Source organism: Leucoraja erinacea, chromosome 9, assembly GCF_028641065.1.
Source record: "Leucoraja erinacea ecotype New England chromosome 9, Leri_hhj_1, whole genome shotgun sequence".
Taxonomy (NCBI): domain Eukaryota; kingdom Metazoa; phylum Chordata; class Chondrichthyes; order Rajiformes; family Rajidae; genus Leucoraja; species Leucoraja erinaceus.
In genome coordinates, this window is record NC_073385.1 from 36,289,383 (window position 1) to 36,361,471 (window position 72,089).

The 72,089-nt window shown below is 42.9% G+C and overlaps 1 protein-coding gene across 1 annotated transcript; it reads right to left on the bottom strand.

The window, feature by feature from the left end:
* Positions 1–23,694: 23,694 nt before the first annotated feature.
* On the bottom strand, positions 23,695–58,708 carry mbip (MAP3K12 binding inhibitory protein 1). The gene is made up of 9 exons (XM_055640532.1): positions 58,502–58,708; positions 54,356–54,472; positions 43,666–43,920; positions 43,456–43,552; positions 43,110–43,175; positions 40,654–40,806; positions 28,877–28,974; positions 24,973–25,014; positions 23,695–24,327 (listed from the first exon to the last, which is right to left on the bottom strand). The coding sequence occupies exons 1-9, from the start codon at positions 58,691–58,693 to the stop codon at positions 24,217–24,219; spliced, it is 1,131 nt and encodes a 376-aa protein (XP_055496507.1). The 5' UTR covers positions 58,694–58,708; the 3' UTR covers positions 23,695–24,216.
* Between the last annotated feature and the right edge of the window lie 13,381 nt (positions 58,709–72,089).

Here is a 72,089-nt window from a genome sequence, read left to right on the forward strand (position 1 = left end):
TTTTGGATAGGCACATGGATAAGTAGGGAATGGATGGATATGGATCACGTACAGGCAGAAGAGATCGGTTTAACGTGGCATCATGTTCAGTGCAGACTTTCTCAAAGCACATGCAGACGTGCTCAATTTTCTGGTTGATATTCCCAATGGACAATGGACAAACAGGCCTGTTTTGTAAGTGTTTTGTAAGCTGCAAGTAAGAATTTTATTGTTCTGTTTTCGGTACATACGACAATTAAACACTCCTGACAATATTCACTGTATTGCAAGCCAGTTAATGGAACACGATACTGCCCCCCCCCCTCCCCCCCCCCCCACCCCCACCCCCAAACAACTTCCATTTGGCTTCTCCGCTTCAACGGAGAAGGCTGAGGACATGAAGGCCAGTATGGGAGTGGGAAGAGGGCCAAAATGATGTAAACAGAATCCCGAGATGCCCATCGCAGGCAGAGGACGGGTACCCCTCAAAACAGTCGGCAAGTTTACGCCCGTCTCCACCTCTGCAGGAAATGTCACACTGCCAGTACAGAAAGCAGCAGACCAGGCTAGAAGAGATGTTAGTGAACCCCTGCCTCATCCGGAAGGGCCACCCAGGTCCCTGAATGGTGATCAATGGGGAGAATTAGCCCATTAATCAATCATTATATATTGCAACATGTATTACAGAATGGAGACAAAGTTAGGGCACTTCTATTTTCTTTTGTGCACATTTCAGCTTTTGGTTTCTCTGCTCGTTTCTAAGGAACCATTCACACTCTCTCGCTCATTCTCATCTGTCTTTGTAATCAGACTTCAGCTGCCTCTATTTGGGGCTGAGCCTCTCGTCCAAAGCCGTGCTGAAGAGCTTCTTTAATTAACCATTATGCCACAGATGTTATTGATTTCAGTTTTCAAATGTAGTTGAAACATCGTTCTGTTGGATAATAGTCAATGCCAAGGCATGAATTTTATTGTGCTCAGCTTTTCTTCCTAAGTACCAACACAGAAATGCTGTATTGAACAGTAGGGATTGGAAAGTCTAACTGTTACAGAATCTATGGGATTGATTTTTTTGAGCTGCCATGATGATGGGTCTCTTAATTTGGAATTTCAGAATTGTTTGCTGGGGCACGTGCAGTAGTATAATCAGTGCCAGAAACCTTGCTTGAACAGATTGTCATGACTGACAAACAAAATTCATGAGCATTGATTTCAGTTAGTCCAAAAAAACTGCCAGTGTTTCTTTTTGATAATTTTTCACATTGCTTTTCTCTCACCTTTTCTTTTAAATAATTCTCAACTACCGGCCGATCTAAAAATGCATGTTTGCACATTGCTATGACTCTCTACTGTTCCTCCAAAGTACTTTATTTCCTTTGCATTTTTCATTTTTATTCTTTTGGTATGTTTAGGTTTATATTTAGGTTTGTTATTGTCATGTGTACTGAGGTACATTGAAAAGCTTTCACTTTGCATGCAAGTTTTAGTGTTGCTATCACTACATTTTAGCATATTACAAGAGTTAACTTCTTGCTGTTAAGAATAAATTAAGCATCAATGTCAATGACTTTGGTTCTGGTTTTTTTAAGAGAGATAGAAGTTCATTTATATAGAGCTGTTTTGTAATTGTAAAATATGATATAATTTTACTAATAGTCATAGAATCACACAGCACAGAAACAGATCCTTCGGCCCAACTTGCCCCATGTAAATTTGTCCCATTTGCCCATATTTGGTCCAAATCCATCTAAATCGTACCTGTCCATGTACCCATCGAAATGTCTTTTAAATGTTGTTATTGTACTGCCTCAACTGCTTTCTCTGGCAGCTCATTCCACATACCCACCACCCTCCGTGTGACAAATGTGCCCCTCAGGTTCCTATTAAATCTGTCCCCTCACCTTAAACCTATGCCCTCTACTTCGTGATTCCCCTACCTTAAGAAAAAACTGTGCATTCACACAATCTGTTCCCCTCATTAGTTTATACACTTGTATAAGATCACTCCTTAGCCTCCTGTGCTCCAAATAATAAAGTCTCAGCCTGCACAACCATTCCCTTTAGCTCAGGCCCTTGAGTCCCAGCAACATCCTCGTAATTTTTTTTTTTAACACTTTCAACTTAATGGCATCTTTCCTACAGCAGGGTGACCAAAATTGAACACACATTCCAAATGCAGCTTAACCAACGTGTTGTACGACTGTAACAAAAGACTGGTAGACACAAAATGCTGGAGTAACGCAGCGGGACAGGCTGCATCTCTGGGGAGATGTTTCGGGTCAAGACCCTTCTTCAGACTGAAAGTCACGGGAAAGGGAAACGAGAGATATAGACGATGATGCAGAAACATAAACCAATGAATGAAAATATAACAATGATAAAGGAAACAGGCCATTGTTAGATAGCCAACATGGCTTTGTGCATGACAAAAAATCTTGTTTTACGAATTTAATATAAGTTTCTTGAAGAGGTGATGAAGTGGATTGACGAGGGCAGAGTGTTGTCTGCATTGACTTTAGAAGGCTGGCAAGGTCCCACTTGGGGGGGTTGGCTGACATGGGGCCCAAGGTGAGCTAGCCAATTGGATACAAAATTGGGTAAGTGGAAGGAATTCGAGGATGGTGGTGGAGAGTTGTTATTCAGATTGGAGGTCTGTGATCAGTGGCGTGCCACAAGGATTGATACTGGGTCCACTGTTTGTCATAGAAATAAACAATTTGGATGACAATGTTGTTAACATTGTTCATATGTTTCTGGATGACAGCAAAATAAGTGGTGTAGTGGACAGTAAAGAAGGTTATCTAAGATTACAACAGGATCTAGACGAATTGCAGACAAAATATAAAGCAAATTGCTCAACAAAAATATTTATACATTTGTGAGGATCACTTTGATATTACAATGAGGATGAACTGTTACATTTACATTAAAAAATCCAGTGTTCCTCACCACCTTTGTGTGAATGCCATGACTAAGAATGCTGTTTTAAGTTTGTCTCTCCCATTATGAAATACAGAATGGCATAATTCACCATTTTTAATCTAGGTTCAGCACGTAGTTGTAATCATGAAGAAGGCAGCTAACACATTGACTTTTTTTTAAATTTAGAGATTTGGCATGTTACCGGATGCTCTAACAAGCGTCTACAGGTGCATTGTTATAAGTATCCTGTAGAAAAGGTTGCATCATAGCATGTTACGGCAATTCCAATGAACAGGAATGCAAGGGGCTGATGAGAATAATGGACTCAGCCTTTTTGCACTAATGTCTTATTTTTTGTCGTCTTTTCCTTTTTTTCATGTCTCATAGTTTGTGTGTAATTTGTGGTTAACTTGCATACAATTTATGTTTTTTGTGTCTGAATCCACGTGTCGACAAACAATTTTTTAATTGTATCTGTACCTATACATACTTGTGCAAATGACAATTAAATTGATTGATTTAAGTCATTTCATAAACATATTAAATCTCATGAGCGTGAACCAAGAATTCTTCTCCACATCTCACTGATGTAATTTTTAAGTCCTCAACATCCTTCTCCTATGAGTACATTTTCATGTCTTATAGCCCAAACCATACATAGCTGAGTTCCACCAAATCCCTCCATCTTCTTTCTTCCACTTGTTTCTCCTTTTATCTCCCATCAATTTCATCACCCACTTCTCAGTCTCCACCTAGCCCCAATTTGTCTTTTCTGACTCTGCTTGCCTGAAACTCTGCTCTTTGTGTTCCCTTATGTGAATGTAAAATAACCCTTTAACATTGTTTCAAGGAAGAGCACCAGCGATCTCATCAGTCTCATTTGTCATGGGCCTCCTCCATGGCCAGAGTGAGGCCCACCGTAAATTGGAGAAGCAGCACCTCGTATTTTGCTTGGGCAGTTTACACCCCAGCGGTATGAACATTGACCTCCAATTTCAGATAGTCCTTACTTTCTCCTCCCCTTCCCAGCTCTCCCTCAGCCCACTCTGCCTCTTCCTTTCTTCTTCCCGCCTCCCACCCCCCCAACCTCAAATCAGTCTGGAGAAGGGTCTCGACCCGAAACGTCGCCTATTTCCTTCACTTCGTAGATGCTGCCTCACCCGCTGAGTTTCTCCAGCATTTTTGTCTACCTTCATCAGTGTAAGGAGTACCTCTCAACCCACGTACTGAAATTTTCACAAAAGGTTCATTGGTTGCAAAGTGCTTTGAGGATAATGTTAATAAAATTATTTAAATGCAAGTCCAACTTTTCCATCAAATAGAATTGACATTAGTGATAAGAAAATGCCTTAGTGTGGATGAAGATATTTGGTTTGAGATATTCAACTCAAAATTCATAAATGTCACATTTTAATCCAAAACAAGGAATCTAACAATTAAGTAAACTTCAAATATTAGGACATTTTTCAATGCATAAAATAAACATTGAAATCAAAACTTTAAAACATACAGACAAAATTTAGAGAAAATAAATTAACAAAAATATTTACAAAGCTGAGTGGATCAGTACAATAATAAAAGTGATGAACTATTGCATTTATATTCAAGTCTAATGTCCCTTACCACCCTACTGTGAATGTAATATGTAATATACCTCTATCTTAAGCCTATATGGTGGATGGATTAAACCTTTGTGGATTTGGAATTTACTTAAAATTCTCCAAACAGAATGTATCTTAAAATCAGAAAGGCAAACCTCACAGAATCAAATGACTTAAGTAATAGACCTTATCCTAGACTAGGGCTAGTACAATTCTGCCCCTTTGCATTCACAGAGACCCAGTCTGATCAATGATTCCAACTGAAAAGTTCACCTCTCCATTCCCTCCCTGGATGCTTCCTGACCCACTGAATTCCTCCAGCACAACTGTTTTGCTAAAATTTCCAGTATTTGCAGTTTCTTGCATTTATAGAGAGCTAGATTTTTGTTCATGCTGGAAATATGACAGTGGCAATAGTGCACACTCTTCAATTGGTCACCAGCCATCAGTAAATTCTTCTCACCACTTCCCTTGCATGACATATATATATGAGAATGCATGTTCCCTCAAAACATACTATACCAGCACCTTAAACAAGCCCCACAATGATGTACAGCCATCATATGCCTAAGTGATAAATAACAATGAAGATACTTGACAACTGATGACATCAAGTGTGAATTTCCGCAGTTCAGCACTCTTGGAGGGGGTTATGTAATTTGGTAAGCAATTAATTAACATTTGTTAATGGTTATCCCGTAGATTCTTCTGGAAGAGGTTGAAAGGGAAATATGTAAACCATTTGCCGGTGGCACTTTCATTCTTAGTGCAATCAAATGGCAAAAAGAATCCTTAGTTGCACTTCAAATCTCTTAAGGCAAATATTGATGTGAATAGAATGGTAGATAGGGGTTAAAGCTTCAGGTGTTAGGCCAGCAAGGGGTAAAATTTCATGGATTCCTTCAGTCTCCCACTCACAAGTCACTTCTTATGCTTTATTGCTGTGACAGTGACAAGTATTCTCTAGACTGGACACTTGAGTACAAACATGATCTGCAACTTAAAGCTAGCGGAGGTACTCAGAGCTGGCTGCTGTTTGAACTGAGCCATGCCAGCAAATCAAAAACGGGCTGGTGAAAGTGGTGAACACAAAAGAATGAACGTTCTTGGTGGCTAATGCATCATTTTTTGACACATTTTGGCCGATGTGTGGGATTGATGTGGGTTTGATGAGGGCCTCATCAGTATCCTCATCATGATCACACCAGTGTGCGGTGGTATGTGTCCTGACTTGATTGTAATTGCTCAAATCTGTTCCTGCTGCTCAGAAGCACAGACCAATATGCAATAAACAGTAGTTCAAGGTTAACTCTCTGAGAACTGAGGGAACATATAACTCCAAAAAATGATTTTATGAAGTTTCCATACATTCCTGATTTGACAATGTGATAAATGTTGGATATCCATATTTTAACTATATTTTAACGATGATTGCATCAAAAACAAACCTGTCAATTATTATTTTTAGTGGCCTGTGAAATTGACATTTTGTCACTTTATATTTAAACATAAATCCATAAATGAGTAATTTGTCCAATCTATAGAATTCCCAGAAACTGTGCCTGAAACAGAACTGTCACAGTTCCTTTTAAAAGATCTGCAAAACAAATTCAGAGCAATCTAACCGATGTAGATCTCTCATTACTATCGTAAACGCTGGTAATGCCAAATCATAAACCTGCGAGGCTTGAGTTGTGCAGTGAAGGGGATCCAGTGAGACTTTTCATGATCTTTATTCATTGTCCATAATGTTGAAGGAATGGATGCCATGCTGCAAGCTGCAAAAGACATTAAGCTTAACAATTTAAATAAAGAAAATAAATCATTTTTTATGTGGTGAAGGACTTCTTTTCATGAGATTGTAGCAGTTAAAATAATGAAAATCTTCTGCTCAATAGGTGGTCTTTTTATGTTCCTAAGCTTTAACAATCAGGAAAACCAGGCCACCATGAATATGTCAGAATCTAATGTTCTAAAGCTGGCAAAGACCACTTTCTTTTGTTAATTGTTAGATTCTGCAATGTCAGGTATTGTTCAAATCACAAATGTGGGAACATTCTTATTTGACATTTTTTCCATAAATAGATGCTGACTGAGAATGACCAGTCAGTGAGACATCTTGTCAGAACCAGGGGGTTCTTACTAGTGAAAAATGAGGCCGTGAACCCATGTTGAATGAATGACAGTTAATAGTCATAAAACTCCAAATAAATTAGGAAATTGTGAATTGTCAAATGCCAAATTATTTAATATGTATGACAACTGCCTGGTTAATAAAATGGTTATTTAAGGTAAAGTTCAAGAATTCTTTTTACTCTGTCTAATAATGAGCTTTCTAATAGAATGCAAGTAGCTTTGCACAATTTAAACTTTTGCCAATTTCTTATATATAATGAGATCCACTGCTGTGTTACTCTTTTATATGTGAATATATAGCTTTTGGTGCTCAATCTTTTTCAAACATTCTGATGTAATAAGTAAAGTTTCCATTAACTGTAACTAATAAAGCTAAGAGCAGCAACAGACACTGATGTGATGTTATGATGGTGATTGAGTACCTGCTTTGGAGGGGAAATGGTACGTTATATTTTTTTAAATTCAATGGAAATAATATTAAAGGAATATTAAAATTGGATCTCCAAGGAAGTCAGAAGGTACTGCTGCATGTGCGGAATAATCGACAGGGGAAAGTGATATAAACAATTTCACTGCATAGTTGGTACTAGCCATGAATAGCAAAATGTTCATATTTATTAGGTTAAAAACAATATATGACACAAGATTTCAGAAACAGCACAGGTTAATGGGCTGGAATGTCTCCTATAATTGTGGACGATGCACGACATGCAATAAACAAAAGATGAAAAAGAAAACCAATTGGATCTACAGGTTACCTATTCCTTAAATTTGATCATTTGTTGAGACATGCAGCCTTCATTTTTAGGGTAAATTCTCACCCCAAAACATCTGGCCATTTGAAAAAAGATACATAATAGCCAGAGACCACAAGGGTTCTGACACAATCTATCATCCAGTTATAGGACACATTCCACCCATCTTCTTTTCGTGTCCATCTTGTTACAAATGTTGAACTCGCTGTCATCGTCCGTCCTGAAAAGGACACAAGTTTCCGGCGACAATCAGTGGAAGCCATCACTTGTCGCAATAATGATGGTGGTAGCAGAATTAGCTCAGGAGACTTCCAGTTTCCAGCCCGCACAGTGGATGAGACGGACATGTCGCAGGACCAACAGGATGCACTGGCACTACTTTGCAACATACGGCCATAGACAGCACCCTTACGCTCCCACCAGTAGAACAAGACCGACTGGTGAAAGCTCGAAGGTCCAGTACACCAAACATGAGTCTTTCTTAGGCCATGGCCCAGACCAGCCTTCTTGGAAGATACGCAAACCTCCAACATCAACTAAACCACAAACCCAGACACCGACGCCTCAACATCAATGAAGGATTTACAAAAATAAGTAAACCTGCCACTGGTAACTATGGAGGTAGGTGGGTCTGGTTCCCTACAAATTGCAGGGAGCATGGAGGTTGGGGCGAGATTACTCTCCTTTCTGGATGCATGGAGTATGTTAACTCCCGATACTTATATTTAAGCAGTATCCAGGGATATACAATAGAATTATACACAAGTACAGCCCTCCAGTTCAACATATACCGAACCGAATGTTCGTACTTTCCGGTAAAGAAAAATCAGAAGCTCAGGCTGAACTGGAGCGGCCTTACGCAAAAAGGGTAATTGAAAAATCCCAACACGAACCGCTATAATTCGTGTCCAATATCTTTACCAAAATCAAAAAAGATGGTGGTTGTCGCATCATCATAGATCTGACCAAATTGAATACATTTGTACAATATATTCATTTTAAAATGGAAATCTTTGTTACTGCTAAACAATTGATTTCCAAAGGTTACTTCATGGCTAGCATCGATTAAAAAATGCTTACTATTTAGTGCCTATACGAGGTGACCACAGATGTTACTTAAAATTCAACTGGATGGGACTGCATTGGCAATATAGAGCGCTGCCAAATGGGTTAACATCAGCCCCCAGGGTGTTCACTAAATTTTTGAAACCAGCCCTAGCGTTTCTACGGAAACGAAAACACATGGTCATGGCATATCTAGATGACATACTTATTGTGGGCAAAACTTTGGAATTGGCCAAACAAACTGTAACAGCCACAAAACAGTTATTTGAAAAACTGGGGTTTATTATCCATCCAGTTAAATCTAAATTAACGCCTTCCACTACTATGGACTATTTGGGGTTCACCATTGACTCAGTTCACATGTCGGTGACTTTGCCAAAGGGAAAGGCTATAGACTTAATAGAGGCTTGCAATAACCTCATTGACATCAGTAACCGTCCATCAGATTGGTAGCAAAAGTAATTGGCAAAATGGTGGCTGCTTTTCCAGCCACACAATTTGGACCTTTACATTACCAAAATTTACAGAGAGCAAAAATACAAGCACTCAAAATCAATGCTGGTCATTTTGACAGACCAATGAAGCTACCAATCAAAGCTATAATGGAACTAAAATGGTGGATAGATAACATTTGGCTTTGTTTCAATCCAATCATTATCAGCAACCCTTCTATGGTGCTACAAACTGATGCCAGTGCACTTGGTTGGGGTGCCACCGATTCCATCACCAGCTGTGGAGGTAGATAGACAGCTCAGGAGGCATCATTATTACTAACACTGGGCATAAACTACCTGGAAATGTTGGGTGCATTCTATGGCCTAAAGTCATATTGTACTGGGTCATATCACCAGCATGTTAGACTACAGATAGACAATACCACCGTGGTAGCATATATCAACCACATAGGTGGAAACAAATCAACATCATGTGACAATCTGGCTAATACAATTTAGCAGTGGTGTATCCAGAGAGATATTTGGATATCAGCTACTTACCTACCAGGTAAACTAAATTTAGTGGCAGACACTAGGTCACGCAAATTTAATGAAAACACCAAATGGATGTTGAATAGAAAGTATTTGCTGATATTACAACACCATATGGAACACCAGATATCGATCTATTCGCATCAGGCTTAATCACCAGTTATCAAATTATGTTTCATGGGAACCAGACCCTGGGGCAGCGGCGACAGATGCATTTTCGCTGCATTGGGGGGAAATTGTTTATTTATGCATTCCCTCCTTTCTGCCTCATCAGTTGGGTATTAAGGAAAATACAGCAGGACTCTGCGTCTGGTATTTTAGTATTACCCGATTGGCCTACTCAACCATGGTTCCCAGTGATAATGAACATGGTATTAGAACCATGTATCACCATCCCGAATAGACCAGACTTGTTGGTTCATGCCGTAACAAGGAATAGCCACCCATGCCATAACTATTTCAATTTATTAATTTGTAGAGATTAAAAACACCTCTACTACAGCTGGGACTGACGGACCGAACAGTGAACATGATTTCGGCGGCCAAAAGACAGTCCACCAAAAAACAGTATCTGGTCTATATCAGGAAGTGGGAGATGTATTGTAACAAAAACAGAATCACCTACAGAGATATGAACATCCCGTCTGTTCTGGAATACCTGGCAGGCCTCCATTATGATGAGGGGCTCAGTTATAGTGCCATCAACTGCGCCAGAAGTGCCTTATCAACTTATCTATGACAAGGAACAGAGCGTCACTCTGTTGGAACTGACCCACTGGTAACAAAACTTATGAGGGGAATTTTTAATACCAATCCCCCAAGAACCAGGTACTCCCAAATATGGAAGATGCTCAGGAATTGGTCTCCAGCAACAGCTCTGTCCCTACATAGACTGACATTAAAAACAGTCATGCTAATGGCATTGGTCACGGCACAAAGGGTACAGTCATTACATAAATTAAGACTGGACAACATGACTTCTTCATCTGAAAACATTGCGTTTCATATTTATGAATTAGTGAAACAGAACAGACAGGGATCAGTGGGCCTCAATATCGAATTTAGGTCTTACCTAACAGATGATCGTCTCTGTATAGTAAAACATTTGTCGTTATATATGGAGAAAACGAAAATCATCAGAGAAGGCACTTTTAGTCAGCCATAAGCAACCACACAAAAAATGTCGGTCCAGACCATCTCAAGATGGCTGAAACAGGTTCTAACACAGGCTGGGGTGGATACTAATATTTTAAATCTCATTCCACCAGGGCTGCAGCTACATCGGCAGTTATGCAGTTGGATGTACCAATGGACCAAATCCTCAAGGCAGCAGGATGGTCAGGGGAAAAAACATTCCAACTATTTTATCATAAACCAGTCATTAAACCTGGAACATTTGCATAAACAATTTAAGTTCTGTAATTTAATAACCCCATAAATAGGGGCTATAATTTGTGTTAATCAATTCATGGATTTCAATGTCGGATTCATGTCTAAAATATGTTGACACAATTCCTCCTATAGTCACTAAGGCAGATGTGATGCATGGACTAATATATTATGTGGGACCTTGTCGAAATCCTTTTGAAAGTCCAGATATATCACAACCACTGGTTCTCCCTTATCCACTCTACTAGTTACATCCTCGAAAAATTCTATAAGATTCGTCAAACATGATTTACCTTTCATAAATCCATGCTGACTTTGTCCAATGATTTCACCACTTTCCAAATGTGCTGCTATCCCATCTTTAATAACTGACTCTAGCAGTTTCCCCACTACCGATGTTAGACTAACTGGTCTATAATTCCCCGTTTTCTCTCTCCCTCCCTTTTTAAAAAGTGCGGTTCCATTAGCTACCCTCCAATCCTCAGGAACTACTCCAGAATCTAGAGTTTTGAAAAATTATCACTAATGCATCTACTATTTCTGGGGATACTTCCTTAAGTACTCTGGGATGCAGCCTATCTGGTCCTGGGGATTTATCGGCCTTTAATCCATTCAATTTACCTAACACCACTTCCCTGCTAACCTGGATTTCACCCAGTTCCTCCATCTCATTTGACCCGCGGTCCCCTGCTATTTCCGGCAGATTATTTATGTCTTCCTTAGTGAAGACGGAAGCAAAGTAGTTATTCAATTGGCCTGCCATGTCCTTGTTCCCCATGATCAATTCACCTGTTTCTGACCTACATTTGTTTTAACTAATCTCTTTCTCTTCACATACCTATAAAAACCTTTGCAGTCAGTTTTTTTGTAACCTGCCAGTTTTCTTTCATAATCTATTTTCCCTTTCATAATTAAGCCCTTTGTCCTCCTCTGTTGGACTCTGAATTTCTCCCAGTCCTCTGGTAGGCTACTTTTTCTGACTAATTTCTATGCATATCCACCGTCACCCCTTTAAGAATCAATTGCCAGTCAATCTTGGCCAATTCACGTCTCATACCCTCAAAGTTACCTTTCTTTAAGTTCAGGACCCTTGTTTCTGAATTAACAATGTCACTCTCCATCTTAATGAAGAACTCAATCATATTATGGTCACTCTTGCCCAAGGGGCCACGCACAACAAGGCTGCTAACTAACCCTTCCTCATTACTCAATTACCAGTCTAGAATAGCCTGCTCTCTCGTTGGTTCCTCTACATGTTGGTTTAGAAAACTATCCCGCATACATTCCAAGAAATCCTCTTCCTCAGCACCCCTGCCAATTTGATTCACCCAATCTATATGTAGATTGAAGTCACCCATTATAACTGTTTTACCTTTGTTGCACGGAGTTCTAATTTCCTGTTTGATGCCATCCCCAACTCCACTACTACTGTTAGGTGGCCTGTACACAACACCCACTAGCGTTTTCTGCCCCTTAATGTTTCGCAGCTCTACCCATATCAATTCCATATCCTCCAAGCTAATGTCCTTCCTTTCCATTGTGTTAATCTCCTCTCTAACCAGCAATGCTACCCCACCTCCTTTTCCTTTCTGTCTATCCCTCCTGAATATTGAATGTTCAGCTCCCAGCCTTGGTCACCTTGGAGCTATGTCTCCGTGATCCCAACTATATCATAATCTGAAGAAGGGTTTTGGCCCGAAACGTCACCTATTTCCTTCGCTCCATAGATGCTGCTGCACCCGCTGAGTTTCTCCAACATTTTTGTGTACCTTATATCATAATCATTAATAGCTATCTGCACATTCAACTCATCCACCTTATTACAAATGCTCCTTACATTGAGACACAAAGCCTTCAGGCTTGTTTTTACAATGCTCTTACCCCTTATACAATTATGTTGAAAAGTGGCCCTTTTTGATTTTTGCTCTGGATTTGTCTGCATGCCCCTTTTACTTTCCACCTTGCTACCTATTGCTTCTACCCTCATTTTACACCCCTCTGTCTCTGTACTCACACATTTAAGAACCCCACCACCTCTTATTCTCTGTTTACTATTTTTTTTCTTCTTTCCCCCCTACATTAGTGCCAATATCCTGTACCTCAGTGATACATTTTATGTTTTTTTTCTTGGAATATGTAGATTGTTACTTTACTTACTAACCAATGTAATGTTTTATTATTATGTTTTCACCTGTTTTGTCCCTCTTCTCATGTTGCCATGGCTAGCTCGTTCCGTAAACCTGATCCTCTGATTTTTGACTCGGACCTCGCTGAATGTTGGTGAATTTTCGAGCGTGATTTCAACTATATACATCTCAACGTCGCTGGCTATCAAACAAGCTAAGCGTTTCGACTGTGCTCCTGCAGTTTTGGATCACAACAATCAGATCATGGTACCTGCTGAAACTATTGATGATCCCAAGGTTGTGCTCACTAAATTCAGAAAGCTATGTGACCTTCGCGCCAACTCCATATTGAAACGTACTAAATTTTTTTGCTCGAAACCAGCAACAAGGTGAGCCTGTGGAAAATTACATCAGTGATCTGAAACATATTGCTGCACGCTGCCGTTTTGGTAATCTGAGTGATGAATTCATCCGTAATAAACTGGTGAGTAGAATCATCAGCGATAAAGTATATGATGAATTACTCCGCGATGCTGAACTAACCCTGGCCCGAGCTGAGAACGCTAGTCGTATTGCTGAGATCACGACCTTTCACACTAAATGGGGCCCGGACCCCATTCCTCATACTGTGTTGATGCTACCGAAACCACCTACCATAACCAGCACTCCAAGCCCCACACATTATCACGACAATCTCAAAGATTTATTGAAAAGTGTTCTAACTGTGGTGGGTTCCACCCCACGGATCGCGAACTGTGCCTTGCCTTTGAAAAATTATGCCATTATTGCAAAAGGAGAAACCATTTCTTTAAATGCTGCCGTGCCCATGGGAATCACTCACTCCCAAGGCAGTCTGTACACCTGTTAAAACATGAAGATTCAAATATCGAGTACCAGGAGCTACCAGCACCTCCTCCAGTAGCTCTTCCCGAGCTTGAAGATAACTGTCATAACGTGCACACCCTGGTTCCTTCTAATAACAAGCAAGTCGACCCTGAAGTCTCACTTCGTGTCAACAATAGCATTACTGTTGTAAAGATCGACATCGGTGCCAAATGCAACGTCATGTCATTATCCGAATTTGAACGGATCAAAAATGCTGAACGTATTGTAAACACTTCGGCCACTTTGTTAGCCTACGGAGGAGGGAGGTGCACCCAATTGGAGAAGCTGAGCTGAAGTTCCTCCTAGCATCATAAGCTCACAAGCTGAACTTTTTCATTATCTATGGGAAAGTTGCAACTCTGCTTGACATTAACGCGTGCCAGGTCCTAGGACTGGTAACCTTTGGGCCTGCTGTTTCTTCAAACATCTCCTGCCAAGGGCTCCACCCAGCAGGTACTTTCCCAGTACAAGGAACTATTTGACGATAAGCTTGGGAAGCTACCCATCAAATACAACATAGTCACCGACGCAAATGTCTTATCTGTGGTACGAGCACCACACCACATTCCACATGCTATGCGCGACAGAGTACACAATGAGCTCCAGCGGATGGTGTCCCTGGGTGTCATTGCCACGGTTACCATGGTGGTTGCAACAAAGAAAAACAAAGAAGAAATCCAAATTTGTATCAACCCCAGAGACCTGAACACAGCGATCAAACGCCTGCACTACCCGATGCACATGGTGGAGGAAGTTGCTGCCAGCCAGGCAGTGCCTCTGTTTCCCGTTCTAGATGCCAAAAGTTCATTCTGGCAGATCCCGCTGGACCCTGACTCGTCAAATATCACCATGTTCTGCACCCCCTTTGGGCGTTACAAATTTCTGCGAATGCCCTTTGGCATCAACTCTGCCAGCGAAGTATTCCAGCGCACAATGGAACAATTATTTACGGGGTATCCTTGTGCCATCATTGTCGCCGATATTCTTGTTGCTGGAAGTGACATGGCTGAACATGATGTCAACTTGAAAAAAATACTGGACCGTGCAAAAGACATCCATCTCAAGCTCAACTCTCTGAAGTGCAGATTTCGGGTCAAGGAGGTCCATTATGTCGGACACGTATTCACCAGTGATGGCCTCAGACCAGACCCCTCCAAGACCATTGCCATCAACGAGATGCCAGTTCCCACTGACGTGACAAGTTTGCAGATTCCTGGGAACGGTTAACTACTTGGGGAAATTCCCATTCCCAACCTCAGCAAAATATCTGCCCACTTACGATAACTGACTCACAAGGACACTGCATGGTCTTGGTACTCACAACACCAGAGGGCTTTCGAAATCCTTAAATTACAATTTTCCAGTGCCCCTACCCTAGCTTATTTTGATTTAAACCTACCAGTACCACTCGCGTTTGATGCCTCCCAATATGGACTCAGAGCCGCTTACCTACAGACTTCCGCCGAAGGAGACTGCAGACCTATTTTCCCCCGTGGTATTAGGCCTCCCGTACCCTGTCTGAGACTGAACAGCGGCATATCCCCGCAGATAGAAAAGGAAATTACTAGCCATAGAAGCTTTTTTCCCCCCGGGTACACGAGGGATCCCGGGTGTAGACGCCGCGCCACTGGATTTTTGCAGAAGTCCGCGTCTGCTGCGGGCCAATGGAAAGGAGCGCTCCCTTCCACGAGCCCCACTCCGTGCTGACAGTCCATTCTGAAGCCCCGAGCCCCGGGCCGTCTCATGCTGCGCCTGCTCGCTGTTAGGCCACAGGGGATGACCTGGAAAAATGCTCTCCTTAGAGTTTCCCCCTCAAAAACACTCCAATCTAAAAAACTTCAAAACATCGTTTTGACCATAGTTTTTGCCTGGCAAAATTCAAGCACTTTATTGTGGGAAGTCCGTGATTATGAAACAGACCACCAGCCACTGGTCACCATTCTGAACAAACCCATTCATGCTGCTCCTGCTCGCCTACAATGGATGATGATGCAGCTAGAGTTTCAATTTTACCCCAATCTACAAAAGGGGCAAGGACATGCATCTGGCTAACAAGCTATCAAGAGCCCCATGAACAATCTGTGAACAACAGCCATCTGAAAATGACCAGTTCACAATAATGATGGTGTTGTACGTACCTATAGAATGCCTAAGCAACCTGGCAGAGCACACAGCTGCGGATACAACTCTATGGCTATTGTCCTCAGTCATCTGGCGTGGCTGGCCGGATAAACAATATCAAGCCCCACTTCCTATTCACCCATACTACCTGGTTCGTGACAAACTGGTACTGCAGGACGGCGTCATAATCAAGGGTCACAAAGCAGTCATCCCAGCTGCTCTACGGGACAAATACTTTGATGCCGTCCACAGGGGTCACCCCAGCGTGGAAGCAACATTACTATGAGCAAAGAGCATGTTTTTTTGGCCAGGAATAACCGAATTTGTGCGCAAGAAAGTTCAAGCCTGCGCCGTCTGCAAAAGCCTGATGCCACACCAACAGAAGCAACCCCTGCTCTCACACCCTGTTCCTCCTCTGCCTTGGTCCACGCTTGCTACTGACATATTCGAGTGGCGTGGCAAATAGTATCTGGTTCTCGTTGACTCATATTTGGGCTGGTTCGAAATCGACCTGCTCCAAAGCATAACATCCGATGCAGTCAAACAAAAGCTGCCACACCATTTCACCGTGCATGGTGCCTCTGCACGCCTCTTGTCAGATAATGGCAGTCAGTTCACTAGCCAGTGTTTCAAACACTTTGCTCAACTATGGGATTTTCGCCATGTCACCAGCAGTCCAGAATTGCTACGAACGGACTTGCAAAACGGGCTGTCCGGAGCGCCAAGCAATTAATGGAGCGCTCACACCTTGCCAAATTCGATGTCTACCTGGACCTGCTCAACTTAAGAAACATCGACCGTGACGCAATACTGGGGTCTCCTGCCCAACGTCTGATGTCCCGACAGACCCGTGCTGCACTACCCGTGCCCCAACAACTGCCACAGGTTCGTTCACCACTTGCTGTACAGAAACAACTCCAGCTGAAACACGATACCCAAAAGCGATTTTTCGATAAGTCCAGCAAACCACTTAAACCTCTCTCCAGTGGGCATTTTGTTCGCCTTCACAACAACAAGGGCTATGGCCGTTTGGGTTTCATCCACAGTCCCACAAAAGAGCCACGCTCATACCTGGTGAGTGCCGACAGAGGGATCTACAGATGCAACCGTCAACATCTCCTTCCTGTGAAGGAACCACGTCCTGCTGTCTCGTATCCTGATGCAACACCATCTACTGACGGACTTTCTCTTCCCTCCAGCCCTGCAGCTGCAGACCAACCATTGGTTGTGTCTCCAGCTCCCTCACCACCACATTAGGTCCCCTGGGTCACCAGTCCTCCCGCCGCATGGGATTCCGGCAATCTCGCCAGTGAAGGGAGGAGATACGGATCTGTACTGTACGCGCGCGGGACGGGTTTGTTGACTGCCCTTTAGATACGGGGATTTTGTTTGAACCATCTGTACTTCCCTGTATGCGCTATTACCGTTTTGGTTACTGTATTAATCAGTCAGCATCTAGTAATGTGCTTATTCATATATCACATTATTTTAGATATGTTTCACTTTTTATTCTTACATGGAAAGATGTAGATTGGTTACTTTACTTACTAACCAATGTAATGCTTTATTATTATAAGCTCCGCCTACTACCACACTATTCATATTATCACAACCCGACATGTGCTGCTAGTCAGTGCTACACAGTAGAAGTAACATGGTGTTTGCATTGCTCAATCCTGTTGTACCAGATCAGTGAGTATGTTTGATTCACACAACAGAATGGAATTTGGTATTAATTTTATATACTTGGCTTATAAAAAAACATTCTGAAAACTATTAGGTGGAACTTAAAAGAAAACCATTGTAATTGTGCAAATTTTGCAATTCACATTAGTTTTTAGCACACGGGAAATTTGTGAGCACCTCCACAGCTGTTTACTTCCTGATTCAAGTATGCTTATTTCACTTACTTGGGAGTGGGCTTAGAGGCTTGGCTAATCAGATAATACAAGGTTCCATTAAAGACAGTAATCCTCGAAACACACATTCAGCTGTTTTCCCCTCGCTTAATCTATCTATGTTCCTCTGTAATTTCCTGCTCATATGCATGATGCAGAGTCCAAGTCCCCATATGAATCCCTGGGGAATTCTTTCAATCAATTTATCCCAATTCACTACCTTCTATCTCCTGAACAAGTCCGTTGCCATATCACGAGGATTTGTCCAATTTCACGTTCTCTCATTTTGATAACAATCACCCAGGACATGAACTATTTTACAAAGACACTGATTCTCTATGGCAGTTCAATCTAACCAATGTGCTCTTTCATGTTATCGCCGATTATAGAATTCTGCAAATTCCATCAGACGTAAAATGACAGTTAAGAAGGTGCATACCCAATATCCAAGTACTGGGGAATATTCAAATACACTAGTATTTTCACTGCAGTGGCTTCAGTAAGCTGAACCAAATGATAGTGCAATATTAAAATTCATACCAGACATTCCCATGTGGATATCCAGGGAATGGAGGAATCTAGATCATGTGAAGGCAAATGGGATTAGTTTAACATCACATTCAGCACAGACATTGTAGGCTGAAGGGCCTGTTGCTGTGCTATATTGTTCTATATTGTATGTGAAAGCCATGTATACTTTATGATTAGTCATTTGGATCTTATACATAGAAAATAGGCCATTTGTCCCTTCGAGCCAGCATCGCCATGCAATATGATCATGGCTGATCATCCAAAATCAGTACCCCGTTCCTGCTTTTCCCCCCATTGCCCTAAGAGCTAAATCTAACTCTCTTGAAAACATCCTGTGAATTGGCCTCCACTGCATTCTGTGGTAGGGAATTCCATAGATTTGCAACTCTCTGGGTGAAAAGGTTTTACTTCATCTCAGTCCTAAATGGCCTACCTCTTATTCTTAAATTCAAAGCCACAGGAGCGTCGATCGCCCCAATGAGGGAGCTTCAATCGCCCCGACGCAGGGGCTTCAGCTGCCGGCTGCGGGAGCTTCGACTACCCCGACCACGGGAGAATAGAGGAAGAAGATTGGACTTTATTGCCTTCCATCAGTGAGGAATGTGGGGAATCCGCTGTGGTGGATGTTTATGTTAACTTTTATGTAGTTGTGTATCTTGTTGCTTTTTTTTTTAGTATGGCTGTATGGTAATTCATATATCACTGTACCTTAATTGGTACACGTGACAAGAAAAGACCGTTGAAACCTTTGACCCCTGTGTCTGGACTTCCCCAACATTTTTCTTGCATCTAGCCTGTCCAATCTCATCCTTCTAAATTCCAGTGAATACGAGCCCAGTCGACCCATTCTTTCATTATATGTCAGTCCTGCCATCTCGGGAGTTAACCTGGTGAATCTACAATGTACCCCCTCAATAGCAAGAATATCCTTCCTTAAATTAGGAGACCAAAATTGCACACAATACTCCAACTGTGGTCTCACCAGGGCCCTGTACAACTGCAGTAGGACTTCCTTGCTCCTAAACTCAAATCCTCTAGCAATGAAGGCTAACATGCCATTAGCTTTCTTCATTGCCTGCTTACTTTCAGTGACTGGTGTACAAGGACACCCAGGTCTCCTTGAACCTCCACCTTTCCTAATCTGACACCATTCAGATAATAATCTGCCTGCCCTGTTCTTGCCACCAAAGTGGCTAGCCTCACATTTATCCACATTATACTGCATCTGCCCACTCACCCTACTTATCCAAGTCATCCAGCATCCTCATCGCAGCTCACTCTGCCACCCAGCTTTGTGTCATCTGCAAATTTGGAGATGTTACATTTAATTCCCTCATCTAAATTGTTAATAAACCGTTAATATATATTGTAATATATATTGTACGAACACACTGGCCAATTGGGCTGTCCCGAACTTCCTTCTGATAGTCAGATTGGCTATTTTCTCCTTCTTTCCCCAATTTTCTTCAAATCTATACTCCTTTGACTGACAATGTGTAAGACAGAGCAGGTTACAATGTTATTGAAGACTTTGGCTTGCTTCTCCAGAGCAAACAATAATTACTACATATCACATTTCCAATAGCAGGCAATGTTCAACTCTTTGTTAGTAATCTTCATGCTTAACCTGCCTCATTCGACCACCTCAATAATGTTGTTCACTATTTATTTTGCTTGGCCATATTAAGTAATGCATTGTGGGGTAAATTAATCAGTTCATGGAGCACCCACGTGCAAGACATTATATATACAATAGAATATAATGAATTGGGATACATTGATTATTTAAGAGATGCGGTAGCAAATTAACCAAAGTTGTTGCACTGTAAGCACAGATTATCAATTGAAATATTTTAAATGTGAAAATAAAGTTGGCAAGTAAAAGCACATGAAATGTATAATACTTTAAATCAGTTATTTTATTTAATGCAACTTAGTACTTCAGATTTTTTGCTCAGCTTAACCTTGTTTTTACTCAGATCTTTGGCATATACAGATCTTGCTTGATTTCTAATTTTATTTGACATTCTGAAGATGATGTTCACCTCCACCTATTGATTACCTGCAGAGACTGCTGAAGTTGAAAACCTACAGTTCAGTCTTATCACACAAACACATCTCAGAGACCATGGGTCCATGTTTTTTTCCCGCCTCTTCCTTTCTTTTTCACTCCCCCCCCCCCCCCCCCGACATCAGTCTGAAGAAGGGTCTCAACCCGAAACGTTGCCTATTCCTTCGCTCCATAGATGCTGCCTCACCCGTTGAGTTTCTCCAGCTAGGGGCGCTGCATTGAAGGCACCTCTGCCTACAGCCTGTCCGTTTTTTCCCCTCTTGTTTTTTAATTTTAGTTTGTCTAAATTGTTTGTTTTGGGGATTCTTTAGTTTTTCTATGTGGGGGAGGGGGGGAGGGGTAAGGGGGAAACTGTTTCCTAGTCGCTTCCTGGCGAGGATGTGACTATTTCTCCGAGTAGCGTCCTCGCCCCCCCCTATTCGCAGCCTACCACTGGATCGGAGCGGCCTTTCCTACCTGAGACCAAGGACCGGACCAGAGCTTCAGCAGCGGCGCTGGATTCGCCACGGAATGGGCGATGCCTTCCTGGATCGCCGTTTGGAGCTCCGGAGCGTTGGGCCCGCTGCTCCAACATCGGGGAGCTGTGGTTCGCGGAGCTCCCAACGAGGGCGGCGCTGACTACAACATCGCAGAGTCCCTGGGGCCCTTTGCCGAGGGCCGCCAGCATGAATCTCCGCCCGGCACGGCCTGGGGATGCCGGGAGCCGCGGACCCTGGTAGGAAGCGGCCGATTCGGAGGTCCAAGCCGCTGAGGTTGCCCTCCAGTCCCGACTTCGGAGTTCCAACATCCCGGCGAGCGGGCCTGAGCGGCGGGCTGCCCGTAGCAGCGACTGCGGAGGGTTCCGGATGCCCCGACCACGGGTGAACATCGAGGAAGAGGACTGACTTTGGTGCCTTCCCTCACAGTGGGAAACTTTTGATTCTGCTGTGTGGGGATGTTTTATGTTGAACTCTATCGTGTGTGTGTTCTTTATTTTATTGTGTGGCTGTATGGTGATCACATTTCACTGTGCCAACTGGCACATGTGACAAATAAATGTATCTTGTATCTTGTCTACCTTTGATTTTTTCCAGCATCTGCAGTTCTTAAAGATAATATATTTTTCTAATTTTTGGTGCAGAACTATTTTCCAAGAAACCTCGAAAAATATGACCAAACGTTGGTTTAATATTTAATTCAGAAGATAGGGCTAAACAGAAGTCTCCAATCACAGAACACCGCACTTCCGCCTACAGTAAATAGTCAAGCCTTCAGAATTTACGTGGGTGCCACACCTTTTAACGAAACAAGAATATAGCCATCTGATCCATTGCTCTCCTCGCATTGAGAGATGACTATGCCTGCTAATTGTTATCCTTATCTACTCACTAAATTGTTGCACAAACTTTTAAAATTAGTTTTTTTCCTGCCAGGTAGACTGAGCAAATGTGGACCGAGCGTAAAACTACTCTTGGTCTCGGTGATGTAAACGAGGCCACATGGAGTATACCGTGTAGTGGATCAAGGGCCAGTCCCATTTTCACGACCTCTGCCGAGTTTGACTCATACTCGCAGCACGGTCGTCACGAGGTCGGAGGTAGGTCATGATGATAGTCGTAGGTACTCGTGACATCAAGTAGGTCCCGGCGTTTTTTCTAGCCTGATGAAAAATGTCCACGAGTAAAAAAGGTCGTGAATTAGGTCGTGAAAGTGGGACAGGCCCTTAAGGTGCAAACATTCCATGTTTTGCCTAGATTGCAGAATTTTGTGTGAAACTATATTCCAATTCAATTATTTTATTTCCTTGGTCAACACGCAAGCTATTTTATTTATTCTTCCTAAAGAAATTACTTTTTCTTAAACTAAATGTAATTAATAATCAGAACATCTGGCCTCTGGCCAATGTACTATTCCTGAAGTGGAAGACCAGAAGTATTTACTATCCATTATGTTCATCTAGTGGAGGCATGAGCAAGATATTAATGATTTTGTTGCTTATTATTTCTATCAACAAAACAGTAATGCCAAGATTATAAAGGAGCTTTGAGCCAACTCGGACACAAAGCCAAGTTCAGATTCAAGGGAATGCAGATGCTCAAATCTTAGGGGGGGGGGAGTTCTGGAGGAATTCAGCAAGCCAGGCAGTATCAAGGGGGGAAATGGACACGTGATGTTTTGAGTCAGGGCTCAGACTCTGTATTTATTTAAATGTTATTAAAAGAGTGTAGCACTTCATGAAAGTGAATGGATTTTGTGCAATCGATTCAAATACCAAATATTGATTTTTCAGCAAAAATAGTGAATAATTGTAGCATTTTAAGCTATTAGTTGTCGGGGAAGAACTATTTGGAATCATCATCAGCACACTATTTGCATGCACTGTTTACCTTCTCCATTGGATGCCCGAAAATATATCCCATTAGGCAAAAGGAAATGGCTTTAAGCGGTGAAACAAACCCCACACAACCATATTAAATGATACTGAAAACGTACCAGTCCTGTTTGATTTCCTTTAATTTCTAAATAATGTTTAAGTGGATAGACATCACTTGATGGGTGAATACTACACAAGGATTCATTCAATAAAACTGGTGCAAATTAATTATTTAATACATTTGAATAGTAATGAAGCAATTAAGATATTGGACTAATGGCCAGATAAGTTTTAGTAATGTATTTAAAACAAATACGATTCCTTTTGATGATTTTTAAAACTTCCTCCAGGTTTCAGTAATTTGCCACCAATCACAATGGGTGAAAAGGTGGGACATGCAATTCTTTCTTGCACTTTCTGGTAATGTGATTGTATTCAACTGAAGCAATATCTAAGCAGGCTAAATGTAGGCTTATGTTTTTTTCCCCCAAAGAACAATTCAATACAGTGATGCTAGTGCAGATTTGCAACAATGTTAGTGATATCTGTACTTGGTCAACACATCCTTTTCTCCACCCTACTCAACCTCTATAACATAGCTGTACAACTCAATTTGAAGGCTAACACCTTTACCCAGGGAATCTGAGGTGATGATTGTTGTCTCATCAACTGATTTTCAGCCTGGTTCATTCATTGGCAGGCTACTTGCCATTCAAAGTGGATTCAGAAATCCAGGTTGCCTTACCTACTCTGAAATAAACCAATTAACATCTAAGATAATTTTCTAAGTTATCAGTAATAGTTTATATTCAGAAATGTAAATACAGTTTACATTCAGAAATGGTGGGGCACAGAAAATGTTCAATGAGAAACCAGTACAGAATAATATCAAACTTTTATTGTACCAAAGTTCCACACAAAACTAACACGTATTTACACGAACACTGTACACGTAAAATGTGTATTCAAATCATTGTTTTAGCTAATAATTTGATTTTTTTTCAACATTAAAGCGATTTGGAACCAACCGAAATGGTATTTTGTTCAAAATAATTAAATCAGTTGCCATTACCAAAACAGATTTTGTTTATTCTTTGGAACTAACAATTGCAAAGATTTCATGGGATTCTGACAATTTTCTGAATGACAAATTCGCAAAATGGTCTGCTCATATTGCCGATTTGTACTGATTTGGTTTCATATATTTGACTGCTAAACCTAGTATGCATTCTCATTTAATCCAGACATTTTGCAGTCTGGATTATGCACATCAGAAGAGTATCAGACACTGAAATACACTACAGTTTGTTGCTGACAAGTGAAATTATTTCTGAAAAAAACAATAAAGGCATCACTTATTGATTATATTTGGTTAGTTCTAAAGCTCAAAAATGGACCTTAAATGGACATCTTGTTTGCGTCTATTGACTGAGCTTGGTCACCTGCTTTCTGCAGTAGCACTGCCTTCAATGCATTAATCTTCTCATCGATTTCTATTAGGCTGTAGCCCTGTAACAAAAATCAATTCACGTATTTAAATGTGTAACACACTGAAATATGATGTGCCAGATGGTTGATTGCAAAAGTTCTGCAGCTGACTAAAAGTTCATAAGCTCAACTGTAATTAGTCTTCTCATTTGGAAGCAGCATGACACAACACAAACATTTCAATGGAAAATAACACAATTGCAATGCCTGGCAGTTTTTTTTTTAAACATATGAACTCCAAGTATTTCCTCCACTGTACACAATCTGTGCAGCAAATTAAACTTTAAAGTGACAATATGAATATACAGCTTTGCTTTTTCATATCACCCGTCCTATTATATTTGAATAATGAAGATCCTATCCTTTATCCATGTCTACAAGACAGATTTTACTAAGACACTTCCTGTTCTCCTGCTCATTATAGCTTTCTAGGTACGCTCACTTATCAATGCAAGTAAAGTCACCATTAACCACAAAGATGTATTTGGGTCAAGGATGAAAAACATTTAAAAAACATTTGACTGGTGAAAGTTTGCGAAGAACAGGGAGAAGAAATAACTAATGGACAGAAAAATAGAAGATCCCTAAAAATGTGAAGCACTATAACAGTATCAAATATGTGCTGTACGTTCATGAATATGCAGAAAACAAAAAAAACAAAAATACCTGAGCTGTTTCTTGAACTTTACGCCTTTTGCTTGGAAAATTCTAGAGAAGAAAGTTTGTTTAAATTTTGTACAATTCAGAAAACGTAAAAGCTTAGTTATGATGAGACACTAATCACGAAGCTGAAATATGAAACAAACATTAAGCGATTCCAGTTATAAAACTATTAAAGAATGTTCAACTGTCATAATTTAAACAAATTTTAAAGGAAAACTAAACACCTCTGTTAGTCAGTTCAAAGATTTCAAATCACTAGTGTTTCACAAGGATCTTGTGAAATGCTAGTAAAAAGGATTTGGTATATGGTGCTTACAGTAACATAAAACGTTAAATGTATGCACATTATGTTAAGTGTAACTGGCTCAAACAACTAATCTTTGTAAAGCTCTGGACCTGTTGGCATAGCCGGTCGCATTCTCAAAAGCTGCACGGACCAACGGGCTGGAGTTTTTGCGGACATCTTAAACCTCTCATTACTGAAGTCTGAAGGTCCCACCTGCTTTTCAAAGGCATCAATAATACTGATGCTCAAGAAGAGTACGGTGACAAAGCTCAATGGCTATCGTCTGTGGTGTTGAAGTACTTTAACAGGTTGGTTATGGTGCATATCAACTCGTATCTTGGCAAAACCATGGACAAACTACAATTTGCCTACTGCCACGATACATCAGCGGGATATGCGAACTTATTGGCTTGCCACTCTGCATTAAACCACTTGGACAATAAAAACACAGGTCATGTCAGGTTGGTGTTCATCAACTAAATGGCCGGGAAGACTGTGCAAACTGGGGGTGACGTGGGCAGGTCTGTCTGCTATATCCAAAATCTGTTATAATGGGGAAAAAAATGAGGGTTTACTGTACTGACTTTGCAAAACAGTTAGGAGAGAAAATTAAGCGCATAACTGAAAAAAGATTTTAGGAAGCAGCCTTTTAAAGGTGTCCAGTAAATCAGAGAAGGCATGACAGGAAGTTCAGTGTTTCAGAGGGCAAGAGGAAAATTGAACAGAATGGTGGGAAGACGGGTTGTGGGGTAGTGCGTGGGGACCAGGCAGGGTTGAAACATGAAAAACTTAGACATTAAGCCAGCAGAGATAGAATTAGACCAGCCCAAAGAGGGATTTCAATGTTCAGATGTAAACAAATGACTCTTTCATGATGGAGGGACACCACAGGAAAGAGCGCTCGCCACTCGCAATGCCATCTGTAGCCATCAGGAAATTTCAACTGAGCTGTTGCAATTTTGTCTGGATCGTAAGGGTGGCAGGAACATCAGTTGCCGGCAAGTCGGTGATCAACCTGTACCAATCTCAGGGAACAAGGTCTCTGTACATCCCTTTGTAACTGCATCCTCGACTTCCTCATCAACAGACTACAATCGGTACGAATTGGCAATAAGACTTTCTCTCGATAACCATCAGCATAGGGCCATCAGCACATGGCTGTATGGCCAGTTCCCTGTTCTATTCACTCTATACCATGGCTGTGTAGCCGGATACAGTTCCAACTTCATGTTTAAATTCACCGCCAACAGCTCTGTTGTTAGATGAATTACGGTTAATTATGATTGATCATCTGATCGAATGGTGCCAGAATAACAACCTTGCTCTCAACATCAGTAAGAGCAATGAGCCAATTGATAAAGAAGGCCGAGGATTCACGAACCTGTCTCCATAAGTGGTAGAGATGTAGAAAATTAAATAAATATTAAGGATTATTTTAACGTGAGCTCGGGGATAGAATTAAACATGGCGTGACATTGAGAAGCCTGGGTCCTAATGCTTCATTTCTACCATGTTCCTACAACTTGGATCCCACACTGCACCAGGAATTCTAACTCCTATTGCAGTAGATATTCCAGCAAGTGTGCAAAGTGACATTAAACTAATAAGATTTCACCTCTTTCCGACAAACTAACTAAATTACAATAACCATTGCCAGATGATCGGGAACATTTATAAACAATGGTTTTCTATAAACAATGAAAGAAAACATCATTAAAAACGGTTTCCATTTTTTCCTCTAACATTAAGAGCCCTCCATAATGTTTGGGACAAAGAACCATCATTTATTTATTTGCCTCTGTACTCCAAAATTTGAGATTTTTAAAGAAAAATTCACATGTGGTTAAAGTGCACATTGTCAGATTTTCTTAAAGGCCATTTTTATACATTTTGGATTCACCATGTAGAAATTACAGCTGTGTTTATACATAGTCCCCACATTTCAGGGCACCACAATGTTTGGGACACATGGCTTCACAGGTGTTTGTAATTGCTCAGGTGTGTTTAACTACCTCCTTATTGCAGGTATAAGAAAGCTCTCAGAACAAGTCTTTCTTCCTGTTTTTCCATCACCTTTGGAAACTTTTATTGCTATTCATCAACACGAGGATCAAAGCTGTGCCAATGAAAGTCAAAGAAGCCATTATGAGACTGAGAACCAAGAATAAAACTGTTAGAGACATCAGCCAAACCTTAGGCTTACCAAAATCAACTGTTTGCAACATCATTAAGAAGATAGAGAGCACTGGTGAGCTTACAAATCACAAACGGACTGGCAGGCCAAGGAAGACCACCATAGCAGATGACAGAAGAATTTTCTCTATAATAAAGAAAATTCCTCAAACACCTGTCCGACAGATTAGAAACACTCTTCAGGTGTGGATTCGTCAATGACCACTGTCTGCCGAAAACCTCATGATCAGAAATACAGAAATACAAATACACTGCAAGATGCAAACCACTGGTTAGCAGCAAAAATAGGATGGCCAGGTTACAGTTTGCCAAGAAGTACTTAAAAGACCAACTACAGTTCTGGAAAAAGGTCTTGTGGACAGTTGAGATGAAGATTAACATATCAGACTGAGGGCAAGAGCAAAGTATGGAGGAGAGAAGGAACTGCCCAAGTTCCAAAGCATACCACATTATCTGTGAAACACAGTGGTAGGGGTGTTATGGCCTGGGCATGTATGGCTGCTGAAGGTACTGTTTCACTTACTTCATTGATAATACAACTGCTGATGGTAGTAGCATAATGAATTCTGAAGTGTATAGACACATTATTTCTGCTCAGGTTAAAACAAATGCCTCAATTCATTGGCCAGCGGTTCTTTCTACAGCAAGACAATGATCCCAAACATACTGTTAAAGCAACAAATTAGTTTTTCAAAGCTATAAAATGGTTAATTCTTGAGTGGCCAAGTCAATCACCCGATCGAGCATGCCTTTTATATGCTAAAGTGAAAACTGAAGGGGACTAGCCCCCAAAACAAGCATAAGCTAAAGATGGCTGCAATACACGCCTGGCAGAGCATCACCAAAGAAGACACGGATAAACTGGTGATGTCCATGAACAACAGACTTCAAGCAGTCATTGCATGCAAAGGATATGCAGCAAAATACTAAACATGACTACTTTAATTTACATGACATTGCTGTGTCCCAAACATTATGGTGCCCTGAAATGCAGGGACTATGTATAAACACTGCTGGAATTTCTACATGGTAAACCAAAATGTATAAATACGGCCTTTATTAAAATCTGACAGTGCAATTTAACCACATGTGATTTTTTTCCTATTACAAATCTCAAATTGTGTAGAGGCAAATAAATAAATGATGGGTTTTTGTCCCAAACATTACGGAGGGCACTGTAACATAATTTGGCATGAGCTTTAAATTATGATTTGACACTTCTACATATGTTTATTGAGTCATTGAATGTAGAATTCATTAAAGCTTTTTTATTGGGAAGTAAATAATTTATATCATTGAAAAAATGTTGAAGAAAGTGGATAACCCATTCCACAAACCACACTGTACTAATAGACCATATGACAAAGCCATAGTCATATTTTATAAAAAGTTAGATTTAAGAACACATTGGTTGAGTAAAAATCCTACCACATGTTGAAAATATTCTGGAGAAAGACCTTCCAAATGCAGAATTCTGTCTTCAAGTTTTTTGATCCTTTGGTAAATGTCAATTGGAACAGGACCACCTATAAATTAAAAATGAATCTTTCATTGGTTGGTAAGTATTTTACACAATACAAAAGGTTAACTCTCCAACAATGTAAAAGCTCTCAAACTCGCTGACCAGGTAATGAGAGTAGAGAGTAACTTGCCGGACTGCATGGTCATTGTTTTGGGGGGACTTTAACAAAGCTAACCTCAGCCGTGTCCTTCCAAAATACAGACCTCATGTTACCTGCCCCACCAGAGGGGAGAGAACACTCGATCGTTGTTATACGACAATCAAGAACGCATATTGCTCTATTCCCCGGGTGGGTCTGGGTCTCTCTGATCATTGTCTAGTTCACCTTATTCCAACCTACAGGCAGAAACTAAAAGCTGCTAAGCCTGTGGTCAAAACAACGAAAAGGTGGACAAGCGAGGGCATTGAGAACCTACAATCCTGCTTTGACTGCACGGATTGGAATGTGTTCAGGGAAGCAACCACAAGCCTTGATGAGTACAAGGACACTGTATCATCATATGTCAGCTTTTGCGAGGACAGTTGCATTCCAACTAAGACCCGGACATGGTTCAACAACAACAACAAGCCCTGATTCACTGCAGGACTCAGACAGCTCCGATGGTCTAAAGTGGAGGCCTACAGGAGCGGGGATGCAGACCTCTACAGGCAGGCCAAGTACAAGCTGAGAAGAGGAATCAGAGCTGCCAAGGAAAGGTACTCTGAGGAGCAAGTTCTCAGCTAGTGACTCTTCTTCAGTTTGGAAGGGCTTGCAAGAAATTACCAGCTACAAGAGGAAACCCCCCCGCTCTTTGGACAATCGGCAGCTGACCAACGACCTGAATGAGTTTTACTGCAGGTTTGAAAATCAGAAACGTAACCCTGGTACCCATCCCCAACCAACAAAGCCAAACCCCAGTCTACAAAGAATGGACCCCGCACCCTCTCCTTCCCATTAACCACTTCACACCTACTTAAGGCAAGACTCCAATATGAAAAGACTGGACCATTTCCCACCCCACCCAACACTTCATACCCACTCACAGCCCGACCTCAGTCTGCAAAGACTGGGCCCTTCTACACCCACCCCCCTCCAATCACCCACACCCTCTGTGCTGCAAAACATCATTTATCCAATATCAACAATAAAAATAAAGGAGGTGGAGAGGCTTTTCAGAGGACAAAAAAGCTGGAATCTCCAGGACCTGACAATGTTTCCCTATCTACTCTTAAGTTCTGTGCCAAACCGCTGGCACCGGTCTATACAGACATTTTTAACCAGTCCCTACAAACATGTACTGTCCCTGCCTGCTTCAAAGCCACCACTATTGTCCCTGTACCCAAAAAGGCAAGGATTACTTGTCTTAATGACTACAGGCCTGTCGCACTGACCTCTGTAATCATGAAGACACTCAAAAGGCTTGTGCTGGCCAAGCTGAGAAATATCACAAACCTCTGGACCCTCAGTTTGCATATCGGGCCAATAGATCTGTGGATGATGCAGACAACCTGAGCCTGCACTTCATCCTACACCTAGACCGCCAGGGGACCTATGCGAGAGGATCCTGTTTGTTGATTTTAGCTCTGCATTCAACACCATTGTACCAGAGCTACTACACTCCAAACTTTCCGAGTTGACTGTGCCTGAACCCCTCTTTCAGGGATCACCAGCTTCCTGACAGGAAGCAGCATGTGAGGCTGAGAAAGCACATCTCAAACCCGCAAACGCTCAGCAAACGAGCACCGCAAGGCTGCGTACTCTCTCCTCTACTCTCTCTACACCAACGACTGCACCTCCACAGACACCTCTGTCAAGCTTCTCAAGTTTGCGGATGACACAACCCTGATTGGACTGATCCAGGATGGGGAGGAATCTGCCTACAGACAGGAAGTGTCATAGCAGGCGTCCTGGTGCCGTCACAACAACCTACAGCTCAATGCTCTTAAGACTGTGGAATGGATTGTAGACTTTAGGAGAGCTCCCCCTCCCCTCACCCCACTCACCATCAACAATACCACAGTCACATCTGCGGAGTCTTTTAAGTTCCTGGGAACCATCCAAGGACCTTAAGTGGGGGGCTACCATCGACTCCACAGTCAAAATGGCACAACAGAGGATGTACTTCCTGCAGCAGCCAAGGAAGCACAATCTGCCACAGGCAATGATGGTCCAATTCTACACGGCCATCGTAGAGTCTGTTCTCACCTTCTCCATCATGGTCTGGTTTGGCTCAGCCACCAAGCACGACACCTGGAGGCTGCAGCGAATCATCCGATCAGCAGAGAAGGTTATTGACTGCAACCTTCCCTCCATTGATGAACTGTACACTGCAAGGGCCAGGAAGAGAGCGGGCAAGATCATCTCTGACCCATCTCACCCTGGCCACAAACTCTTTGAATCGCTTCCCTCTGGAAGGCGACTCCAGACTGTCAAAGTTGTCACAGCCAGACATAAAAACAGTTTTTATCCACGAGTAGTTGCTCTACTCAACAGCCAAAAATCTGTAGCCTCCCTTTAATCTGATATTTTGTTGGTTTGCATGCTTGATCAATGGTGTTTTTTCATTAATGTTTTATTATTATTAATGTTTAGTGTTTTCGGAGTCATTCGTAACTGTCACTGTATGTCATGTTGTTACTTGTGGGCGGAGCACCAAGGCAAATTCCTTGTATATGAATACTTGGCCAATAAACTTACTTACTTACTTGAACAATTACATTCAAAGTTCAACTCATGGAACAACATCAATGCTCATGAACATTAAAACAAAATAAGGTCATTTTGCATATAAAATAAATTAAAATCACTGTAATGTATAATTACATTAAACTCAGGGGAATAGATAGGGTGAATGCCTGGTCTTTTACCCAGAGCAGGGAAATATGTTTAAGATGAGAGAGATAAGATTTAATAGAAACTTGCAAGGCAACCTTTTGGCTTCAGAGGGTGGTAGGGAAATGGAACAAGCTGCTAGAGGTAGTCGAGGCAGATATTATCACAAGATTTAAAACATACTTGGACAAGTGCCTGGAAAGGAAAGGTTGAGAGAGATATGGGCCAAACTTGGGCAATGGAACTAGATTAGATGGGGCATCTTGGTCAGCATGAACACGTTGAGCTGTAGGGCCTGTTTCCGTGCTGTTTGATTCTATGAATATTACTTCGCATTTCCCAAGACTAAGATCGTGATCAGATTACGATCTAAGGTGGAAACGCGTAGCTGCAGACCAACAAATGATTGACTTAGAAAATACCCAAAAAAGGAGCAATGAAGACATGGGAACAACTGGACTGATTGCGAGGGATATACCATCTACATCCATAGGATGGAATACAGATCTTGACGGCTATGGTGCCCGGCAGAGACTCTCAGAGGCTCAAAACGGTGGTACAATAGAGGCTAGGAGCACAGGAGCTGTTCCTGGACGAAGGATGGAAGAAGATAAAGATGTGGCTTAGGGCCTAGAGACCTGATCAAATCGCCTGGGGAAATTTATCGGCCTGCCAACTGAAAACAACAGTAGAAATTTCTGAGTACAATAAACGATTCAGGTTGTTTTGCAGAAACATTTGGGGGCAGACATCGAATCGGAAAAGATGGACTCCAGCCCTTTCAGTTCCCTGAATCAGCCTTTGTGGCGGGGATAAAGCCAGAACTGTCCAAAATGCTAAAGGTAACATGGCCCCACTGGGAGAATAACGATATATCATTTTCCATGGTAGTGGCCTGTTGCCTGCAGCTGAACAGAAATATGGGGCGAAACTTCTGGCTCTGCATACAGGATGATTAACCAAGCCAACCTGGGACAATGGAAGCACCAGACAGGTGACCTCCAGGTGCCATTATTGCAGAAAAGAGGGGCGTTGAGTTAAGGTGTGCCGGTCGAACAATAGGCCAAGGATTTCTCTGGCAAACCACCCCTATAGAAAGTTTCTACTGCCACTGAATAAGAGGAATGGAAACAGTTTATGCAACTCGACCCTAAGCAAAAGGAAAACTACGAGCTGCTGAAAAAATGAATGGGGCCCACCCTCGCACTCCCAGTCCGCTCTTGACATTTGTTAATCAGCTCAGGGACGGAGTATACGTAACAGTGAGGGTCAGCAGTCATCTCATAGATCTTCTTCTGGATACAGGAGCTGAAATGACATGCTCTAAAGTTTGGGGATTCTCTTCCTCTGGATGGACAGGCGACAACTGGTCTGGATAGGTCCCGTGGGACAAGCCATATAACCATATAACAATTACAGCACGGAAACAGGCCATCTCGGCCCTACAAGTCCGTTCCGACACAACTTTTTTCCCTTAGTCCCACCAGCTTGCACTCATACCATAACCCTCCATTCCCTTCTCATCCATATGCCTATTCAATTTATTTTTAAATGATACCAACAAACCTGCCTCCACCACTTCTACTGGAAGCTCATTCCACACCGCTACCACTCTCTGAGTAAAGAAGTTCCCCCTCATGTTACCCCTAAACATCTGTCCCTAAATTCTGAAGTCATGTCCTCTTGTTTGAATCTTCCCTATTCTCAAAGGGAAAAGCTTGTCCACATCAACTCTGTCTATCCCTCTCATCATTTTAAAGACCTCTATCAAGTCCCCCCGTAACCTTCTGCGCTCCAGAGAATAAAGACCTAACTTATTCAACCTTTCTCTGTAACTTAGTTGTTGAAACCCAGGCAACATTCTAGTAAATCTTCATTGTACTCTCTCTATTTTGTTGACATCCTTCCTATAATTGGGCGACCAAAATTGTACACCATACTCCAGATTTGGTCTCACCAATGCCTTGTACAATTTTAACATTACATCCCAGCTTCTATACTCAATGCTCTGATTTATAAAGGCTAGCATGCCAAAAGCTTTCTTTACCACCCTATCTATATGAGATTCCACCTTCAAGGAACTATGCACAGTTATTCCCAGATCCCTCTGTTCAACTGTATTCTTCAATTCCCTACCATTTACCATGTACGTCCTATTTTGATTTGTCCTGCCAAGGTGTAGCAACTCACATTTATCAGCATTAAACTCCATCTGCCATCTTTCAGCCCATTCTTCCAAATGGCCTAAATCACTCTGTAGACTTTGGAAATCCTCTTCATTATCCACAACACCCCCTATCTTGGTATCATCTGCATACTTACTAATCCAATTTACCACACCTTCATCCAGACCATTGATGTACATGACAAACAACAAAGGACCCAACACCGATCCCTGAGGCACCCCACTAGTCACCTGCCTCCAACCCAACAAACAACCATCCACCATTACCCTCTGGATTCTCCCATTCAGCCACTGTTGAATCCATCTTGCTACTCCGTGCCTTTGCTGTGTCGGCTCCGAGATTGTGAAATGAATTGCCTCTGCACGTTAAACAGGCCCCTTCTCTAGCTGTTTTTAAGTCACTCCTGAAGACATATCTATTCCCCATGGCCTTTGTAGACCAGTGAGGTGTTGAATTGTTTATTAACTTTATTTGCTTGGTTTTGCTGCGTGGTTCGTACTCGTGTTTTATGTTTTTTAATTTATTGTTTGGATTTTTGTATGTAATTTATGCGCCTCGTGTTAGTTGTATGTTCTGTTGTTCTGCCTGTTTTATGATGTCTTGCTTGTTTTCTTTTTTCTGTACAGCACTTTGGTCAGCTTTGGTTGTTTTTAAGGTGCTTAACAAATAAAGTTATTATTATTATTATTATTATTATTATTATTATTACTCCTGCATTTCTACCCAACAGTTGAACCTTCTTAACCAACCTTCCATGAGGAACCTTGTCAAAGGCCTTACTAAAGTCCATATAGACAACATCCACTGCTTTACCCCCGTCAATTTCCCTAGTAACCTCTTCAAAAAATTCAAGAAGATTAGTCAAACATGACCTTCCAGGCACAAATCCAAGTTGACTGTTCCTAATCAGACCCTGTTTATCCAGATGATTATATATATTATCTCTAAGTATCTTTTCCATTAATTTGTCCACCACTGAAGTCAAACTAACAGGTCTATAATTGCTAGGTTTACTTTTAGAACCCTTTTTAAACAATGGAACAACATGCGCAGTATGCCAATCCTCGGGGACTATTCCCGTTTCTAATGACATTTGAAATATTTCTGTCATAGCCCCTGCTATTTCTACACTAACTTCCCTCAATGTCCTAGGGAATATCCTGTCAGGACCTGGAGACTTATCCACTTTTATATTTTTCAAAAGTGTCAGTACTTCTTTTACTTTGAAACTAACTCATAGTATCCATAGCTACTCTACTAGTTCCCCTTACCTCACATAATTCAATATCTTTCTCCTTGGTGAATACCGAAGAAAAAAAATTGTTCAATATCTCCCCCATCTCTTTTGGCTCAGCAGATAGCTGTCCACTCTGTCTCTCCAATGGACCAATTTTATCCCTCATTATCCTTTTGCTATTAATATAGCTGTAGAAACCCTTTGCATTTACTTTCACCTTACTTGCCAAAGCAACCTCATATCTTCTTTTAGCTTTTCTAATTTCTTTCTTAAGATTCTTTTTACATTCCTTATACTCCTCAAGCACCTCATTTACTCCATGCTGCCTATAATTATTGTAGATCTCCCTCTTTTTCCGAACAAGATGTCCAATTTCCCTTGAAAACCAGGGCTTTTTCCAATTTTTACTGTTTCCTTTCAACCGAACAGGAACATAAATATTCTGTACTCTTAAAATTTTCCCTTTAAATGTCCTCCATTTCTCTTCTACATCCTTCCCATAAAACAAAATGTCCCAGTTCACTCCTTTTAAATCATTTCGCATCTCATCAAAGTTAGCCTTTCTCCAATCAAAAATCTCAACCCTAGGTCCAGTTCTGACCCGCTCCATAATTATATTGAAACTAATGGTATTGTGATCACTGGACCCGAAGTGCTCCCCAACGCATACCTCCGCCACCTGTCCCGTCTCATTTCCTAACAGGAGGTCCAGCACTGCCCCTCCTCTAGTAGGTACCTCTATGTATTGCTGCAAAAAACTATCCTGCACACATTTTACAAACTCCAAACCATCCAGCCCATTTACAGAATGTGTTTCCCAGTCTATGTGTGGAAAGTTGAAATCTCCCACAATCACTACCTTGTGCTTACTACTAATATCTGCTATCTCCTTACATATTTGCTCTTCCAATTCTCGATCCCCATTTGGTGGTCTATAATACACCCCTATAAGTGTTGCTACACCTTTCTCACTTCTCAGTTCCACCCAAATATCCTCCCTAGATGAGCCCTCCAATCTATCCTGCCAAAGCACTGCTGTAATATCTTCCCTGACTAGCAATGCAACACCTCCACCTCTTGCCCCTCCAATTCTATCACACCTGAAGCAACGAAATCCTGGAATATTTAGTTTCCAATCACAGCCCTCCTGCAACCATGTTTCACTGATCGCCACAACATCATACTTCCAGGTGTCTATCCAGACTCTAAGCTCATCCACCTTTCTTACAATGCTCCTAGCATTAAAATGTGCACATTTAAGAAACCCCCCCGCCTCTTATTCTATTTCCTTTTTTTTCCTTTCTCCTCTTGTGTCCGAGTGCTTCCCTTTCCTGCTTCCTGCCTCCCATTCTGTCTACTAGCTTTCTCTATTTGAGTCCCTCGCCATTTTAGAAATGAACGTCCTCAATCCGCTGAAATCCTTGCAGCATTTTTGAAATGGTCATGTGACCTGGTATATTTGAAGGCTAAAGAAGAATTACAGATCCACCCAATATGGAGATAAGAATGATTGTGGCTCCTGCAAATGGAGCCAGTGGCATTTACCAGAATAGCATGAATCAGACATGCTACGAAATTTACTGCCTTTACTCCAGCACACCAATGATTCTCCTTTATTGATATGGCTAACCGGTTCTGGTCAGTGCCACTTGCACTTGAGATCCGACCATGGTTTGCCTTCACTATTCACCAACAGCAATATACTGTACCTGGACAGAACTCCCACACGGTTTCCATAATAGTCCTATAATTTTCTACATGGCCTAACAAAACCATTTGCTTGAATTACCTCATATGCATTCTGTTTATTCAGTACATGAACGATCCCCCACCCCACCCAATCTTTGCTCATCCCCAATCCTTTACACTCGTCGCTTTAATTTCACGTTTCATGTATTTTGTGTTTTTATGATTGTTGGCAGATCAATTTCCCTCCAGGGATAAATAAAGTTCTATTGTACCATATATCCTACTGGCTTCAGACACAGAACAATACAAACAAGATCTTCATTACCTGCTCGCCCACCTCCATCAGAGGGCCACAAGGCCAGCATTGACAAAGCGCAAATTGCCCAAGAGGTTTCGTACGAGAGATTTAAAAAATTCCCAATGGAAGAGGGAGCTTATCCAAGACACGACTACAGCTATCTAAACAGCTAAACAATCCACTACTATTAAAGAGCTTAGATCCTTCTTAGGCTAATGCAATTTTAACTGACAGTGGATTGACTCTTTTACACAATTGACTCAACCGCTAAGTAAACTTCTGAAAGAAAAGAAGATTTCTCACTGGCTTGGTACACCTATTCAAAATGGAAAATAAGTTCAAGACATTGGATACTATATGAGAAGTGGATATTTTAAAGTGCAAACCCCATACGAGAGAAAATACGTGAGAGGCACAGGAGAATGCATTAGCTGACCAGGCAGCTAAGGAAGCAGCATCAAAAGATATAAGCATCAGTACTGAACTGTAAGTGTACACCCTGAAGACGAGCAACATAGAACAAGACCTATAGTAGATGTTCATAAGTGATAGGTGCAGAATTAGACCATTCGGCCCATTAAGTCTACTCCGCCATTTAATCATGGCTGATCTATCTCTCCCTCCTAACCCCATTCTCCTGCCTTCTCTCTATGACCCCTGATACCCGATCGCAAAGCGATTCATCAAAAATAAGAAAAATGGACAAGGAGTGAAGCAGGCATTAAGTTACGCAAGGATGGTATCTGGAGACAGAGACATGGAAAACCCAGTCGCACCACAGGCATTAATGCCATTCTTTGTCCAACAAATTCACCCGTGGGGTCATTTGCCCTGCAGCAAATGACAGCGCAATTCCGAGAAAAGTTGGTGGGAGCTTTGCTTGGAAGTATGTCATCTAGAATTGCACGTCTTGGGACTTGCACAGCCTTCATCGCCCACAATCATGGGTCTGAGCCCATTTGAGATAGCTATTGGTCGACCCAAGTCCTTACCTGGGCCTACTGATTTGTGAAAGGCTGATCGTTATCTGATGATCGATGCTTTATTAAAATATTGTCACGATCGAACAAAAGCTGTTAGTTCTGCTTCCCAACTGGTAGGTAATGGCAGCTAGGGGTGACCTACGAGGAGGACACTGACATGGTCCCCAGAGTTTGGATCTAAGTGAAAAAATACAAAAAGAACCATTCGGCACTAAGTGGGAAGGACCTTTCCAGGTGCTACTGACCACTCAAGCAGCAGTTAAGGGCAAGGGAAAAAGGCCTGGATGCACACCTCTCACGTGAAACATGCATCACGAGATTAAGACTCCCATCAGCTGAACGGACAATTATTATTTCCCAATATGTCCAAACCATTCATGTTTAATCTCTGTTTCTTATTAAAGTGTTTTTGCATACCAATGGAAAAGCCCCGGCTAACATTAGACCTCTTCAAGGTTCTAGCCGCTCCTTCTTGCACCCCAAAAGAGTTTCCTATATCTAGTGAAACATAGATTTATTAAGGCTTACCCATCATAAGTACTGAAGGATGTCACAAACATATGGAGACCATTAAAGAAGACCAATGACGTGTGAACAAAATAAAACCTGTTTTTCATTTCTTTGTTCTGTAAGTTCAGTAGCTTTGCTTTGCAGTTTTGCTCTGTAGTTTATTTAACTTTTGTTCTGAAATTGTAATACTGGTAAACTGCAAATAAAGAAGCCCTGTTAGCTACCACCGGGCCCAGCTCGGTATTTAAAACAACGTGTTACGACACAGCTACGACTGCAGGAAAGCATGATCATGTCTTATCCTATTGATGCATATACTAGAAAGTTAGCAATTTTTTGTCTATAGAAGTTAACTTGCTTTGCTTCAGAATAAAATACTCAGAATGTAGATACATGGACATGGCAGGGAAAAACCTGCAGTCCACTGACCAAAGAGAAAAAGAATTTGCAGAACCATGGCGAGAAGGCAGGCAGTTTGAATCTTGCATCAAGCCAGTACGCTGATTCAAGTAGACAAACGGTCACCTTCTGTGCAATTTTTTTCTGTTAATTATATGAAACAATAAAAAGTTAAAGTTAAGAGAATCAATTCTAAAGTTTAGATACATGGTAAAGAGACCATGCATTCCTTCTTGTTTATCTAATTCTATGAATATCATTAAATTGATTTACAATCATTCTATTGTGAACTTTGTGATACTAGACCAACTGGGAGACACACGGGAGGCTTGGTCCCCCAATGTAACCCGTTCCCAAATGCAATATTGCACCACTAACCCGTAGCCCCCACAGGAGATGTGGTCCCCCAACTCAACCCGTTGCCGAACGTAAGATTCCAGCATTCCTGTGCCTGGACTTGAAAAAAAATCCCAATTGCAATACCAATTGACCCTCCCCCTCCTGTCCTGCCAGGAGCTATGATGGCAACATTATTGCAAATGTTGGGTGCACTTGATGTGATATCCCATTGAGGTGAAAAGTTCAGTGTTCATGTCTTGCAACTTTGTATCGAAGTGGGTTGGCAGTGAGGAATGATTTTAACAGTAAAAATCTTGTGAGAATTGGCATTTTTAAAGCTTTAATCGCAAATAACGTGAAATTTAGGATCAAATCTTGTGAACCTGATCACTGCCTGGACGGGAAAAATGTTATCGTTACCGCATAGTTTTTTTGCGAAGTTACAAAGATACCCACATATATACAGACACGTACAAGATCAGAGTTTTAATAAGTATATGATATGATGATGCCCCGTGAAAGATTATAAAGTAAACTACGCACCTGCTAAAGCTTCAAACGAGCTTCTATATTTTGAAGCCACTCTTCAATAGCTGGGTTACCGCAGCTGTGTGTCATAGTATTCGATTTTGGACCAAGTGCAGACCCGTTGGGTCTGCTCCCCCAACGCACCCGTTCCCTACCCGTAGCCCCCACGGGAGACGTGGTCCTCCAACTCAACCCGTTACCGAACATAAGATTCCAGCACTCCTCAGCCTCCCCCAGCACTGGTCACCCCCAATTGCACTTCCCCAATTGCAATACCAATTGACCCTCCCCCTCCTGTCCTGCCAGGAGCTATGATGGCACCATTGTTGCAAATGTCAGGTGCACTTGCTGTGATATGCCAGTGAGGTGAAAAGTTCAGTGTTCCTGACTTGCAACTTTGAATTGAAGTGTTGGAAGATGTGAGGAATGATTTTAACGATAAAAATAATTAAAAATTCAGTCTTTTGACATTTTTAAACATTAATCAGTAATGTCAATAAATAAAGCATGAAATGTTCACATAAGGTGATCCCGGCCTCGCCGTGAAAAATGGCAACCGGAATATGTAAAAACATTATCATTACCACGTAGTTTTTTCACGAAGATGTAAAGACAACCACATATACACAGACACGTACAAGATCAGAGCTTTAATAACTATATGATGATACCTCGTGAAAGATTACAAAGTATACTACGCACCTGCTGAAAGCTTCAAATGAGCTTCCATATTTTGAAGCCTCTCTTCAATAGCTGGGTTACCACAGCTTTGTGTCATAGTATTCGGTTTTGGGGCAGATTCCCCATCACTTTCAGTTCGTGTTTGAGGCCCATATATATTCACAACTCTCGAGACTGCATTAAACATTTTTTGAAAAATACAAAATATTTAGGTTTAGTTTTTGGTCTGTGAAAGGAATGAATTTCATATAGTACAACCAAATAACTAATCTGTGAAATGCATTTCAAAATCTATTTGAAATCATCCCTTGAAGACATAATTTTTCATGAACTCTTGTTCTTTTCCTTAATTGTCAAAAAAACATAGCCTTGGCTCAAGTTAAAGACCTGCAAGATACTTTTAAAAAATAATGCATTGTCTTTGCCCAATTGCCTCGCTGCAACTTTTAGGATAATTTTAGTTTGAAGGCTGGAACGAAAGGAATATATATTAAAAAAAATTAAAAACACAAACCTTATTCTTAGTTTACAATAATTGTATAATCCTGAAATCCAATAAGCCTGGCAAGTCGAGAGCCAAAGCCAAAAAAGAAAACAGGAAAGTTGATAAATTGTTGTAAATACCCACCTTGTTCCGCAATAACATGCAGGGAAAGAAACCAACACTTCCATCAGACTGCTATTATAAATAACTCTAATAACACATTTAATTCAATATTCTCTTAAATGGCTGTACAAATGATTTATTTGAAAATAATGGTAATTGGCAAATTGGGGTAAATAATAACAATATACCAGGAAAATACATATTTTGACAAATAATTAATTAAACAGTAGAATATACAGACCAATTGTGGCTGAGCAAGTTATTCTGAATCCATGCAAAGATTAAATATAAATTTTGGTGAAGATATCAAAATTAATGTCAATCTAATTAAATTAATGTAAATACTTAGGTGATCGGTGACCAGTAAGGAGCTTTAAACAACAAGGCAATTAAATGTTCTCTCTGTATACCTTGCAATATGCTTTATGGATTATTTTAAACATACTGGTATTAATAATATTCTTCAATATTGTAGTGTGACAACTGCAAGTGAGATTCAGTAACCAGCCCAATGTAAATGGATTTAAAGATGGAAGATTTACCATAATAAAGTAGAAAATATGCTTATAATGGGTTATAAATTGCACATTGCCATGAGAACTGTAGAAAGCGATATAATTTGGGTACAAACCATTCCTTTATATATTCTGTTAACATTAGGGTATTACTTATTTGAGGAAAGGCTGCTGATGAACAGAATTATAGATGATTTAGTTTAGTTTTAGTTTGGAGATACAGTGTGGAAACAGGCCCTTTGGCCCGCCGATCCCTGCACATTAACACTATCCTGCACACACTAGGAACAATTTTTTACATTTACCAAGCCAATTTACCTACATACCTGGACGTCTTTGGAGTGTAGGAGGAAACCGAAGATCTCGGAGAAAACCCACGCAGGTCACGGGGAGAAAGTATAAACTCCATAAAGGCAGCACCCGCAGACAGGATCAAACCCAGGTCTACAGCGCTGCAAGTGCTGTAAGGCAGCAACTATACCGCTGCACCAACTTTACTATGATTTACATCATAGGTAGTTGGGTACTTTGTCTGCATCGGTCAAAAATAAGCTATTCACCTCCATCCTTACAGCACTTGATCTGCAAACATATTGGGCAGATTTTTACAATAACCTGGCAATTTATTGAATCAAAAATGATGAGAAATTATTATTCTGAAATGTTAAAAACATCACCCTCTCCAGAGATGCTACCTGATGCGGTGAGCATTTAAGATTTTCCATTTTTAAACATGAACCTCAAAGTCTATTTTGCAAAGAGAGCTGGTGGCAATATACTTGGAACGGTACAAGCATTTTAGAGCATCCTGTCTTTAGAAGAACAAAATCTTATTGGCGATGAAAGGAATAACTTTATTAGGTGTTATGTCCACATCTAGGCGCCATAAATTTCCGGTCTTTAAAAATATTGAGAATCCAGGTGAAATTTATTTTCCTCGACTAACTAGCAGGAATAGTTGAACTGAATGACATATAAAACGGTGAAGCTAACTGGATTATGGTAAAATAGTTAATTGGAGAGGTTTGGAAAAAGTTGGGGCGTAAACACGGATATGGATCTATTATTTGGGAAAATAGACATCACATTCTAAGTAATTCTATGAAAATGAACTGAGAAGTATCGATTTCTTGTTTATTTTAGCCAAATACATACACGAAAAACTGGAACTTAAAATACTGTAATAATTTCAATTAAACACCCCGAGGAGTGAAATTTCAGCCATAGCTACATAGGTTTTCCACGTACCCAAGATCATTTAATATACAGTTGTCATACAAATGTGTACTTAATTAATCTTCTGGATGAATTCTCAGTTTCAGAAGAATAGAAAAAAGGTACAGAGATAAACAAACCTTTTATATGACTTTTAAAACCCGGATGTGGTGTAAAAACGGCATCTGTTCTAGCACAGCTGTTTTCTAGTTTAGAATAAAATTATTAGACAAAGCTAATCAGAAAGTCAATATGATAAAAAAAAATATTTACATTACTAATTATGAAATAGTTAAAGGTTGATGGAACAAAACCAATGCATTTTATTCCTAATCATAAATGTTACCATGTGGAAATGCAAAATCAAATATGAAAATAGATTTATCCTCACATTTATAAAATAAATGAGCGCTCAATTTAAACTGTCATTTCTATTTTCAGTTCAAAAACAACACAGGTATGGTTCAATATTAATTGAAAACTAACCTAGATTACAATTAATAACATTACAGAATTCACGGATATTATTTTCATTGATCTCTGCTTGTTTTCTCTCGATGAATGCCAAAATTCTTCTTTCAATCTGAATAACAAATAAGATGACATTGGAGAAAGCGTAACATATTAAGGTTCGAATACAACAATTTCTACGTCATTTTATCAGTGGAAAAGTGGAAATGTTAAATTAAATCTTACTTCATCTTTGCTTGCCTTGATCTGAACCAATTCTGTTCTTGTTTGTGTAATTGGTTCATCCTGTCCTTCAGACTTGCATTGAGCAATTTGGAACATTTTTGTTCTTGGATTACTTGATTCATTCAAAATGTGCTTATCGCCAGTTGCTGTTGAGTTCAAGTCATTATCAGGTTTTGTGGCAAGAAACTTTTCTCCTGAATTTTTTGTCCCAGATGTGTCATTTCTTACCAATAACTTCAGCTTATCTGAAACACACTATCAATAATATGTTCCTAAACAATTTGAAGAACAAATTGAGGATATGGCATGATTAATGTAAAGTAGTTACAACTTCAATATTCAGTTACCACTTGAGTATTTTTGCTCAGATAAATGCCTCAACATGTGGAGATTCAATCACCATTTGTAAGTCTTGATACTAGGCTACTAAACAGAAATCAAGTTCCTCTGGCTCAATATAAATCATCCATTCTTAGCCTACATACCAATTTCTCAATTTTTGGGTTTATGCACAAATGGTTACAAAATCCTAGGGCACTCTGGTTTTAAAGTGACTTTTGAAACATAAGATACACACAAAATCCTGGAGTAACTCAGCAGGACAGGCAGCATCTCTGGAGAGAAGGAATGGGTAATGTTTCATGTCGGGACCCTTCTTCAGACTTGACACAAAAAGGGGAATTACAGATTCTTCCACAGGAGTGCCTCACGGGGTGGGCAGGTGACTACGTTAACAGGTTTTGTGCTCTTTATTCTATTTACACAGGGCTTCTTAATTGAAAACATGCTTGAAATCTCTTCCCAATATGGAGCACAGAAAATAGTTTGTGTTTTGGGATTCTGTGTCTGGTATATCAACATTGTAGAAGCTGGCAAGTACGAGTACGGCCATATTGGTTGGGATGTTGGCCTGGAGAGTCACTGACTTTAGTTCACTTATGACTACAATTAATTTAGAAGATTTTATAGAGATAGAAATTGGTGCTATAGTCTGTGCTCCCACCAATAAGAAACTGGCTTGCAGGATTATGGGGAGTTTGCAAAATTCTTAACAAAACAATCTTCTCTTCCAAACTCTATACATTAGCCAGAATCTGACAAGAAGTCCAGATACGACCTTGGTAAGGCCATCAAAAAGGCCAAAAGGGATTTTTGCTCCAAACTGGAGGATGAGACAGATGTTCAGCAGCTGTGGCGGGGCCTACAAGGTGAAACCAGGAGGCAGCTGCAATGTTGGCGAAACATCACTCCCTGACGAGCTCAATGCTTTTTACGCATGCTTTGATAGGGAGAATACTGATGTGCCTTCCCGAGCCCCCATTCTCTGTGATGGTATTTCAGTCTCAGTCACAGAGGCCGAAGTCAGGAAATCCTTCAGAGGGGTGAACCCTCGAAAAGCACCTGGACCTGATGGTATACCCGGGCGAGTTGTAAAAACCTGTGCGGACCAACTGGCTGGAGTTTTTATGGACATTTTCAACCTCTCGCTTCTGAGGTCCCCATCGGCTTTAAAAGGGCATCAATTATGCCAGTGCCCAAGAAGAGTAAGGTGACGTGCCTCAATGACTATCGACCAGTGGCACTAACGCCTGTGGTGATGAAGTGCTTTGAGAGGTTGATCATGGAGCAAATCAACTCCTAACTCGACAAAAACCTGGACCCACTGCAGTTCGCTTACCGCCACAACAGATCAACGGTGGATGCGATCTCGCTGGCCCTCCACTCCGCTCTGAACCACTTGGACAACAAAAACTCATATGTCAAGCTGTTATTCATTGATTACAGCTCGGCATTTAACACAATTGTAGATGGTTTATGCATGTAACCTATAACGTAGCTACCTCAACACCACTAACCACGCCCAGCCATATCAGTATAACTGTGATATCCTCCCCTTGTTCCTCCCTTTGGTTCCAGTACGCCTGAAGACTAGATGCAGTCAGTGCTGGGACGTGTGTGCCATGTGCTTTAATAAAAGACTCAGTAAAGGTCACAGTGTGTCAGACTTGACTCCTTTACATGGTGTCAGCAAGTTAAACATGCGCCTCCTGTTTATCGGGTTTTATTTCTCCCTAGTGTAACTAGTGTTTAATTCCCCATTCATTATGGCATCCTCATGCCGAAAGCCCTCTCCCCTTGTCTTTGACGCTGACATTGCGGAACGATGGGCTACTTTCGTGATGGACTACAACCACTTCGTCAACATCGTGCACCGAAATGACCCAGATGCGGTCAAAGCTTCCCTCCTGCTGAACCTTGCCGGTCCCAACGCCATGGAACGAGCTCAGGCTTTCATCTACAATCCAGCGGTCCTGGATGACAACGACCAGGTCGTCGAGCCGGCGGAATCTGCCAATGACCCGGTATGTCTCTTACGTAAGTTTGCGGAGATTTGTGACTTGCCCTCCAACCGCATATTGGAGCGGGCTAGATTTTTTACACGGAAGTAGCAGCCTGATGAGCCTGAATGTTTTATCGCTGACCTGCGCTACCTTGCTCAGCGGTGCCGTTTCGAGACCATGCGTGACCAGCTCACCAGAGATATCCTTGTCACCGGCATACTCGTTCAGAAGCTACGTGCTGATCTACTGCAAAGACCAGACCTCACCCTGACTCAGGCAATGCATGCATGCCGTATTGCTGAAGTAGTTGCCCTGCCACATGGGCAGAGGGGATCTGACAACCGAGCTATAAATCTGACTGGTGTTGCTATGCCCCGTCGAAAGCAAAACAACTTTCGCCCTCCACCGCGGCCCATTCATGCACCTCGGGTCCCGCTTGCCAAGAAGTGCCCCAACTGCAATTATGTCCACTCCATGCAGTCCCAGTGTCCAGCATTTGGCAAAGCTTGTAATTTCTGTAGGAAGATGAACCACTTTGCAGCTGCCTGTCGCTCCCGTGGAAATGTTCCCCCACCTCATAGACAATTCTTAAACAACCTTCAGCAAGTTGATAATGAACTCGATTCCCAGTCACTGCCCCCGACTCTGAGCCCAGCATTTCCATGGGAGATACTAGTGTTTACACTCTCCTTCATAGCCGATCTCGCCTCCCCGATCCCTCTGTGCTCATTACTGTGAACAACAAGTCCTTTTCCGCGAAGCTTGACACGGGAGCGAAAGTGAATGTTATGTCAACATCCCTATTCAACCAGATAAATGAAATGAAATGAAAATGAAATGAAATGAAAAATGAAATGAAATGAAATGATTCAATTTATTGTCATTGTCAGTGTACAGTACAGAGACAACGAAATGCATTTTTAGCATCTCCCTTGAAAGGGAGACACAGGGCGTCGCGGTGTGCCCGCGCCTGCCGCCGTAACATTCCATTACAGGCAAAGGTGGGTGAAGTGTCTTGCCCAAGGACACAACGACAGTATGCACTCCAAGCGGGATTTGAACCGGCTACCTTCCGGTCGCCAGCCAAACTCTTAGCCCATTGTGCTATCTGATGGTCCTAAGAAATAATGAGCTGTTGACTGCTGATCGCTCTGTATTGCGTGCTTATGAGGGAGAGGAGCTAACACCTGTGGGGAGGGCCACCTTCCATTGTGTGCTGCAGAAATCATCCCGTGACCTGTCGTTTTTCATTCTGGACTGTGACTGTGTAACTCTATTGAGCAATCAAGCCTGCCAGGATCTCGGTCTGGTGTCTTTCGACCGTACGGTCCACGAAGTGCGGGTGATGCTGAATCCACTCTCCGAGTACCCTGACCTCTTTGACGATAAATTGGGGAAGCTGCCACTTGTGTACAAGATCGCAACTGACCCCTCGGTAGTGCCTGTGATCCGTGCCCCACACAGGGAGTCGTTTGCCATGAAGGGCAAGGTGGAAGTCATGCTGAAAAACATGGCTGACATGGGAGTGCTGGAAGCCGTCAGCGATCCCACCGAGTGGGTCTCCACCATGGTCGCCACCTTGAAGAAGGGTAAGAACGAAATACGGGTGTGCATCAACCCCAAGGATTTGAATCTGGCAATAAAACGTCCCCACTACCCTATGAGGACTGTAGAAGATGTTGCTGCCCAGGTCGGACAGGCCACGGTGTTTTCCGTCCTCGATGCCAGGAGCTCGTTCTGGCAAATACCCCTAGACAAACGCTCCTCGGACTGAACCACTTTCGGCACACCCTTCCGAAGATTCAAATTTTTGCGGATGCCGTTCGGCATCAACTCCGCTAGCGAAGTGTTTCATAGAAACATAGAAACATAGAAATTAGGTGCAGGAGTAGGCCATTCGGCCCTTCGAGCCTGCACCGCCATTTAATATGATCATGGCTGATCATCCAACTCAGTATCCCGTACCTGCCTTCTCTCCATACCGTCTGATCCCCTTGGCCACAAGGGCCACATCTAACTCCCTCTTAAATATAGCCAATGAACTGGCCTCAACTACCCTCTGTGGCAGAGAGTTCCAGAGATTCACCACTCTCTGTGTGAAAAAAGTTCTCCTCATCTCGGTTTTAAAGGATTTCCCCCTTATCCTTAAGCTGTGACCCCTTGTCCTGGACTTCCCCAACATCGGGAACAATCTTCCTGCATCTAGCCTGTCCAACCCCTTAAGAATTTTGTAAGTTTCTATAAGATCCCCTCTCAATCTCCTAAATTCTAGAGAGTATAAACCAAGTCTATCCAGTCTTTCTTCATAAGACAGTCCTGACATCCCAGCAATCAGTCTGGTGAACCTTCTCTGCACTCCCTCTATGGCAATAATGTCCTTCCTCAGATTTGGAGACCAAAACTGCACGCAATACTCCAGGTGTGGTCTCACCAAGACCCTATACAACTGCAGTAGAACCTCCCTGCTCCTATACTCAAATCCTCTTGCTATGAAAGCCAACGTGCCATTCGCTTTCTTTACTGCCTGCTGCACCTGCATGCCTACCTTCAATGACTGGTGTACCATGACACCCAGGTCTCGCTGCATCTCCCCCTTTCCCAATCGGCCACCGTTTAGATAATAATCTGCTTTCCCGTTTTTGCCACCAAAATGGATAACCTCACATTTATCCACATTAAACTGCATCTGCCAAACATTTGCCCACTCACCCAGCCTATCCAAGTCACCTTGCAGTCTCCTAGCATCCTCCTCACACCTAACACTGCCCCCCAGCTTAGTGCCATCCACAAACTTGGAGATATTGCCTTCAATTCCCTCATCCAGATCATTAATATATATTGTAAATAGCTGGGGTCCCAGTACTGAGCCTTGCGGTACCCCACTAGTCACTGCCTGCCATTGTGAAAAGGACCCGTTTACTCCTACTCTTTGCTTCCTGTTTGCCAGCCAGTTCTCTATCCACATCAATACTGAACCCCCAATGCCATGTGCTTTAAGTTTGTATACTAATCTCTTATGTGGGACCTTGTCGAAAGCCTTCTGGAAGTCCAGATACACCACATCCACTGGTTCTCCCCTATCCACGCTACTAGTTACATCCTCGAAAAATTCTATAAGATTCGTCAGACATGATTTACCTTTCGTAAATCCATGCTGACTTTGTCCAATGATTTCACCACTTTCCAAATGTGCTGCTATCCCATCTTTAATAACTGACTCTAGCAGTTTCCCCACTACCGATGTTAGGCTAACTGTTTCAGCGCTCCATGGAGCAACTGTTTGCTGGTCTGCCGTGTGCCATTATTGTGGATGACATTCTTGTTTATGGGAGAGATGCTGCTGAGCATGATCGCCACCTCCGACGGATTCTAGACCGCGCTCACCAGATCAACTTAAAGCTTAACCCGTCAAAATGCAGGTTCCGGGTAGCTGAGGTACCATATGTTGGCCACATTTTCACGGCCCACGGGCTGAAACCTGATCCGCAAAAGACAAACGCTATCTCCGAGCTGCCTGCACCGACAGATGTTACCAGCCTGCAGCGTTTCCTGGGCATGGTCAACTATTTGGGCAAGTTTATCCCCGACCTCAGCGAGTTGAGCGCACCCCTGAGGCAACTGACGGTCCTGGTTTCCACACCACCAGCAGGCTTTCGATTTCCTCAAAATGAAGCTAGTTGATCAGCACGCCGACTCAAATTCTTCGATCTGCAGCGTCCAATTGTGGTTATGTGCGACGCTTCCCGTTTTGGACTAGGTGCTGCCTGCCTGCAGCTCTATGATGGCTCGCTGCAGCCCATTTCCTATGCCTCGCGAACCATGGCGGACACTGAGCAGCGCTATGCACAAATAGAGAAGGAGCTTCTGGCGGTTGTATTCGCCTGCTCCAAGTTCAAGGACTTCCTTTTCAGTGCCAGGTTCACTGTCAAGACGGATCATCAACCCCTGGTGACGATCCTCAACAAGCCTATCCACATCGCTCCAGCCAGACTATAGCGAATGATTCTGTAGCTCCAGCGGTTCGACTTCCAGATCGTTTACAAGAGGGGCACTGAGATGCATGTGGCTGACGCGCTGTCCAGAGCCCCCCGGTCCTCCTGCGAGACATCCCTACAAACAGGAAGATCTGCAGGTACTCAATGTCAACTTTGTTCCTTCTAAGCAGCTGCAGTGCTTGGTTGAGCACACTGCCAACGACCCCGACCTGCAATAGCTCGCAGCTGTCATCTGGCGCGGGTGGCCAAGCAAACGGACTTCGTTGCATGCTGGTGTCCACCCTTTCTTTCTGGTTCGCGATGAACTGGTGCTCCGGGACGGGATAATCATCAAGGGTCACAAGGTGGTCGTCCCTGCCTCCCTGTACGACTCGTACTACACCGCTGCCCACATGGGGCATCCCGGAGCCGATGCCACTGTCTCACATGCCCAAAAACAATACTATTGGCCTGGCATGGCAAAGTACATTAAGGCCCAAGTAGCCTCCTGTCCTGATTGCAACACTCTTGCCCCACATCAGCAGCGCCAGCCGCTTCTGCAGCAGCCTGCCCCTGCCATGCCCTGGTCATCGCTGGCTGCGAACATATTTGAATGGCGTGGCAAGCAATTCCTAGTGCTAGTCGATTCCTATTCAAACTGGTTCGAAGTAGACCTTCTCCCTGCTATCACCTCTGAAATGGTCATCAGTAAGCTGCGCCGACACTTCGCCACTTTTGGGTCCCCGGTCCGTTTGCAGACCGACAACGGCCGTCAATTCACCAGTGCAGAATTTAAAGCTTTCGCTGTGAAGTGGAACTTCATTCACTACACCAGCAGCCCTGAATACCCGCAGAGCAATGGCCTGGCTGAACGTGCTGTCCGCAGTGCCAAGAACTTGCTCGAGCAGTCTCGTCTCTCCAATGGTGACTTCTACCAGGGTCTGTTAAACCTTCGTAATATTTCCAGGGACACTACCATGCGATCCCCTGCCCAACGTCTGATGTCCCGTGTTCTTCGCCCACCGATGCCGATCGCCCAGCAATCCCTCGTGCCCAAGGTCCTCCAGCCTGCTGCCGTCCAGCAACGGATTGCCCAAAGGCACGAAATACAGCGCCGCTCTCACGACAAGTCCTGCCACCCACTCTCACCACTGCTGCCTGGCCAGGTCGTCCGTTGCAGACTGTCACCGGATCCTCCCGACTCGCAACCGTGGTTGGGGTGGACAATTCACCAAGATCCTACTTGGTGGACTTTGAAGGAACTATCTACCGCCGTAGTCGCCAGCACTTGTTGGCTGTCAAAGAGCCCAAGCCTCCTCCTGCGGCCCCATATGCTCCTCCGTTGCGTTTCGAGCCTCCCACTACTAACTACCCCTCAGCTCGCTGCATGCCCCGATCTGTCCGTTTGCCGCGGTCTCCTCCGTCTGCTCTTCCGGGGTTCTCCTCCCCTGCCCGCTCTCCTCTTTCTCCCCCGACGTCTACTCCTTCTTCCCCGTCTCCTTCCCCTGGCTCGCCTGCGCCGGTCGGGTCTCCTTCCACATTCCAGGCTGGGTCTCTGCCGGCTTTCTCCTTCCCGGTCGTTCCTGCTCCTCCTACTCTTCTTTCGGGTGGGGAGGGTGAGGGTGCTATGCGCACTCGCTCGGGTCGAATTGTCAAACCTCCTGTCCGTTTTGATGATTTTGTTTAGATTTGCAGGTCTTGTATAACCACCCTGCCACTGTTATGACTTCAAATTTATATTTCTAAGGGAAAGGATGTAGATGGTTTATGCATGCAAACTATAACGTAGCTACCTCAACACCACTAACCACGCCCAGCCATATCAGTATAACTGTGATATCCTCCCCTTGTTCCTCCCTTTGGTTTCAGTACGCCTGAAGACTAGATGCAGTCAGTGCTGGGACGTGTGTGCCATGTGCTTTAATAAAAGACTCAGTAAATGTCACAATGTGTCAGACTCGACTCCTTTACAACAATCATCCCCATACAAGCTGGTTACCAAACTCGCAGAACTGGGTCTCTGCATCCCTCTGCAATTGGATCCTCGACTTCCTCATTCACAGACCACAGTCTGTTCATATTGGTGGAAATGTGTCAGCCTTGATAACAATCAGCACGGGAGCACCTCAAGGCTGCGTGCTCAGCCCCCTGCTGTACTCACTCTATACTCATGACTGCGTAGCCGGTCATAGTGCGAACTCCATCATCAAGTTCGCTGACGACACCACTGTTGTGGGACTTATCACTGATGGGGATGAGTCAGAGTATAGAAGAAAGATCGAGCGACTGTCCATATGGTGCCAGCACAATAACCTGGCCTTCAACACCAGAAAAACCAAGGAACTGATTGTGGACTTTGGAAGGAGTACGATGGGGACCCACAGTCCCGTTTATATCAACGGGTCGATGGTTGAAAGGGTCAAGAGCTTCACATTCCTGGGCGTGCACAACTCTGAAGATCTTTCCTGATCCGAGAAGACTGATGCTATTATTAAGAAAGCACATCAGCGCCTTTACTTCCTGAGAAGATTACGGAAAGTCGGATTCTCAAGGAGGACTCTCTCAAACTTCTACAGGTGCACAGTAGAGAGCATGCTGACCGGTCGCATCGTGGCTTGGTTCGGCAACTTGAGCACCCTGGAGAGGAAAAGACTACAAAAAGTAGTAAACACTGCCCAGTCCATCATTGGCTCTGACCTCCCATCCATCGAGGGGATCTACCACAGTCGCTGCCTCAAAAAGGCTGGCAGCATCGTTAAGGACCCACTTCATCCTGGCCACACACTCATCACCCTGCTATCTTCATGTAGAACGTACAGGAGCCTGAAGACTGCAACGACCAGGTTCAGGAATAGCTACTTCCCCACAGCCATCAGGTTATTAAACTTGGCTCAGACAAAACTCTGAACATTAATAACCAATTATCTGTTATTTGCACTTTATCAGTTTATTTATTCAATGGTATAATTGTATATTTATACAATGGTATATGGACACACTGATCTGTTCTGTAGTCATGCCTACTATGTTCTGTTGTGCTGAAGCAAAGCAAGAATTTTATTGTCCTATCAGGGACACATGACAAAAAAACTCTCTTGAATCTTGAATTGATACTGAACAACTAATTTTGTTTTGTACCCTTACAGAGCTATTTGGTTCCAGGATAAGCGAGGAAAAAAACTGCCAACAATAACATATGAGATTGAATTATTTTTATACTGTCAAGGGATTATGGTTATCAACATTTATTGCCAAAGAGCCTTTAGAAAGTGGTGGCAATTAACCTCTTTGAATAAATGTAGTTCTTGTGGTGAAAGTACAGTGCAGTTGAAACATTGGTGGCCATTTCAGAGTGCATGCAACTACATATAGTCCATACCAGATAAGAGGGGTAGATTTATTTTCCTAGAGGTTCAAATGGATTTTCATGATCATCTTTACTGATACTACTTTTTTTTTAAGTTGCAGGTTACTTTAACCCAAACAATCTGAATTTCAATACCCCAGCTGTCATGGCGAAATTTGAAATCAGGATCTTCATACTGCATCTCTGAACTGCTCATCCAATAACCATAATGATGACAGTTGAAAAGCGTTCATCAGGGACAGCTGCCAACCTGTGTAATTCAACATAAAATTGGAAACTGTCATCCTTCACCGTTATTCAGGAGTTTAGCTACATCCAAAGTCCATTTGTTACTGGAACTTATTCCAGGTCACTTCCTGGTCAGTTAAAAGATAGAATCCTCCAGAAGCTTTTGTTCCAAATCTCTGTCATTCAATGACTATCTTCCCTCAGCATGGTGAAAATACGATGCTAATCATTTAAGGGTGGCAAGGTGGTGCAGCGGTAGTGTTGCTGCCTTACAGCGGCAGTGGACCAGGGTTATATCCTGACTACGGGTGCTGTCTGTATGGATTTTGTACCTTTTCCCCGTGACCGCACGAGTTTTCTCCGAGATCTTCGGGTTTTTCCCGCATTCCAAAGACGCACAGATTTTTAGGTTAATTGGTTTGATACAAGTGTAAATTGTCCTTAGTGCGGAGATCGCTGGTTGGTGCGGACTCGTTGGGCCGAAGGGCCTGTTTCCGCACTGTCTCTTAACTAAACAAAACATTCATATGGAGTTTCTGCTGTTGTCACAAGCCAGTTTCCAGCATCTAACAGGAAAGCTTCTGCACACATTAACGCTGGAATTTTGCTACTTCCCAAAGCTTAAATACACCACTCCACATTCACCAAGACCACATTCCACATACAAGACTATGGATGCAAACATTAATATTCAGGTTCATTTTAGTAATAAATTTCCTAAGCTTCATCACAACAGGGTTATCATGCAATTTCCTCAGTAGGTTCATAAAAAAACTCACCTGTAACTCAAGTATATGCTGTTGGAGCAAGTTGCTAAAATGGTCCAGGTCATATGGCAGACATTGAAGCTTGCATAAATCAACAGTAACGTTTAGAACATCATCTCCAACATTAAGCTTTAAAAGAAAAGATACAAGATATTACAACAAGCTTCATGGTTTGGATTCAAATTCTGGATTACTCAAAATTGTGCAACTGACCAGATGTGATCCACAAATTAGGCCATCTCAAGAAAACAGGCAATTTTACAATAATTCTTACATTTGGAATCAGTCTATACTTCAAACTGCAAAATATCGGCATCTATGCTTATTTACCCTTGCTACTACCCCACTCACGCACCATAACGAAATTACTTTCAGAAATTTCCAAGTCATTTTCTTCACTGTTCTTGATGAAAAAAAAGTTGATTTTTTGGCAATGTGGCTAATTGTACAAATCATACTTTAATTACAAACACTTGCACGAAGTGATGTTCAAGGCAATAATGGAATACAATAAAAGTTTCATTAAATGGAGCACTTACAGCCACTGCATATCACAACCAGCAAACTACTGATTAACTTCTCTAGTGTTTTCTTGTAACCATCTCCCATCCACTACTTTCCATAGACACAAGCTCATTCTGATCTTTACTACTTGCACCCTAAATAGCACCAATTTCTGTTTAGTCACCACGGTGCTTGCTAACCTACACTGGCTTCCAGTCTCAGCAGCCTCTTGAGAAAAAAAACCATATCAATGTTCAAATCTCCAAATACCTCTGCCAATCAACTGGCTACAGACTCCGCTGACTTCTTCAACCTCTCACTTCAGTAACACATTGTCCCAATCTGCTTCCAGGAAATGTCTCGTCCACCAGAAAAATAAAGTGAGTTGCCTCAATGACTATTGCACAGTAACATCATCACAGTAACATCAACCAAAATGAAATATTTCAAATATTGAAATGGCCCACATCTGCTTGAATCTTCTGGATGATCTAGACGGCTTGCAATTTGTGTGCAGGAAAAATTTAGCACTTGATACACACCAATGTCAGACTGTTATTCATTGACTACAACGCAGCCTTCTACAACATAATACTGAATAAGGTCATCCCTAAACCTCTGTACCTTGACCCTGGGCCTCCATCTGCAATTGGCTTCTAGACTTCCTGACCGGCAGATTTCACTCAGTTAGTTAGAATTGTTCCTCCACATTTCCTCCACTCTGACCCACAACACATATGGTGTTTACACCATGAGCTTCAGATGAACAAAGGACCTCATTGCACCCCAACATAAAAGACAATAAAGGGGCTGTCCCACTTGGGACACCTAATTGGCGAGTTTAGAAGAGTTTAGGAGTGTGTGAAAAAATGTTGAAGACCTCCTTCGACTATGTAGAAGACCTCCTTCCACCTCCTTCGACTATGTTGAAGATGAGCTTCAACTAGCTACGACTAACTTCGGGAAAATTGGGCACCGAATAGTGGGGAGTGAAGACGACCTCCTTCGATCTCCTTCTACCTCACTTCGACTATGATGACGACTTCTACGACTACCTTTGACTACACTTGATTACCTACGACTAACATGCTGACCTACTACGACTAAAGCCAAGAGTAAAAAAAGCATTGTTTTTTTCCATGGCGACCTTTTTTAACTCGCGGGCATTTTTCAACATGTTGAAAAATACGCCGCAACCTAGCTGAGGCCTCGAGTACACGGGGACTACTCTCGAGCATGAAGGAAAGTTACAAAGACCTCCTACGACCTTGTTTCGACCATGCTGCGAGTATGAGTCGAGGGCAAACTCGTCAGAACTCGCGGATTAGGTCGCCCAAGTGGGACACCCCCTTAAAAAAATCTGAATCTACTTTCTGTAAACACCCTCAGTCCTAAGATTCACCTGCTCCACACTTCCCTTTGTAAATTCCAACCTGCAATTTCCTCACTTAAACGCTCTCTTCTCTGTAAAACCTGTCTCTGAGACATATTTTGTCATCCATTTACTCCCTAAATTCTGCCAAATTGTCTCTAATTACAATGGCCTGAAATACCTAGACACTTAGAGGCACTATACAAGTTAGTTTCAGGTACAGTGCCCTTCATTTTTTGATTATTTTTCTCTCATTCTCAGTTTTGATGAAGGATCCTAGACCTGGAGTCTTAACTGTTTCTCTTTCCACAAATGACACTTAACCTGCTGAGCGGTTCCAGCATTTTCTGGTTTTAATTCAGATTGCCAGCAGGTACAGTTTATTTGTCATCATTGTTGCAAATGAAGCAATTGATTCATCATTATACCTATAAAAGTCTCATCTTGTGTGCGTGTATGCGCGCGTGTGTGTGTGTGTGTTTCGCATCTTCCTCCAAACGCTACGCGCTAGCGCTTAAATATTTACATATTCTAACACATTTTTCCTGTCCTCAGGTTCACTTAAGATTTCATCCTATATTTCACAAGTTATCGATGATTCAAGTTTTTAAAAAAGGAAAAAAACGGTTCTCACAAACAGCCACGGTGCCACAATGACATCACAATGTTGCCAACGGTAACCGCAGCTTCTCACAGCCTTTTTACCCCAGGAGGTTCCACCGATGATGTCACAATGCAACTCACAGTGCACCAATCACAATGGGCTCTCAAGCTGCCGAGTGCCACAATGACATCACAATGGGACATTGCCAACGGTAGCCACAGCATGAGGTTGCTGACCCTGTACCAATATCTAAAGGGGCTGCTCAAGTTCTGGTTGCATTCGCGGGTCCAGGCAGCGGGCGATCGATGGTCACACCAGAGTCGGCTGCCTGCCCCTCTCCGGGCCTACGTCCGTGCTCACTTGTACCTGTAGAGGGAAGCGGGGTGTCCACGGGGACACTGGAGGCCTTCCATCAACGCTGGTCGCCACGGGGGGAGGAGAATGCTGCATGCTGCCATCGAGGGAGAAAGGGAGAGGGAGAGGGGGAGGGGGCAAGGCGGATAGACGGAGGCAGAGACTGTGAGAGTGCCCGCAACCCCACCCCCCCATTATATTTATTATTAGGACAATTTTAAACAAATTGTAAGTCACTTTTAAAAATGGATAACTTTGGATCACCAACTTGACTTGACAAGATTTTCTAAAAACAGTAGTGTTGCTGCCTTACAGCACCAGAGGCCCAGGTCCGATCCTGACTACGGGTGCTATCTGTACGGAGTTTTGTACGTTCTCCCTGTGGCTACTGTGGGTTTTCTCCGGGAGCTCCAGTTTCCTCTCACACTCCAAAGACTACAAGGTTTGTAGGCTAATTGGCTTCGTAAAATTGGAAATTGTTCCGGGTGTGTGTAGGACTGTGTTGGTATCAGTGAGCTGAAGGGCCTGTGTCCGTGCTGTATCTCTAAACTAAAGTGGTGCATGAAGATTTACTTAGCAAATAGTATTGATGTCGAAATGTCATGTTGTACACTTATTTTGGTGAAATGTACAGTGAAAGGTAACTCTTCTTTCTCTCTCCTGAGGTGCAACCAGCCCCAGAGTGCTTCAATACATAATCATACATTTTAATTAGAAACCATGCTTAATGGTTTAAATAAATTAAGAAAATTTAAAAAATACATTAAAATGGGAGCATGGCTTCACAGATACTACCTGGCCCATTTATTTTAATCTTAAATTCCCACGTCTTATTGTTCATACTAATCCAGACAAATGCCCATCTTGGATAGCTTTCAGATCTTGAGTTGGGGACAAAAAAATCAACAAAACTTCTGGAGTAACTCAATAGATAAAGCAGCATCCGTACAGATAGAGTCAAGATACACCATCAGAGTCCTGATCCAGATTCTCAACCCAAAACGGTAACTGTGTCTTTGCCTTCCAGAGTTGCTCCAGCACTTTGTGTTTTGTTAATTTCTCTTAGTTGGCAGATTTATTTGCCATCCCCGGTGACTGTAAACATAAATCCTGGAAACCTCGCACCAGGCAGTGCACTCTCGGCTAATTAATTCAGAGAAACGTTTGTCTGGGACATTTTCAAACCGCGTTCACTTAACCCAATGTCTGGAGGGAGCTGCTACCTCAGCCCCCGGCTCCAGCCCTGGGCCCACATGACCGAAACTTCAGCTGTCTTTTCAAATCCGAGTCAGAGGGGGAAAAAAACAAGATGCAATCGACAGACCTGCTGATGGAATTGGCCGAGCGAACTAAGCACAGAGCGCACACTCTCGCCCACCGCCCCATCCAGCTGCAGAAGCGCGGCCTGCTCAGCCACGGTCGCCATGACACCGGGCGGGCTACCCCACAATGCCGCGCTGCCACCGTTACCATGACACCGGGCGAGTTGCTCCGCTGCATCAGCGCGGCCCGACATCGAGAAGCGGCATCTCTCCCTCGGCTTCAGGTGGGCTGCAAACCTCCCTTCACATCTCATCTCGGATATGTTCCCTCCAATGAGTAACATGCACTTTACTCACTGAAGTTCAATGTTTAACATGTTCATTATATTCTCAATATTAAAACTTGGCCGCACATCTTTGTACTTTCCCTCTCGTAGAGAGTTATGAATCAAGCAAAAGGATTTGAGTATAGGAGCAGGGAGGTTCTACTGCAGTTGTACAGGGTCTTGGTGAGACCACACCTGGAGTATTGCGTACAGTTTTGGTCTCCAAATTTGAGGAAGGACATTATTGCCATAGAGGGAGTGCAGAGACGGTTCACCAGACTGATTCCTGGGATGTCAGGACTGTCTTATGGAGAAAGACTAGATAGACTTGGTTTATACTCTCTAGAATTTAAGAGATTGAGAGGGGATCTTATAGAAACTTACAAAATTCTTAAGCGGTTGGACAGGCTAGATGCAGGAAGATTGTTCCCGATGTTAGGGAAGTCCAGGACAAGGGGTCACAGCTTAAGGATAAGGGGGAAATCCTTTAAAACCGAGATGAGAAGAACTTTTTTCACACAGAGAGTGGTGAATCTCTGGAACTCTCTGCCACAGAGGGTAGTTGAGGCCAGTTCATTGGCTATATTTAAGAGGGAGTTAGATGTGGCTAAGGGGATCAGGGGGTATGGAGAGAAGGCAGGTACGGGATACTGAGTTGGATGATCAGCCATGATCATATTGAATGGCGGTGCAGGCTCGAAGGGCTGAATGGCCTACTCCTGCACCTAATTTCTATGTTTCTAAGCCCAGTCCATCACGCCAATCAGCGTCTCACCCATCACCTGCATCTGCGCTTCATGCAGCCTTGGAAAAGAGGTTAACATAACTAAAGGACACTCACACCCCAGTCATTCTCTTTTATCCATCCCCTATCCCGTTGGCCGGAGATATAAAAGCTTGAAAACACTTACCACCAGATTCAAGGACAGATTCTTCCCCAGTGTTGTCAGACTCTTTATGTTAAGCACGAATTCCTGACCTCTCAATCTGCCTCGTTGCTGCTCTTGCATTCTTTTACCTGCACTTTCTCTGCAGCTGTAATTCTGCATTCTGTTACTTTTTTTCACAAAGCAAAATATTTTGCACATCACAATCATAAACTGATAATAACTTAGAAGACAAAAATACATCCATTAAGGTCAAGATGGATGTATGAAAAGAAAATCATGTTTGACAAATCTTGGACAACCTTGAAGATGTATCTAATAGAGGAGATGAGGAGTAATCTAGTGGATGCTGTCAAAACAAGGAACCGCAGATGCTGGTTTACAAGAGAACAGGAGGTGCTGGAGTAATTCAGCAGGTCCGGCAGCATTTCTGGAAAACATGGATAGCCACCATTTCCGGTCAGGACCATTCTTCATACCGAAATGTGAAGAGTCCTGACTATCAGCTATCCATGTTCTCCAGAGATGTTGCTTGACCCACTGAGTTACTGCAACACTTTCTGTCCTATAGTGGATATCCCATTCCCAATCCGACCTCTCTGTCCTGGGTCTCCTCCATTGCCAGAGTGAGCAACAGCGGAAATTGGAGGAACAGCACCTCATATTCCGCCTGGGGACCTTGCGTCCGGATGGCATTAACATTGAATTCTCCCAATTTTGGCTATCTGGACTACACGCCTTCCCACCCTGCCCCCTGTAAAGACTCCATGCCCTACTCCCAATTCCGCCGCCTATGCCGCATCTGTTCCCAGGATGAGACATTCCATACCAGGGCATCAGAAATGTCCTCATTCTTCAGGGAACGGGGATTCCCCTCCGCCACCATAGATGAAGCTCACAACAGGGTCTCATCCATACCCCGTAACACTGCTCTCTCTCCCCATCCTCGTACTCGCAACAAGGGCAGAGTCCCTCTGGTCCTCACCTTTCACCCCACCAGCCGGCAAATACAACACATAATCCTCCGCCATTTCCGCCACCTCCAACGTGACCCCACCACTCGCCACATCTTCCCATCTCCCCCCACGTCTACCTTCCGCAAAGACCGCTCCCACCGCAACTCCCTTGTCAATTCTTCCCTTCCCTCCCGCACCACCCCCTCTCCGGGCACTTTCCGTTGCAACCGCAAGAAATGCAACACCTGTCCCTTCACCTCCCCCCTCAACTCCATTCAAGGACCCAAGCAATCGTTCCAGGTGCGACAAAGGTTCACCTGCATCTCCTCCAACCTCATCTACTGCATCCGCTGCTCTAGGTGTCAGCTGATTTACATCGGGGAGACTAAGCGTAGGTTGGGCGATCGTTTCGCCGAACACCTCCGCTCGGTCCGCAATAACCAACCTGACCTCCCGGTGGCTCAGCACTTCAACTCCCCCTCCCATTCCCAATCCGACCTCTCTGTCCTAGGTCTCCTCCATTGCCAGAGTGAGCAACAGCGGAAATTGGAGGAACAGCACCTCATATTCCGCCTGGGGACCTTGCGTCCGGATGGCATTAACATTGAATTCTCCCAATTTTGCTAGCCCTTGCTGTCTCCTCCCCTTCCTTAACCCTCTAGCTGTCTCCTCCCACCCTCCCATCCGCCCGCCCTCGGGCTCCTCCTCCTCCCCTTTTCCTTCCTTCTCCCCCCCTACCCCCCATCAGTCTGAAGAAGGCTTTTGGCCCGAAACGTCGCCTATTTCCTTCGCTCCATAGATGCTGCTGCACCCGCTGAGTTTCTCCAGCAATTTTGTGTACCAGTGGATATCATATGTTTGGATTTTTTAAGGTTTTTCATAAGAGCCCACAGAAGAGTTGGTGAATACATGGAATAGTTGGCAATATATTAACATGCTTTAGTAATTATTTAAAAATAGAATATTACATTTGATGATTGTGACAAATGGGTTGCTAGAATCAGTAATTAGCCCCCAACTATTCACAAACCATATTGTCTATTTAGCTGGTAGACACAAAATGCTGGAGTAACTCAGCGGGACAGGGAGCATCTCTGAAAAGGAATGGGTGACATTTCGGGTCGAGACCCTTCTTCAGACAGTCTATTTAGCTGATGGGACCAAACATAATATTCTAAAATTTACTGATATGAAATAAATGGAACTGTGAATAGTAATGATGCAAAGTGGCTTCAGGCTTGTAAAATATTTGAGCACAGTATAAGAGTAAAATTGAAGAAGGATCCTGATCCAAAATGTTGTCTGTTCATTTTCCTCCACAGATGCTGTCTGATCTGCTGATATCCACCAGTAGTTTATTTTTTCTCAAGATTCCTGTGTTAATCCTGGCCAAATTGGAGAGGTTAGGACCCTAAAATTGAGTAAAGGCTTCTGGGCTGCTAGGCCATTTGGTCCGTTTAAAAAGTGCTTTCTGTAGAAATGGGACAAGCTGCAGAATGGTGCCAGTTTGTCTAGAGCTGAGATCAGAGCTGCAGGAAGAGAATGGGAACATCTGCAGACCCTGACAATTAGGTGCAAAATGCATAGAATGGATTGGACAAATGCAAACCATACATACACATTGTAAATAATGTTGCAAGGCTTTACTTTGCTGGATGTTGATTGGATTAAGTATTGAGCCTTTTCTGGTTTTCTTGCATATCAGGGCACATGTTGCAATGTTCATTTCCGCTGAGAAACACTGCTTGAATACAATGTATTAGCCACTGTGTTATTGGGTTAGGGAAATGTCAGTCATGTATGGTGTTAAACGATATTTGTTATTGGATTGTAAAGAGACCACCCCCATGTGGTTCGGCCCCTCGAGGTCCGGGGACCTATAAAAGATTTACTAGAATGTTGCCTGGGTTTCAGCAACTAAGTTACAGAGAAAGGTTGAACAAGTTAGGGCTTTATTCTTTGGAGCGCAGAAGGTTAAGGGGGGACTTGATAGAGGTCTTTAAAATGATGAGCGGGATAGACAGAGTTGAAGTGGATAAGCTTTTCCCACTGAGAGTAGGGAAGATTCAAACAAGGGGACATGACTTGAGAATTAAGGGACAGAAGTTTAGGGGTAACATGAGGGGGAACTTCTTTACTCAGAGAGTGGTGGCTGTGTGGAATGAGCTTCCAGTGAAGGTGGTGGAGGCAGGTTCGTTTTTATCATTTAAATATAAATTGGATAGTTATATGGACGGGAAAGGTATGGAGGGTTATGGTCTGAACGCAGGTGTATGGGACTAGGGGAGAATACGTGTTCGGCATGGACTAGAAGGGTCGAGATGGCCTGTTTCTGTGCTGTAATTGTTATATGGTTATATGGTTATAAAAGTCCACTACCACGAGGTCCTGTGTTGATCTTCGGGAGAGCGCTTAGGACTGCGTGACCTTCTGGAGTGTCTCGGTTTGAGCGAGGCCAAGAGGGCTTGATCATGCAGATATGAGGATCGAACCCGCGGTGGTTAGGTATAGTAGTTCAACTGTAATTGTGTTTTGTCACAATAAAGTTTAGATGCGCAAGTGCTTGACTCAGTGACTTTGCTGAAATTAGACTGGGGGGAAGCCTAGAACGAGCTATTTACATTGGGGGCTTGTCCGGGATCTCAACGGACCCCCAAACATAAGTTTGCGATCAAGGGTGTTGAGCTGTTTCAATCGCGAGTGCAGAAATTGGGCCCACTGTGCTGTTTTCGCATTGTTTTTCGGCACTCCCATAGTCAGAGCAGATCAATCATTCGCGGACTTGGGAAAGAGTCCAAGCGAGATCATTAGAATAGAGTCTAGCAAGCATGGGGGAGGGGGGGGGGGGGGGGGGGGTGGTTAGCACTCCTTTGGGTAGGGGCCCATAAAAGAGGGCGTGGAGTGACCCAAAACTTGGTCGAAGTTGGCAGACTGCAGCTGCTTTAACGAGAGACTGACGCGCTTCATTGGGCGAGGGGTGGCCCACTGTCCAGATTTGATATCCAAATGGTGGGGTATTGAAACACAGGTCCGGTCTATGTATTGATCTATCTTTGTCGGGACGGCTGACTGGAAAGGTGCGTTCCGAAAATCGGCATCGACTGCCAGTGTGAAGAGGATAGGCGCTGAACCCTCAGTGCCCAGCAGAGAGGGGTGTCTGCGTGAAGCTATCTGTCCCCCCCTGGAGTGATGGACGAGGAATCTCGTAAAGGTACTGGGCTCGGTGGATAGAGTATAGATTGGCTGAGAATACTCTAGTCCATTCGAGATTTAATTGGGAAATTTAGTTTGAATTCGAGAGCCCGCGTATGTGGAGTGGTACGCACCAAAACTAAGAGTCCGAGAACGAGTCTAGATTTGCAGAATCAAATTTCCAAATACAGAATTTCACATTGAAGTTCTGCCCGTATGGTAGAATTCGAATTCTGTGTAGATAGAACTTCGGAGTGAGTTTGAATAGGTGTTAGTGTCTGCAATTTTATTTTGTACTGTAACTATAGTGCAGAAAATGGGGAATGTCTCAGAGAAGGACATCATATTAAGCTGGAAGCCCGATAAGAATAATTTGCGAGAAGCTTCCACATGAAGCAAACAGATTAAGAGGATTATCTGGAGAATTAAATGGAGTTTTGAGAAACGAACTTTGGCCACTGGGTGGACTAAAATCTGTAATAGGAATAGACTACGTAGAAACAATTGTTAAACGATATGGAAACAGTGAAGAAGGGAATGACTAATTGGAATATGGAGAATGTTCTTCACTAGAAGGAAAATAAATAAAGAGATCGTTCTGCTGTCTACTCTAAGAATTGCAGCATTTAAATTAGGGATTAGAGGGACACGATAGAACTGGTCCTTCTCAAGACAATCCGGAACAACGAAAGGAAGGTAGTGAAAGCCCAACAGCAGGAGCAGGAGACGGAGAGAATACCATCTTCTAAAAGGGAAACTACTGAGACGGCTCTTAAAGGGGAGGTGCCGACTAAAATTAAACTTATTAAATTTAGTAAGAGTGCAGCAGTATCTGTAGACCTCAAAGGGAGAGAGGCTCACAATATGCCAGGGTAGGTAGAACTTTTCAGAATGGAGCCACAGCATTCCGCACAGCACTCACATGTTTTCAGCTCAATATCTGGGGCATTCTTGTAGACACAATACGGAACACCATTAGGGCCTGATGCAGAAGCCGTTCTAGCCTTCCTCACTACTTATTTTACCTCACTCAGCTTGGGAGGGCTGATGTCAAATTGATGTTGTGAGGGTTAGATTGGTGGGATTTTAGCGGGGACAAAAATCGGTTCATCATTTAACTCATCAGTGTGGATGGTTCTGATGTGTCATTCAACCTCCTTTTTTGATGCTTTCAGGGATCCGCTTTTTTCTTTTGTGAAAATGCCTTTCACAAACTTAAAGGGATCTTTGTAGAAGTTTGTTCTTGCTTTTTCCTTCTTTTTGCGTCGTTTCCTTAAATTCTCCGCTCTGTTTTTTTCCACACCTTCCTCAGGCCTCTTCTTTCTTTAACAAGTTGTTGGATTTCCTGGAGACGACGGGACTTGGGGGGGAGAAGACCTATCTTTCCTGCTGCATTCCTTCTCACCAAATTTCTCCTTTCCATAGCTGTAGACTAGATCACCCATCTTCTTCAACTTCTTTTCTGTTGAACCCTTGATTCCATTTAAGATTAAGCTCACATCTGCTTTGATGATTTCCCACTGCTTGCTGTGAGACTTTGGGCATTTCACCAACGGATTATGTCCTTGCATGTTCTCCACTTTACGATGTGCCTGGTTGCGTCTTGGACTGTTGCCTGAAACTTCTGCCACATCCCGTAGGGTGCTGATGCTCTGCGGACTGTGGATTTCTTCCTGCCGCTGAGTTTCATCCGACTGATTTGACCTTCCTCTTGACAGAATCTGGTCAATGCGGGGTCCTGGGTTGGGGATTTTCAAGCATTTCTTCCATCCCTGATGAATTTTGAGACCACGAGTTGATGTTACTTTAGTCCAGCCACACCTACAGGTCTGAGGTTTTGCCATTGGATCCTCACGTTTAAAACCTATGTATGCCAGTTTCTCTGTGGAAGATTTTCTTTTCCCCTTATCTTTAATACTCTCAGGCTCCTCGCTTAGGCTACCTGGAGGTTCAAAGGCTTCGGTATCCTCTAATTTTATCTCTCGCTTTAGAGTTTCTTCTTTCCAACTTGCCATTCTTTCGACCACTCTACTCGCTTTCTGTTCCTCAATAATTTTTCCACAATTCAATTAATTATTTTGCCTCTTTACTATTGCTACATTGCCAGACAATCTGCTCAATGTACTTCAATCCCTTCACAGTATCAATGCCCTCTTTGGGCCATAATTTGCTCCCTAATTCTCTATTTAATACTCCGGAGAGAACTCTTTATCAGTCAGTTTTTTGTGGAAATTCACTGCATATTTCTTGTAACGGACTTTCCGAGTCAGCGGTCATATCTTTATTTACATGATACCCCATTCTATTGGATATGGAAGCAACTCTCAAGCTACTCACACCTCTTAACAATTTTCCCCTTTCTAATTTTCGAAATTACCAAGGTTGTTTTTAAACAATATTCAAAAATTAAGGTGCTCCAGGAAACAAGCAAACATAATCACACACGTTCTGGCAGCCCATTTCCTATCCCCGACCTTAATCTAAACACATGCAAATGAGCTCAAAACACACAAGCAAAATCGAATACAGAAAATAAATTATCCCACTTATTATAATTATGCCTAACCACATTCCTATATAAACCATAAGCATTCGTCTAATAGAGCATTTTTTAACCATAGTCTCAAAATTGAATCGCGGTATTTCTAATCCCTCCTCATGGTGTGCTCGGTCAATGGAACGATTCGTCCCCCGACACAGCGATCGGAAGAATACGAACCCTGATCGAACCACCACGAATTTGATTCTAACAATACTAACAATCCCGATTTAAACAAATACCATATATTCAATTCAAATGCACTTTTACCCCAATTATCTAACACCCAAAATCCTTAAACACTCACGCAGACAATACAAGTAGCAATCCGCGATCTTAACACCCTCTAAAATTTTTACATACACAAATATACAGTTCGGATCCGATAAAGATACTAAAAAGAACGATGTTGGAAATTAACAATAATAATTTAACATGCTAGTACACAAATCACAAACATTCGATCTCAATGCCGCGTTGCGCTGTTATCAATCAGTGAACCTCTCCCTCCGATACCGAAAATTTTCCCCTTCCTAGGGTATTCTTTGCTGAGAGGTACTACTTCTTAAATGACTACTTTTCCTCCTAAATGTTACTTTCCTCCTGCTAAGATTGGACCTATTGGGGGACCTCTATCCCTCCACTCTTAAGTTCTCAGAGTTAGGGGTACCTCTCACATCCGGGTACTTTTCACCAAGCAAACCAGGTTCCCATCTCTCAGTTACTCTTCGCTATCTGGTGCTAATCAACAATTGATCAGAGGGTTACTATTTACTGTTGATCAGCCGCTATTCAGAATCAATCTCAAACATGCACAAACTCCAAAGTTCTATATACACAGAATTCAAATTCTATCATACGGGCAGAACTTCAATGTGAAATTCTGTATTTGGAAACTTTGATTCTGCAAATTTAATTTGCTCTGTTCAATCAGTTTTGGTACGTACCACTCAACATAGGCGGGCTCACGAATTCAATTTACTTGCCCAATGAAATCTCAAATGTACTAGAGTATTCCCAGCCAATCTACACTGGAGGGATTCAGATATCTTCACACAGGTGTGGCCTCTGACCAACCTAGGTTTTACCTGCTCAAAAGGATTTCCTTCTCACCAGGTGTCAGCGCCTTGCCTCTTCGCGCTGGCAGCCGATTTTCGGAACGCACCTTTCCAATCAACGCTCCCAGCAACGACAGCTCAAATGCTTCACCGCTTAGCATGTAAACCAGACTTGTTTTCAATATCCTGCCAATTGGATACCAAATCTGGGGAGGGATTTTAACCCAAGTCTGAATTTATGGTTTTCGCCAGCAGTTGCAGTCTGCCAACCGCGACCAAGTTTCGGGCCTCTAACCCAGGAAAGGGCCTCGAATCCCACCCTGGTTTTATGGGCCCCTAGCCCAAAGGAGTGCTATGCCCCCCCCCCCCCCCCGTGCTTGCTAGACTCTGTTCTACGATCTCTTCGGGACCCTTTCCCAAGCTCGCGAACGATCGATCTGCTCCGACTAGCGAAGTTCCGAAAATCAATGCGAAAACCGCACCGTGCCGCCGATTTCTGCACTCGCGATCGAGACATCGAGACAGCTCAACACCCTTAATCGCAAACTTGTGATTGGGAATCTGTTGAGATCCCCGATGAGCCCCCAATGTAAATAGGTTGTTCTAAGCTCCCTCCAGTCTAGTTTCAGTCAATAAAATACTGAATTGCACAACCAGGCTTTATTTTGGAAAACAGAACACAAATTTCCCTAGTAGAGATGTGTTGCATTTTTGGGAAATCAAACGAAGCAGAGACACTCCAAAAGGTCACACAGTCCCAAGGGTTCTTCCAGAAGATCGACTTCGGACCTCGTTGGATCTACCTTTTATAGGTCCCTGAACCTTGAGGGGCCGAACCACATGGGGGTGGTCTCTTTATAAACCAATTAAACATATCAATAATAACAGTATTTAATTGACAGTTCCCTAACCCAATAATACAATCTTGAATATATTGTTTGAAAGAAACTTCTCGAAGGAAGCAAACAAGAATAAACATTGAAACATGTGCCCTGGGATTCAAACAGTTTCTTCAAGACTCAACAGTTCGACCAATCATCAATTAACAGGATGACCGTCTCGCAAAATTATTTATTCCATTTACAATGCCCTTGCAGCGATCCAATCGAAATGATGCATTTAACGTTTGTTTGCAAAACTGCTATACAGTTTATCAATTTAGGAGAAACAAGGAGAACACCTGGATCCCTCACCATCGTGCATACCAGCCTGAGCCTAGACTAGCTGGCGCCATCCAAAGCCTGTAAATTTCAGCTGACAAGAGTTAAGAAATTCTGACTAGTGCAGGGATCCTCCATTTTATGGTGTCTTTAATTTGGCCAGTATTAACGGCCATTGCTGTGCGTCATCTATATCAATGATTATTAGGTCAGAATGTACAAGGTGTAATTAGTAATTTTGTAAATGTCTAAAATAGGTGGGACAGTAGACACTGAAGATAATTATCAAGAATTACAACAAGATCTTGATCAGCTGGGCAAGTGGCCAATGAATATCAAATTAAGTTTAATTCAGATAAGTGTGATGTGTTGCATTTTTGGGAAATCAAACGAGGGCGAACTTTCACAGTAAATGGTCGGACCCTGGGGAGTGGTGCAGCAGAGGAATTTATGAGTACAAGTACATACGTAGTTACCTGAAAGTGGCATCACAGGTAGATAGGGTGGTGAAGAAAGCTTTTGGCATTGCTAGCCTGCATTAATCAGAGTATTAAGTATGGAAGTTGGGACATTGTATTACAGTTGTACAAGTCATGGGTGAGGCCACACTTTGAATACTGTGTTCAGTTTTGGTCACCCTGCTTTCGGAAAGATTCAAGTAAGCTGGAAAACGTGCAGAGAAGATTTACGAGGGATGGTGCCAAGACTCGAGTGCCTGAAGTATAGGGAGAGGTTGGGCAGGCTAGGCGTAGTCAATGATCGTGACCCACCAGCGGCCAGAGTGCTGGTAGTAGTTGGCGGTTGTGGTGGCGGGACAATTGTGGCTTGTAAGCAACCTGGGAGGCGGTGCGCCCCAGGGATGGTGGGGGAAATTGGGGCTGAAGAGGCCAGAGAGGCGGTGTGGGTTGGGGGTAACATGGGGATCCGGGACTGCAAGCTGTTGGGGATGCAATGTGAGGTGGGGGTGGTGTGGACAGCCAGTGCTGTAGGCAGCACAGGAGGATTTTCAAGCCGGGTTTGTCAAGGGCAGCCAGGGCTGTAAGTTCAGGGGGTTGGCGTGGACAGCCATCTGTAGGTCCATCTGCTATAACCAACATTTGTTATAAAGAAGTCCGCTAAAACTAGAGTTTACGGTAATATCTTTTGGTTCAGCACCACTCCAACTTGCTCTATGCCAAGGTTCGGACCCTACTGTAGAATCCCACCATTAGACTCCTGCACAAGCCCTTCCATTTTCATCAGCCATCATCTGATATGCTTGCTCAGGTTTTGGAAGTTGCTAATTAATGTGCAGTATAAAATTCCACTCTGCATATCTGTGTGTCACTCGTTAAATTATCTTTACAGTTTAACATATTGCACAGACTACAGCAGTTCTATGAATCCTACCCATGCCCTCAACTCACTGACTATAATAAAAAACACAGTGAGGGTCATTGTGCTCCATTGGTGTCCTGGATCACAAACTACCTGACTGGACGAACACAATATGTCAGGCTAAAGAACTGTGTCTCAGACATGATGGTGAACAACACAGGGACCCCTCTCGCCCTTCCTGTTTTACCAACTACACCTCGGACTTCGGATATAAACCCACCTCCTGCCACCTGTAGAAATTTTCAGATGACTGCAATTGTGGGCTGCATCAGTGAGAGGAAGGAAGTTGAATACAGAGGTGTAGTCAACGACTTTGTTGAGTGGTGTGGGCTGATCACCTGCAGGTCAGCACCGACAAGAATAGGGAGTTGGTGGTGGACTTTAGGAGGAGAGGAACACCCTGTTCCTTGTCTCCATGGATGGTATCGATGTGCAGTTTACCAGGGAGTAAAAATACCTTGGAGTGTACCTGGACAGTAAACTCAGGGCCGGATTTACCTATAAGCTAGACAAGCTTAAGCTTAGGGCCTCGAGGTCTAGGGGGGCCTCCGGCCAAGGCAGGGCACCTACCGTTCAACTCTGGGCGGGCCCCCCTCTCTATCTCTCTCTCTCCATCTCCCCCCCGCTATCCGTGTCCGGGCCGCTGGGCTCCGCTCGCTCCTCATCCGCCGGCACGGCACGGCAGGCCGCCTTGCACATGCGCATTGCTGCGGCCTGCATGTCCTCCCCCCTGCACATGCGCACAACCACGGCCAGCACATCATCGGCCGCCCTGCGCATGCGCACTGCAACGGCAACTGGTCGGCGCTGGGCACTTTCTCCCTCGCTTTGAATTGTGGGAGATTTGGCCGCCATGGCTGTCCGGTCGCTGCCTCGCCACCAGCGCTGAAAACCAACGCGGAGGGGGCCTCATAAGTGGAACAGCTTTGGGCCTCTCTTCATCTAAATCCGGCCCTGAGTAAACTGGACTGGTCAGGAATGCTGAGGCCCTGTACAAGAAGGGACAAAGCCGGCTGTACTTTTTGAGAAGGCTCTGCTCCTTCAACGTCTGCAATAAGATGTTCTATCAATGGTAGCCAGTGCCATCTTCTTTGCTGCCATGTGCTGGGGCAGCGGACGTCAAGGGAATCAACAAACTCATCAGGAAGGCTGGCTCCCTCCTGGGGCGGAGTTGGATTCATGGGAGGTGGTCTTAGAGGGGAGGATGCTCCACAAACTGCGGAGCATCCTGGACAATACAGCTCACACCCTCCATGACACTTTCTTTGCACATCCCGCAAGCCTTGTCACTCGTCACTTTAATTTCATGTTTCATGTGTTTTTTTTGATGATTTGGCAGATCAATTTCCCTCCTGGGATAAATAAAGTTCTATCGTATCGTATCTTTAACAAATCAGATTTTCATTTCATTAAAGTCACAGGTAATTATTCAGGTGATGAAGTTGGAAGCCATTCTGCACGTGAGATTATTACCATTATCTTTATGGATTTTAGGTCTGATATTTTCTTCTAATATACTTTTGAATGAATGCCTTGAGTGAAGCTGATAAAATAAATGTCACAGTGCCAGTGGAATTATATTTATTTTAATTTAGCACTTAAAATGGCAAAATAAATGTAGTTATTTTGTATGAAATTTCAAATTATCCTCTAAACTATATGTATTTAAAAGCATTATTTTTTACATATAAATCTGCCAAAACTATTTGCACCGACTTCCTAACAGCCACAACGTAGAAGCAAGAAAAATTGTGTTCTCCATATTATGCAAGAAATAAGTTAATATATCCTGTTGCATTTGTGAATTTGGTCACCAATGCAAATCCATTCTTTAAAGAGTTAATGTTATAGATGAAAAGCTGCTTTCTTTTCCTTTTGTTTTCTAGCCAATGTCAGCCAGCCAGTTATAGAGAATACGTGTTCATTTTTTCACATGAAAATTATTCGTTGTCTTTCCCACTGCATTCCCTCTCCAAATCCCATGTAAAAGTCGGGTAGAGAATATGGAAGTTTGACAGGTTACAATAAACTGTTTCTTTTTCAGGTATCCTGTGCTTTTTGGCTTTTATGTGTGAATGGGGAATGGCTGAAGGCACCTGTGTTTACTGCAGGTCCCATAGGCAGCTGCTCAACTAATGAATGGCTGATTATGTGC

Excerpts from the sequence above, each read along its gene's own strand:
- mbip (XM_055640532.1), bottom strand. The coding sequence starts at position 58,693 with ATGTCGGGCCGCGCTGATGCAGCGGAGCAACTCGCCCGGTGTCATGGT. Across the intron at positions 43,921-54,355 it reads AGCATATACTTGAGTTACAG|TGTGTTTCAGATAAGCTGAA; the intron begins GTGAGTTTTTTT and ends TATTATTGATAG. Across the intron at positions 24,328-24,972 it reads AAGTTCAAGAAACAGCTCAG|GGCTACAGCCTAATAGAAAT; the intron begins GTATTTTTGTTT and ends TTTTTGTTACAG.